This window comes from Hetaerina americana, unplaced genomic scaffold, assembly GCF_022747635.1.
Source record: "Hetaerina americana unplaced genomic scaffold, ioHetAmer1.1.p SCAF_15, whole genome shotgun sequence".
Classification (NCBI taxonomy): Eukaryota; Metazoa; Arthropoda; class Insecta; order Odonata; family Calopterygidae; genus Hetaerina; species Hetaerina americana.
Window position 1 is genome coordinate 11,899,265 of NW_027286625.1, and position 72,089 is coordinate 11,971,353.

Below are 72,089 nucleotides of genomic sequence, written 5' to 3' on the forward strand. Positions count from 1 at the left end.
TTGTAAAATTAATACCATCAGTTTTTTATTTTTCTGACTAATCAACTAGAAAAACTTTTTGGTTCGTATGTTCATTAATATCTATATGTTTTTTGAAATCAATAATGTTTTGCGACTGCACCCAATCCATAATTATTCAATTCAATTATTCTCCTAACATTTTGTTTTCCAATGGAAATACAAGGATATCAAGGCATTGGCTCAGCACGGCGTGTAGGTACAATTTTTTACGGCCATGGACAACACTCTCTTTTGTTGCTTCGGCCATGTAAAAGCACAAGCAGTCGTCGCTCTAACTAGTTCTCTTCAACGCTATTAGGAAAAAATTCTGCTATGAAAACGGGAATCATCCACGTCGTAAAATTATATTTCCTTTGAAATGGATTTCCATGCCATGACGCAGTCGTCAGATATGCGGGTGAATAAAGAGCGAAGCGAATGAATAATTAAATTATAGAAAGGCAAGAATGTGTACGAAAAAATGACGAGGACCGTAATTAGGTTTATCATCCCACGTATTGTATGATATGAAGGTAGAAGGTATATGATCCCTATAACCCACGTTCTCATGAAAGACCTTCCTGGACTAAACGAAGCTATTCTCCTGTACTCCTGCTAACTTCATCCCATGACGCTTATTATCATTCTTTTGTCCATGAAGTATGTAAACTAAGTACAAATCCACTGATGGTGTCATGAGAAGTAATTAGTTTAATTATGGAAGAAAAGAGACGACATCGGAATGAGAATGGGAGTGTCAAACTAAAGAAATTGTAGATCATCACATTTGTGGTCATGTAACGGAGAGATTATTGTAAAGAAAATTATTTCTGTTGGCCATGTGATGATTATCTGTAGCTTGTGACCGCTTGGCATGTGGCCGTTAAAAAAATCAAATTCATTGACAGTGATATTTTAAAATTTAGTCTTTTGTTGCGCGGTTAAGGGGGGAGTGGGTACCGTATTATTGACAGAAGCGGGGCTGACATTTTCAACGGAAATACGCCCTGCATTTGCAAAATATCCCTCGAGTGACCACAAGGGTACGGGACAGATGCTGCCAGGAAGGAGCCGGTGAAACGGGAGAGGGGGTTGGCATTAAATTTATCGGTTTAGCCATCTTTTTGTTGTATTCGTGAATTTGAAGAAGAAGTAACGAACCCTCGAACCTATCCATTCGACTGTGTGTAAGTCTATAATTTGGTCACCATTGTTCGACCTGCATATATGGGTGAAACTTATTTTTTTGCTCGGCATTGACTGTGAAATTCTAGGATTGATATTGTTCTGGTAAGTCTGTATATTCCAGTATTGAGTTTTCGAGTCTCTGTGGAACTCACATCTCAGGTTACGTAATAATCGCGTTACGCTTTGTCTCCTTTAATGACCGTTTTTCACTACCCGACGAACACTGCATTGTGTGCACTTCTCGAATCTACTCTGTTCACAACGATGTGCCCTTCGCGCGCGTCGTCAATATTTTCATTGACGATGACTTTTCTTTTGTTTGGTTGAGAGTGCATGGGAACATACAATCAACAACAGTTAGCCGTGGAGTAGGGAATGCCATGTCAAAACTTTAATCAGAAGTAGAATTGATTAGGTTTTCAATCTTATCTATTATTTCTGTTAAAATATACATTTTTATACTAACGCTAAATTCAATTGATGTTCGCGCAGTGTTTTTTGGAAATTCTGTATGAAATATAGTTTCTTTTACTGATTTCTGTTTTCATCAACTCAAATTTTGGATCAACTATCTGCTTCGATTTGGAATTGAGTGATGATTTTCAATAAAAGAATGTATTGATTGATATTTTTATTCGAAGAAACTTCATTAAATCAAACGAAAAACCTGTAATTCACTTCAACACATCGCAAGCAATGTATTTAAAAAACCCAGTTAAAACTCCTTAGTGAAACGAAATGAAATTCTGTCTGGGTGAGTGATTGTATTTGCATTTTCAAGAAAAATCAGAAAATTGTACAGTTCAGTTGTATTAAAAAGTAATTTTTTTGACCAAAACATGAATATTGGCAGAATATTTAACCCTTTGAATTTGGCAAACAGTATTTAAATCCATTGTTAATTTTGAAGATTTCTTTACCAGGCCAAATAAATAGATCCAATAAAATCAATATATTCGTAGGCTAAATAATCTTTACATCAATAGACTGGAGTTGATTGGCTGTACTTAAATTAAAATTTATTTTTATTACCATTTGTTTGTATTTACACGAAGCATAAATGTTAATTATTAAAAGAGGAAATGCCAGCGCGGATTTTATTATCCTTGGCATCATAATGAAAAGTACGTATGTACAAGCTTTGAGGAGGGAATTCAAATTTCAAATTACAGGAGAAAAGAATTATATTTTCATTTGGTGATTATTACTCATGTTTTATATAAAATTCAGAGACTACGTTGTTATTCATTGCGCTCATCTTTTTTGAGTTGAGTTAATATGTCCTTGTCTTTTAATAATTTATTATAACATGCGAGTGCAAAAAATGTGCTATATTCACCAGATTTTTAGGATTTGTTTCCAACCAAAAGGAAGCAATTAGAGGTACACTCTTTTGAGAATTTTTGATTTTGGCGATGAAGTGACAAGGATAAGGTAGAAGTGACAAGTATATGTGTGTCCGATAAACTCAATTTTCCATCTTTACTGCTGTTTCACTGCAACATCTTGGGTAACTAATTTGATTACCTCTCAGTCCCGAGCAGGGTGAATGATTATATGTAAGGATTATGTTTCCCTGAGTGTGCCAAATATAAGTCAAATTTTGTGGCATAATTTTTAATTGTAGAGTACTGTCTTAAAGTGTATTTTTAATGGGCACTGTAACTACTCACTTCTGTGCTCTGAAGTCTTAACTAGCATGACACAAAATATCCACAAACTTCACATTACAATAATTCATTCTCTAGCCGCATATACTTTCTAACTCTCTTAATTTCATCCAAAATGCCTCCTCCTCCCATTAACTCTTTTTCCCAGTATTCTAACCTATATTGCTGACTACAGCATCCCGAATCCCTCTCAATATCTCCTGCATCCACAAATCCTGCCTACTTCAAATTTCTCCCAAGAGACATCTCTCTCCCCCTACCACGCCCTGAAATTCATCGTTTGTTTTTCTCTTCCCATTTGGTCCAGTCTTCTCCTCTAAGCCCACAACTCAATGACATAAAAAATACACTTAGCCTCCTGCCTCCATGACAAAATTTGTGAATCATACAATACTAGTCTCCATTATAAAGTTTTCACGAATCTCTTATTTAGAGTTTTACGTAAGCTGCCTGTTATCAACTCCCTACTCATTGTATACGCTGTTTTACCCACCGCAATTCTTCTTCTAATGTTCCCACCACATTTCCTAGCCTAATTCAGAGCACTTCACAAATAGGTGAACTCTTTTATCTACATCTTGCTATATACATGTAGGTATCTATTTTGCTGTATCATTAATAGACCTCAGCAATAGGACTAGTTTCAGCAGAATAGTTTTGGCGTTTCCTATTTATAAAATGTCTTCAATATAAGGAATTGAGGTAACCCATTCAGCGTATGCCCCATTGCAAACTTTTCTATCTTAGCCTGTCTTCCCGCTTTCCAAGAAGTATAGATCTCCTCGACAGAATATTGAAAGTTTTGGATAGTTGTTCGGTGTTTCATTCTCTGTCGATTTACATTTCTTTCGCTATCGGGTTTTGATGTATCTTGTTTCAATACCCTCGTCAAAAATCATTTATTGATAAGGTCTCTCTAAATGCTCCTTGGAAGTTTCATGTAATAGTCTACATCTTTTCGCTTCCCTCATTTCTTGTACAAGAGCTGCTATTGTTGCATTTCCTTAATAATCATAATTCCCCGATAGTTTATCCTTCACAGGCATATTTCATTATTTGAAAACTAATTTTTCATTCTAAGTAAAAACAAGAGATTAGACTCACGAAAGGCTAGTGAAATTTCTTAATTATCGCGTACGGATTCTTAAAGTTCATGTTTTCAGGGTCGATTCCATACTATTCCGCATTGTCTCGTATTAAACTCGGAGAGATCGCAAAATTCAGCTTATTGGCCAGATCAAAAATAACAGCATCAGTAAACTCAGATTGAGTTATATGTATATTGGTCACGGTTCTCTTTAATTCATTATATTTTTTTGGAAATTGTGTGTCGCAGAATTTACAGATTTTATTTCTGGTACCTTGGGGGAAATTATGCTAATGGAGGAAGAAAATTTCCGTAATTATATTCAACAACTCCCAGTCTTCCGAACATATATCTGCCTCAATGGAGATGTAGTTTATATAACTCTTCACTGTATCGTTGGATACCGTACCGCGTGATATGTGTGCGTTCTCTTAACAAAGATGACTTCTTTCGACGAAAGATTCTTTTCTCCGATTTTGTTCGCATACCAAGCTTTACTATTGCAAGAGATTGAATAATTTTCGTGCAACGTAATAGCCGTAGATTGAATTAATATATTTTTCCTGGTGTTATTATGTATCTTGATTTCGCTAAATGTTCCCATTATGTATAATTTTCTTCAGGAAAAATCATAATCTTTGCTTCATTTTTATTACATCGTTTAATTACATTCTTGTTTTTCATTTAAAACTATATAGAGATTACGAAAAATTAATTCCTGGGTGATAAAAACAAAAAATTTCACAGATCACAGTTTCATTCAGAACAAGGGTTTTGAGTGAGTCGCCAATGCTCGATGCGGATTCAAGACGAAATCTCGTCAATTTGAAATAGCAACTCTCCTCAACTTTTTATTCGAGTATTTCAAATTATTCTTTTGATAAAGATTTATTAGTTCCTTTATTGTAGCTTTGCATATGTTTTCAATGTTTTACGAATGTTATTCCAATGTTTTTACGTCTCCCACATTAGTTTGGTAATTTTCCCGGTGCTTTTACGTGATTTCAGACTGCACATATCGGAAAGAAAACTATAGTAAGGCGCATCAGATAGATTTAGTCAAGTTATTTTCAACCATGTGTCTCTAAAGTAATGTTTGGAAGAAAATACTTGATTTATTCTATGATTTTCGTTTCTTACCGCCCAGATTTCTGAGCTTTATTGGCACATTACAGCAACATGTTTCTTTAAATTACGTTTCTGAATATTATTGTCTATTATAGAACTTGAATCTACTTCTTTGAATAAAAAAACAGTTCTCAAATACAAAAGTGGTCTGATTTAAAAAAATCTCAGTAGCCAAGTCAAAGATACTTTAAAAAATAAAACAATTACGTATGAATTAATATCGATTATTAATTATCGATCATTATAATCGATCACACAAACGGCTTAACTTTTTAAATAATTATGACATAGTTCATTTAGGAAATATTATCGTCAAAGATCAAAAAAAAGGGACTGAAATTCAAAACACTCCATTATTGAACTCTTTCCTGAATCCGTTGAATATAATTGTGATGTATATACTCATACTAATGTGAAATAATACTACCTGATGTTAATGAGATGCTATGCACAATATTTTATTATTTAAAACTAAGACCTATATTCATTCCACTCAAATGGTGTGATTCATTGAGAGATAACATTTCAAGACGAACAGTTCGGCAAGTATCTGACAGAAACCTCCAGTGCCAGAAGAATATCACACCATGTGATTTTAGATGTATCTAATGAAGTTTTTTTGTTATAATCGCACAAAAATACACCTTCAAGTCCGATTTTTTTTCCTTTTAACCAACTCATGTACAACTGATATATTTGTATTCCCCATCGCGCATTCCAGCTAGTTCGTGGAGGGAGAGATAATTTGTAGAGTTACCAAACGCGAAATAGTCAATTAAAACAAATCATGGAACATAAGTGTGGTATATGCGACTATAAAACATAACTCAAACTGACGACCGTCTGCGAGGTTAGAATGGCTTGTGAATTCGCTGATTTTAAGGAATTGCATTAAGGAGCGATTTACAGGTAGGTGGTGTGTACAGTGTTTAATTTTCCGCAAGCTTGTACCATTAGGAGTAAAGTGTCACGTATGGAAAGCACGTTCAAGCTGCACGTTCTCAGGAGGATTGAGGAAACAATACAATAATAGCGAGGAAAGATAAGCTTGCACAGTCATTGTCGAGAGAAAACGAGATGCGTCAAGTGAAATATGGAGATGAAATTAAAATGAATGAGCTGGATGGAATTTTCGAGGTAGCACTATAATTTGGAATAAGAGATAAAATATTAGGAAAGCAAGATGAAGATTAGGTCCCCCGAAAAAATCTTGAGGGATATGGAGGAATATCGGTAAAAGATAGTAGTAAAGAAATATTCCATAAGAAAAAAACTTGCTGCAGATCATTTAGTTGTATTTTTCATTTAGTTTGAATGAAAAGCGATAGTTCTTATGATTATTCATAGGGCTTTAGTAAGATAGCAGGACAAGACAAAATAATTGTAATGTCCGATTTTTATCGTATGCCTCGTGTTCCCATCTCGTGCAAAATGATACAATTGACTTTCAGCTGGAGTTAAAATTCCTTTAATTTTCCTTTAAACAAACTGACATAATTTCTTCTTATCAAACAATTGAAATTAATATGCATAAATATAATCGGAAAATACTTTGAAATACAATTGGGAAACAATGGATCTCATTTCAATCAGGTGCGAAAAGATCCTGCACGTGCAAAAGCTAACCTAATAATAATGTATCAATGTTAAACTCAAGGCACAAAAATCAGGTTATTCGGTCTGTAATACTCTCAATTTTCAGCTTTTTATTTTTTGATTCCTAAATCAGGACATGAATATTTTGGCGTACGTTTTGTGTTGAGTATGCAAATAATGATATAGAACTACTTGTATTGAACGAAAGTGCAGTTCTATATAACTAGTCTGCATGCAGGAAGACTGAATTAGCCGTGGCAAGATGTGGAACAAGCAATGGTCGCTCGTTCCTCCTGTATTTTTCCAAGCCACGTTTGTCGTTATAAATGTAAAATAATAAAATGGTCTTAATAGTTCGGCTGGCATTAGTCTATGACTAATAACTCCATTGGAATACGTTGTAATGGCTACCGCTTAAAATTCTAATACACATAAGTTCTTCATGGACATTTTAAATGAGAATAAGTGGTAAATTTTAATGCCGCCGAGAATTTAACCTATACAAGCTGTTAAATGTCCATGCGATTCTCTAATTACTTTTTTACCGTCTATTTTTTCCTTATCTCTCAGAAGCGACTCACACAAAAAAATGGAAGGCTACTGATCCCTTAGGTGAAAAAATTACCTAAACATTTGTTAGGGTGTCGTGGTACCTAGATTATCATTCTATGCATTCCTTATCTTGTCCGATACTCATCAATGAGGTCACTCGAATTAACATTTCAGATTGCATAGTCACTTCCCATCTACATACCCTAACGCATTACCCTGATGTAATCCCTACAGTCTCGGATTGCAATTGCGCTTTAAGAATTTCTTTCAGTGAATCAAATATTACCATTCTTTGGAGCAGGAACATTTCAATCCGCGCCTTTGCCGGGTCAACACTGCCCCAGTTTTATTTTGCGATGACTGTGAAGTGTTTGTTTAATAAACACATAATCATTCACTCTTAAGGTAAACTATACTATGATTTCGGTTCTTAGATGTGTTCTATCAGATACATTACGAGAAGTAATTAAGTTAATTGACATTGATTTATTATTTATACACACATTATGAATAGGAATCATTTCCTATAAATACAGAGAGATGCACTTATTGAATCATTGTCAAATAACTTAATTTCTTTTTTGTCGTAGCTTTGTTTGGCGCGAGAAATTGAAAAGAAAGTTTTAATGGTATGGGCTATGGCTTACTAAGTAATGTCTAAATTAGGAATGAGGTGATACTATACTCATATGTAAGAACCGAAATTACGGTATACCTTAAGAGTGACCGATTAATGTGTTTACTAACCAAACACCCTACAGACATCGTACTTTAAAACTGGGGTAGTTATAGTATGTCAATGGGCAATGTTAGGAAGAGGTGTAAGGCAGGGTTGTCCATTATCACCGTTGCTGTTCAACCTGTATGCAGAGGAAATGATTAATGAGGCATGGGAAGAACTGGAGGTAGGGATGAAAGTGGGCGGGGAATTCGTAAAATCAATTAGGTTTGCAGATGACCAAGCTATAGTTTGTCAGTCAGCCAAGGGGTTGCAAACATTGCTGAGTGAATTGGAAATTCAGTGCGACAGGTATGGGATGAGAATCAATATCAATAAAACAAAGGTTATGCGATTTTCTAGAAAGAAAAAGGCTAAGCTTAACATTAGAATAGGAGGGGTAAAAATAGAGCAGGTAGAACAGTTTACGTTTCTCGGAAGTGTTTTGGAACAACACGGTCAATGTAGAAGGGACGTAAGGAGAAGAATTGCGCTAGGCAAAGAGGCTTTCACAAGGAGGAGGGAGTCGATGAGAGGGACGTTGAGTAAGGACATTAAGAAAAGACTCGTAAAAACTTTGATATGGAGCGTAGCTGTAGATGTACGGCGCGGAAACGTGGTCGTTGAAGCAGGAGGATAGACGTAGATTGGAGGCTTTTGAAATGTGGGTGTGGAGAAGAATGGAGAAGGTGAAATGGACAGAGAAGAAAACAAATTAGGAAGTACTTGGTATGGTGGGCGAAGAGAGGGGTTTGTTGGGAGCAATCCTATGGAGGCAGGAAAAGTGGATGAATGGGGTATTGGCCGGCAGTGGGATGTTGAAGACTGTGATAGAGGGGAGAATGTTAGAAAAACGAGGAAAGGGAAGGAACAGAATAGGGATGTTGGACGGAATGAAGGGAGGAAGAAAGTACTCAGAGATGAAGAGGGACCTGATGTTGAGTAGGATGCTGGATTCGTAGTTTTGTTAGGAGTCACAAAATATTTATTAAGTAGCTTTGTCTATCAAAAAACCTACCTTAACCGGTAGATTACCTAATAAATATATTGTATATGTATGTATTTGGGTACCTGTTTACCTCGTATTGGATCGACATCATAGGCCATTTTTCGCTCTTTTATGGTTCTTAAATGGTTCAATGAGATGAAAATCTCGTTGAAATTATTACCAAAGTTAAGAACTCTTAAATATTACCCATCATCCCCAATACTCTGGAGAGCTTGGCGTAAATGTTTTGTCCTGGAATCGATATGCGTTCAACTCCTCTCTTGGCTCATATTTCAAAGTCCGAAGCGCTTTAAATTAGTTAGCCAGCGGTGGAAAGAGAAACATGATATTGTTGTGCCGCGAAGGTGCAAAAATAAAAGAGGGTAGACGAACGCGTCCCCATAAAAGAAGAAGCTCATTCAACAAAAAGTCGACGAAGGCCATTGAAAAGATACAGGAATCCAAGAATTGAAGATTGGGAAAGAGGTTTCCAAAAAAAAATGCTCTTGGATACGTGAGCGTCGGAAATATTCATACATGTCTGCACATTTTACGTGTTAAAGCCGTCGAGTGGAGAATAAAGTGTATTTTCTTCTTATTACCTATTTTTTTAATTTTGACTCGGTGCCTATGTATATATACCGCTGTGTGCGAATATACATCCATTGGCACATGAATGTATGTGCCCGTGCATATGCTCGTGCGCGCACACACGTACACACACACATTGAGCCCCTTGGGGATGAGAGAACAAAATTTGAGTCGCTGCATTCGTTGAAGAAGTACTGCTATCCACTCGTGAATACCTAAGCACTCCGGGGAAAAAAAGAGCGAAAATTCATGGTGGTGTATGTCTTCGAGAGAAGAATGGCGCGATGAGGAGCGTTCGGCGGAGAGGGAGACGTAAAAAAACATGAGAAAAAGGATGAGTAATTTCGGATATGTGTGCCAGCCTCCCCTCGTCTCATCCGGCCCTCTTCACAGCGGGACGGAGTGACGGCGAGATTAAAAAGAATCGTGTGAGAAGAGTGGGAGAAAGAAAAAACAAAGTACGGGGAGAGGGTGAAAAAAAACGCTGTAGCGCCGCTCAAGAGATGGCTTATTCTAATATTCAGCGGCGTCACATCTCTTTGAAATATTTATGGATGATAATCATCCCTCTCCTTTCTTTACAGAGAGAGAGAGCAGCGTCAGATTCGGCGGGTGGTAGTTAGATGAGGGAGGTCCCTGTCGAAAAGAAAGGTGGGAAAAAAAAGAAATATTGAGGGCGGGTGTTAAAAGGAAAGCAGGCATGGCGACGGGGAAGAGGTAGCGGGTAAAAAGAAGAACGATATGTTCGGGAATAAGCGCCTTCGGTTCTTTCTCTCGACCCCCTCCCCCTCGGTTTCGGGTGGATTGTAAAAAAAATACACCTTCCCGACCCCACCCGCTTTTCCACCCACATGGCCCTCCCCCTCCTGCCCATTCTCGCGCCCACCCCCACGCCACCACCTCCGCGAACGGTCCGCCTCCCTTGTCCGCCGGCTGCTAACAGTTGTGGCGGGGGAGAAGGGGGCCGGAAGACATTGTTTCGCGCGTTTCAGTGGAGACAAAAGAGGAGGGAGGAGCCCTTATATTCTTTTCCTGAAAAAAAGAGGAGGAAATGGAATTCTGAAGGAAGATTTTATTTCATCCGCCTTCCTTTCTTCCCACTCCGTGGAGGAGGTTGGGGGCGGGGGTCGAGGAGGAAAAGGGGAGGTGGGAAGTTTGAGGGAAAGCGCTCCGGCAAGTGTTTGAGTTTGACTGGGAAATGATAACCATATGGTTATATATGTAGAAACATATATATTTATGCGTTTGGAAAAAGGCCGAGAGAGACAGACAAGGTTCGTGGGCGAAGGACGGAGAATAAGCCGACGTCGAGAGGAGCGAGGGGGGGGGGGAGTGGTTGAAAGAAAAAGAGGTAATTCTGGTGACGTCAGCCAGGGCTCCTGAGTGAAGCCTTTTCCGGGGTAAGAGAGCCTTCGTAAGTCATTCATGAGCGACGTAATGGCGAGGTTTTATGAAAGCCTAAAAGGTGGGAAAAAATGCTTCTCGTTAGCATCAATATTATAAAATATTTTTGTCATCCGCTCGAGCTCTTAATTGTCTTGCAATCACTTCAGCTTTTATTTCAACCAGTTTTTACCCCGACTATTCATCGTCAACATTTATCTCAAAAGCATTGAGAAAGATATTGTGAAGGTAATAGTGAAGATAACCTAAAGTAGAATATTCTCCAACTCAATTATTTTTTTGCTTTCTGTTGTCGCAAAATATTGGAGGAAATTCAGTAAAAAATATTGTTTTTACTAAGATGATCCCTGATGATTTTTCAACATGCTGCTTAAACCTATTGCTTGGAAAATGAGGATTGGTTTTACAATGGATACATTATGAGTACAACTATAAAAAGGAAATCATCTGCCTATTAAATAAGTGGCTCGACGTTCTTCTTGCTATCGCCGCGAAACATGAGGATCTCCTGCAAAATTATGCATATCAGGAACAGTTTTTAAGAGGACATGCCTTGCTAACTCTATGTAATCAACACTATTGGACTCACTCATTTCAATATCCATATCATTGGAAACTAAAAAATGGTATCTGAATTTAACAAGCATTGAGTCATGAATATCCAAGCTATAAATGTAGGATAAACAAATCCGAAATTAGAAGAATTGACTCATTTATATCCAAATTCAAATCCTGTTCTGAGCATTTCTTCAATTTTAATTCACTTGAAATGGATTTCCATCAATATAATATGTTATCTTATTTATAAGCCCTTTAATAAATGAATAGTACACAAGCCTCCACAGGTGTACTAAAGTAACACAATCCCATTTTAATCAGAATAGTTAAATCGTTTATATTAATTATTGCTACATGAGTGAGGAAGGCAGGAAAAATGCTACTTCTCAGAGCAGTTTAAAGCAAGACTGGGAAATAGGACAAGTTCCTCATACGTATTGAAAAACTTCTAATTAAGATAAAAAATGAATTTACAGAGTGATAGAAATATCTAAAACTGTCTCCTAGAGTTAGCATGAAATAGAAAAACCATAAACACAGTAGTGAACTCGAAATTCTGTTTGGTAGAGTTCACTCAGTATTAAGCCCAATGACATGTGAAATTCATGCACATTCATTCGAGGTAGTGTTACCAGATCTGGGAATCAAACCTGGGCCCTCCAGTAAGTAGTCCAATGCTTCTACCCTTGGACTGCCATGTCCCCATTGCTTTGAAATAATGAACTCTTAATAGTTCCAATTAAAATACTAATTTATTTCTATGACCACAGAAATAATTCTACATAATACACATATATCAGGGGCATGCACCATTTGATCTATGGGTAATGGTATATCTGTCTGATGTTGGGTAATTACACTCACAGTAAATACCTAGATGGATAAATGTCAACATATTTGAGAATTTTAATCTAAAGAACTACTGTCTGATTATTTTATAATTAAGTGTATTTTTCCTCAATGTAAATTAAATCAATGGAGGGAAAATGATACTTATATTTTCTTCCATCTTTATTTAATATTCATAAGGGTTATTGTTCATTTCCTACTTTTTATCTATCTCAGCAACTCTCTAAAGGGTCACACCTTTGTTGATATAGGGAGTGACAAATCAGAAACATGGTAACTTAGCCTGCCACATTGCAATGATTACTGTGTTATGAATGCATTATCAAACAAAAATGTACTCTCAACATCTTCAGCTGCCTTTATCATTTCGTGATTTATCTGGAAATTTTGCCCCAAAAAAAATGTTTTTTCAGGACAATGTATCTTCAATCACTATTCTTAAAAATCCTATCTCTTTCCCTCTTCATTAGCTGTGATCTAGTGTATTGAATGCAGACAAATGAAAACATTACATGACCATTTATATGGCCCTGAAACTTTCCAAGATACCCTAGAAATGTTATCTCATTGAAAATATGCACTTTACCCAAGACATCATATTTACCCAAGTCATATGTAGTCATTAGACTTCCCATATTACACCAATTCTGAATTTAGATTCTTGAATTTTCCCTATTTTTAAGTTATACATTTGAAAACTTATTTCCCATATCCTAAAGTATGAATTTATTATCCATAGAAAGTTTTCTTGTATATAATTATTGTAATATTTATCTGAAACTAGTTTGAGTTTTCACTATTATATTGTCAATAAATGTACTTAGTGAGGATGGATGGTAGATTTTGACAACGTATGAAGATTTCATTATGTAGTAGATGAATATATTTAATGAGAGCTCACCAAGCTTTGCCATCTTCGCCTCCAATGCAGATTTCTCATGTAATTGAACCATTTTTATTCTGCTTGTTATTTCTCATATGCTGTGAATGCTAAAGGCTGATAATAACTTCTTAAATTTAAGGAATATATCTGAGAATTAGTTGGATTCAATTAATTCTTTGCATTCCCGCCTTCAATTCCACTGAAATAATGAGTTGGGGATGAGGGTGACAATCTGTTAAATTGCCCATTATGTGGCTTTAGAGGAATTACTTGCATTCTCTCAACCTACGAAAATGTATAATACTGAAAAAAGTTAATTCTTATTGTGCCTATGTCCTGTATTTAACTGATCCATATTACATTTATTTTAGATCCTGAGGGACCTTAGGCAAGGTCTCTTAAGAGTTGGACAAGGACCTTCAGGGAGAGGCATGCTATCTGCAGGTAAGTTTGTTGAATACTGAAATGAACCACATGAAAATCCATTGTCTGCACTTATGTGAAGGATCCAAAAGTTTTGAATTGCAGTCAGAGAGTATTTATTGGAAAAACTTCTGCTTCGAATTTTTACATTTTAAATGGCAATCATCTTTTGCTACAGAAAATATCTGACATACAAAATTGCATGTACTGGTGAGCCTCAAAACAGGTGAAAAGAGTGACTTGATATATTCTTTGATGCAAAATTGCTTTTAATGAAAATAATTATGAAGTCATAGCGTTCACTGCAACATAATTCTTTCATTAGATATATTTGAAAATGCCATTATCTTCTAAAATTGATTTATTTCTATTCAGATGACACCTATATGTATGATGATGACGTTGTTGTTCATCGAAACCCAGCTTTAGAACCTCACTGGTATGATGAGCCTCCATATGAAAGTGATCCGGAAGACTTCTTGATGGGAGAGGCTGGCATTGGTAGTTTGGGGCCTATATATGGTGGAATCCCAGGATCTAGTAATGGAAGGTGAGTAATGGAAGAGAGTATCAGCATTAATGATTTTATATGCCCAAATATTTCAACATGTCAAACTACATCACCTCTTAGCTTCCAGCCCATTTGCAACTTCCAGAGTTATACTAGATTTTATTGCTGTCACAGACACGAGAATCAAAGCCTGGATCTTGTGGGAAGAGTCATAAAACAACATGGAATGGGCTATAATGAGGGAGCATGTTTTAGTTCTCAATGTTCAAACAGTTGGAAGAATAGAAACTCAAATGGCACAACCGAGGTGTGGAAAGGGATAGGAGCAGTGGAAGAAAGTGGAGTTAGATGGGTTTGTTTAGGTGTTGTCAAACACCCATAATTCAGACATCAACGCAATATCTAAAGAGTTTTTGAAAATGTAAGGGTTTGCATATTTAAAATTTCTCATCATATTTCGGTTCTTCATCACGGGCATTGAAATTGCTGACAACAGTTTCAAAATGAAACCTTTGACCTGAAGACACTAGTTGGAACACCAGCAAATTGTTGTCAACGATGTTAGGTGCATGATGAAGTCCTGAAAAGGGTGTTAAATTCCATTTATTAATCAAACTAAGAACCAACAGTTTGAATCATTATTAATCTGAAACCTTTATAAGTACCAACATTTTTTATGCCGATATTTGTTTAGATAAAATATATGTTTTTGAGGCGTACATAATTTTCCAATTTAATTATCTATGAAAAGTAAAGACTAATTAGTACTTTTAAGCCTCATATTCTTTGTAAGCCTCAGGACAACAAATAATTTAAATGCTTTTAAAGCCTGGCTTTTCAGCATTTTTATGCCTGGGTGAATATAATGGTTAAATTACAAATCTTTTATGTATTTTCTTCTTAGGAAAATTGAAATATTGAATTTTATTTAAGGACATTAAAATTTAGTAAATAAAAATACAATTTGATCTATGATAAAGTGTGTTACAAAAATGATATTTTACAAAAATACCTCTCACAATGATTGTTACCCAACACTGAAGTTTCACTCTGATCTTCAAAATATTGTTGTTTAATATTTGACTTCAGTAAATTTTATTCATGATATTAGTGTCCAGCATAAGACATGGAGAAACCCTGAGTTTTATAAGATAATGTTTTACACATATTACTTTTGTATGTCAAGCCTTAGGGTTTCTAGAATAATAAAATAAACATCAATGGACAATATGAATTCATCTTAGCAATATCATGCCAGCTTACTTATAGTATACTTTATCATACAAGTTTACTCTAACTCTGCTAAACAGTATTCTTGATAAATTCAACAGTTGATTAAATATTCAGGTAAGCCTATGATTGCTTTGGCCACTGCTAAGTAAAAGCACATGATAAATTGCATATTCACCATACCCTTTTACAAATACCAAGGAGATTCTTATTACTTGTTGTTTTAATTTGTTTCCTTGTGGTTAACTTCTCAGCCATAATATGGTTCAGTCAGTTGTGAGCATTGCCAGTTAAAATCTACCATAGGCACTGGATAGCTATGAAATCATTTATTATTGATAGTTTTTCATGCTTAAATTTTATTTATTTGTGTAAATTAATTAATGGAACAGTTATTTGTCAGTCATTTATTGATCATCATTTATTATTCTGCAATTTGCTGATACTTCAGCTGTCATTAAATTACTTTGTCGTAACTGTATCCATTGTTTTATATTGTTTTCCCTGTAAAATGTATTCAGCAGTTTTGTGAATTGAATTTCACGAAATGTATTTCAGATTAATTTATTTGCCATCCCCATACACATCTAGGGTCTGCTTCACATTAAACTTAAGACCAGATCAGCATGGCCAGAATGTCATCTCTCTACGATCTGCTGGTGACATATCCCTCCCAAGGGAAGGTGGTCCACCAGTGCTACCCCCTTGGATCGCAAGGTCTACCCTCTGCCCACGTGATGCCTGTGGACCAGGCCGTCGTCATGCACTTCTGCTTCCCAACCAACCTCCACTGCCTCCAACACCATCTAGGAGGGAGAGTGGGGACTATGCTGGCTCAGATGTCCAGAGCGTTGCATCCACGCTCTCAGTGGAGACGAGTCGCTCAGAGCAGGAAGGGGCAAGCCTCTTGTCTCCAGCTCCCCATCACAGAGGAGGTCATACTGTGGCAGGATCAGTTCAGCACCATCAGCACCAGCACCAAAAGAGTGGTGCAGATGCCAGGAGGCATCGGAAGAAGAAACAAAGCAGAGGGGCAGGAGGAGGTGGAGGGTATTCTGTGAGTTTCAACATAAATATTATTAACCTACACAAAGTAGTGGCAATTGAATCAAGCAAGTAGTGTTAAATAAGGAGCAAATTATGATTTTAGTTAGGAAAAATTGCAAATTTTGGCAAAAAATGCGGAAAAGTAACAAGAGTGATGATATGAGTAAACAATCTCTAATTTCCTGAAATTAACATAAATATTGAAGCGCAAATAAAAAAATTATGCAAGTACAATATGGAGCATTGTGACAAAAATTAATTTGCGAATGTATTTGAAATTAGAATGTGAGTAGGCTTAATGATATTAGAAGATCTGTCAGCAAAGGAGTGATACGTATTTAAAGGTTGTATGTTATAATCAAGAGTTCTCCCTTCCCTCCTCTGTTAAGAGAATATCTGTCCAATTTGAGAGAGTGTAAAATAATTTAGAAATACTCTTCATGTTATTGATTTTATGACACCTAATAATGACTTTCAAATACAATGATATCTCCTTTTTGGCATTTCTTTGTCACTTGTATACCCTGCATGCCAGATGAATAAGCCCCAATGATTACCATTTAACATAACATGAAAATTACTGAACTTATGAGCCAGAAATCATCATACAGGCAAAATATTCATGACTAATAGTGGTTTTTCCTTTGCTTGAACAGAGTCGAAGCACCGCAAGTGTGAGCGCTGGGAGTGAAGAAGGTTTCTCAGCTAGCCACAGCTCTGAAAATGATGAGGAGAGGGAAGTTGTTGGTGAAGTGGAAGGGGATGACGAGAGTGATCCAGAAGATCCAGGGGGCAGAGGTGGCAATGATGGGGGTGGCGGTGAGGGTGGCACTCAACAGGTGAATATTTTTGCTAAAACATTGAAAAAGTTAAAAAGTAATATATTATGGACTGGAATTAATGGGGTGGTCAAAGAAAATGGAAATGAACATAAAGTATTTTTTTTTAATTCCTAGAAATTTTAAAATATTTTTAAAAATAGTCAAAAAGTGTTACTTCAACCAGCTTAAATGCTTCCTCTACGACTTTAAATCTCTCTTTACTTTTCAGCCATCTCATAAACCACTGCATCTTTTGCCAAAATATCAGTGTTTCCCTATCTATATATTTTGGTTATGATTATATGATATCATATTGAATTTTCCTCAGAGCTGTGTCAAAATAATTGTCATTTGATATTTATTTTAACCATTATTATTTAGTTTAGCCATTATTTATGCAACTGGTACCATTAGTAGCTCAGCAACTGGTAGCACCGAGGTTTTTTCCTAGTGCCTTGATTATATTGCTGTAAAGTAAAAAATGGAAAAGTTTATTATGCATTTTTAATTGCTTCATTCCTTCCTAAGGACTCTGCTGTTGGTTGTGGTGGGAGCCGGGTGGGAGCATCCCTTGTTGGACGTATGAAAGGGATACGCCAAGGAGTCCAGCGTAAGATATCCCGTTTACGCTCAACTCAGAGTGTTGATGAAAGTGTGGCCGAGGAAGAGGAAGCAAGCATAAGGGATGGAAAGCTGGGTGAAGGGATGCTGGTGAGTTCTCCTTAAACAAAAATTACCAAAACAGCAGCATCAATGTCTAAAATCCACGTCCAAAAGCAAATCTTAAACCTGTTCCAATGTACACAAGTATGGATTAGATTTTTGGCTGTTATAATACATCCTTATTTTTCATAATTTTCATGCCTGCAAAACTAGTCAACTGAAATTTGATGTTAATAGTACTTCTGTAAATGTATTCACATTAATAATATTTTTAGTACTTGTGAGACCAGTTTTACCAGAGACTATTTACCAGTTTTTTTCAGAATAATGCAAAAATATACCCATAATAAATTGAACATTATTTCTTGCTAAATTTGCATGTTATCTACAATCGTCTTTCACTGTTCCACTTTCATTATGAATATAGGCAGTTTAATATTTGGATTTGGACTTTGATGCATTATTTTTACCTTGATCATTCTACCTACATGTGTATAGTTCCAATATACCAAGTTGTGCATAGTAATTCCAATTTTATTATGCCTTAGCCCCATTTGCTTAGGCTGCTGATTACAAATAAATTATGCCAGAAATGGCTTGATGAGTTTTATATATAGAGGATAATTGAATCATTCACCAAGAACTGTATAGCATAAATTAAATTAGTAATGAGGTGTATTTCTGGACATTAATTAAAAAAATGGTATAGTTAAATTATATCTTTGCATAAAAGATTTTTTAAATTTTTGCATCAATAACATTTGAACTTAATAGAAACTTCAATTTACCAGTAAAATGTATTGTATTTCAATTTAAAAATTATTTAATGAGAACAAGAAAATATCCATAGAAAAAATTGTCATATTGACCGTGGCCTAACCAAAAAATTGTTACCCTCACACATATTTTGACAAGTGATCATTTTACTATTCATGTCAATCCCTTGTCTACAGATGATAAGCTATTAATCATCTATGGCCACTTGTCAATCTGATTGTACTGTTCACCCTGAGTTACTGATTATCCACATTGTTACCAATAGGAGGGTGCCAATTGACAAAAAGCTTCACAAAATATAGGAAACAGGCTCGGAAGACATGATAGAGCATTCACATCGCTGTGTAAATAAAGACTGACTGAAAGCAAAAATAAAAGATGATAACCTAGCATGGATTTTTTGGATTCTATTATACAAGGATTTTCCAAAATGAATGTTGGGGAATTGGCATTGAAAAGAAGACTTCCTAAAAGGAGATGGAACTTGTTTTGACTTCCCATCAATTGTGTGGGTTTGGAAGATAAGAGAAAAATATTGTGAATGATGAGAATATCAACTAGTTTTAATTGTATTTCTTTTCTGTGGCAGCACTTCTCACATTTCATTTAAGGATCCTGATTTTAATTCAGTTCTTTGGTTGATTACTATTTTATATGTACACATTTTATTTAATCTTAATGGGCAAACAATATATTTTCTATGCACGTTACCTTGAAGGGAGGATCTTCAAACATCCTTGGGAGTGGTTCATCGGCATCAGATCTCATAAAGGCCTCATCTGCTGCTGGTTTCGGATCAGTGTGTGGCAAAGGAATGCAGGTGAAGGAAGGGAAGAGGAGCCAGAAATCAGTGGGAAGCCCATCCAGTAGACACCAATCCCCTGTTCACAGCCAGACATCGCCAGCTCCAGAGTCTTCTAGGCTTTCTAATGGGTCAGCAGACAGCCTATCAGCATCAAACAGTAAGTCTGTTGCTGATAGTAAGAAGTAATAGACACAACCTAAAGCAAGGAAAATAATGTCTCAGTATATTTTTTTCATAGTCCTTCTAAATGGGAATAATATGTAGTAGTGGTCTAATTTAGTTCAAATTCACTGGTCAATTTTATATGGAATAGGTTTTTGTTTTTTTTTGAAAAATTTAATGTTATCAAGGCAAGATTCTAAAGAGGTTAATTTATTTGTTAAGTAAAACTACCAAAATGATTTCAATGGTGTGCATCTATTGAAATGTCAAAATTGAACTCCTAAAACAGAAATCATGATGCTTGAAATGCTTTAACTGTCGATTAATAATTTAAATTTGATGAGGCAAGACATCATTTAGAAGTTTGCATTTGAGAAAATGGATTATGATAAGGTTATTCATTTAATAACATTTGTATTTTTTTTAACAGTCCAAAAAATAAATTCTCACATTTCCATTTATGTTTTTGTGATGGTGAATCTGTATCCTCTTTCAACTCTATTTTAACTATGATTTGAATTTCACTAATGCCTAGTAAAACACAAGGGTCTGCAAATTTCAGTGAAATTTTATCTATTAATCTTACCTTAAAATATTTGTTCTAATTATTGAAAACTAAAATTTGATTTCCTTTTCATCCATTTTATTTTATCCATTCTTCTGCATGCCTGTATATTAAAAGCCTTCCATGATTGTTTATCCTCTTGAGTGTATTTTGGGCAATTTGGAGTATTTTGATTGCCAATGGGATTTGTAAGGATGTAGTAGATGGGAGAGCATAGGCAAGTGGGGTAGGGGGAGGAATTAAATAGGTATGTTAGATGAAATGACAGGAGGTAGGTATATAGAACTGAAGAAAGGTTTATTCCTGTTCAGAGCATCATATTTTGTTTAGTTGCCTGAGGTTTAGAATTTTAGAAGTGGTTATTAGTCTTTTAATGCCCTCCAAACACGTACATTAGCTGGTTGACTATCATTTATAAAATCAAGAAGAATCTCAAAAAATTTTATAAATTTTTCAAATATTTTCACCAAACAAAAGAGATTTTCTGTAGTGAAAACATAATTCTGAAATACTTGGAAGAAAACCTTTCAATATATTATTGCATAATTTTTAATACAGTGAAATGATGTTTTCCTGTGTCACTTATAAAAGTGGAATTGATTTTTTGATTAGTTAATGATTTCGATTTATCCACATGGAGTTAGATGAAGGTTGTGCAGGGGGGGGGGGTACCCTGTTAGTTAACTCATATGTATTTGTCTCAGGTTTCTAAGTAATTTATTTTGTATTCACGTTATTTTCTTCATAACTAAAATTTTATAATATTATTCAGAGTTTCTAAAAAAAACATTTTCATGAAACTATCATCCTGAAATTCATATTTCTAAGAGAATTCAATGAAGGAAGATCATAAATTTTCTTGATTACAAAATTTTTTGGCAAGTATTTAAATTTTATGCTGCAGAGTTAGCTTATTGTGTAATACATGTAGAGTACATTTGTTATTTATTGAACTCTAGCATGTTCAGTTAACCCATGCCAATGAAGGAATTAGCATATAAGTAGTACTTTGCTTCATTAAAATTTTGTTCTAACCTGAGCAAATCATCAGCCAAGACCTGTTCAATACTTCAAGATGCTTTTGAAGGGTCTGTCCTACCCTATGGCACAGGTAATGCAGTTGATTTAGAATGTTTAAAGAGGGAAGACAATTTCAATTTCAAAGTAAGGTGCACCCTGAGTCCAGGTAAAGCATTGTACTTTTCTTTCTGGATCCAAATGATGTAGCCAAGTTTCGTCTACAGTTATAAACTTACAAAGAAACTCCTCATCTTATATAATCTTAAAGAAAATCTTCATCTTCCGGTGACATCAACTTCAATTGTGATCAAACTTGCATACAAACGTCATGTTGCTTGTATGAACACTTTCAAAGCCCACCATGCATTAACATATCGGGATTTCCATGGTATGGTGAGTAGTTTGCTGGCTTCCCACACAGATGGCCTGGGTTCAAATCCTGGCAACAGCAGATCTTTTTCAGTGGTATTACAATTCCTACTTGAGGTGCTTTGTGGAGAGCACTTTGAGTGAGTACGGCATCCCTTGGATGTGACATTTAGCTGTGGACTCCTTGGGGCCTTTTGTTATGAGTCTGATTCCTATGCCGAGTTTCACTCCACTCATCCTCCATTCCCATCCATTCCTGGTGGGACCAGCTGTCGGTTGCCTCCCCTAAAAACTAACATCCACCACTATTATAAACATGTCTCATATTCAATTTTTCAGTTACCCCAAGTTGTAGAAGATGGTTAATCTTTCTTATTTTAAATATTGTAGCTACATTGTAGTTATAGCAGAATTTTGAATAGTCCATTCATAGCCCTTTGATCTCACATTGCTGTCTTAAGAACGGTGACAATGATATTTTCATATTGCTTCAGGCTCTCAAGCCCAATGGACTTCACCTAATGCAGGATGCAGTCCATCAGCACCAATTGGAGATGGTCATGGAGGAATGTGGAGCCAGGAGATTGTTGGCATGGGCAGTGCAAAAGCCAGAGCTTTAGTTGACTATAACCCCAGCCCATATGACACAGATGCTCTTAAATTCAAGGTAAGTTATTGAAAGTAGCATTCTCAATGAATATATTTCCGATATTTATGAGATTTATTCCAGCATGCTGTGGTAATTCATATAAAATTATTTTTATCATATTTTTTGAAAATTATTTAACAAATGATTTATTTGGGATGCAATTGAGTCTTATATATTCAGAGTACATTAATTTTTCATTTGAAATATTTTGATTGATCCCAAATGCAATTTTCAAACAAATTCAAACAAGATTGCTGTATTGAGCGTTTCAGTGAACCGAATTGGAGCCAATGTCACAATGGAGGAATCGCATTTGAGATGCGTTGATAAAACTTGAATTTCCAATCTCTATTTTACATCTCCAAATACTTAATGTGAAGTCCACCAAAATGATATTTTTGAAAGAAAAATAATAGAAAAGTAATAAAGATATGATTTCTTGTCTATATTTTTAACCAAAAATCATTAGCAAAATATTAATTTCCATTAAATTCTTCTTTTTGTTGTATGCAGTTCAATAATGTACATTGTATTAATTGAGTGAATATTATTTACCCTAGCCATTCTATGATAAGCATTGCAGCATATATTTTCTCGAGCCATAGGTACCCCTTTTGTATCAAATAAATGATATGTACATTGTACTAGCTAAATACTTCAATTAAAAGCAACTAAAATGTATTCCAGATTTGCCAAAATAAAAGCCTCATCTTTCCTTTACTGCAGTGTGCTCATGTATAGCTTCTCTCATTTTTACTTGCAGAAGGGAGACATAATTGATATATTGTCCATGAATGCCAGTGGCCTTTGGCGGGGACATCTCAATGGGAGGATAGGGACCTTTAAGTTTATCAATGTTGAGCCATTGATGGAGTCGAGGGGAAGCCAATGGAGGCGGGGAGGGTCAAGGAATTTGAGTGCAGATGATGAATTAGGAGAGGGTCCACTGCAGTGGGGGGAGAGGGGCAGACTCCAAACGGGGCACCATCAGTCAAGGTCCCATGGCCACCATCATCACCACCACCATCACCACCATAGAATGCGCAGAAGTGGCAAGCGTGGGCGTCCAAGATCTGTGGAGGAACTTCTGCAGAGGATCAATTTAGAGGTTGGCACCATTTTTCACCGATGATTGTGGCACGAATCTGAATGTCATCCTCGGGTGCTAGTTCATCAAGTAATGGGAAATGTTTTCCATTATCCCTAATGCTGTTTTAAGAATAGTTTTGTTTTGATTTAATTGAAGTCAGTGGCACTGAATCAGGTGTTAATTTCTAAGAAATGTTAACCCATAAATGCTCATAATATTATTTGGGAATTCTTTATTTAGATAATTATAATTTGTTTTTACTTTTTTCCATACTTAACGAAAATGAGTGAGTTTTATTCAGAAATAAATACCAAATTTGAGTATTAATGGACAAATTTTAGCCTATGCTCACATTTTGAGTTCTCCTTAATAATTTTCGTCCATATTTCTGATGATTACTTGAGATGGCATATATGTGCTTGCATGATCAGGATGTTGAGAGTATGGCAAAGCCAAAACATGATGTTATATATTTAAAATTTTTATGAATCTTAGCAAAGTTGATTAGATATTTGCTTAAATCAAGTAACCAAAAGTAATATTTTTATGCATGTTACATGAGTGGGTTATCCAGTTTCTTGGTTAACACTTGGTTCTTTGTAAGAGTAAAAATCATACTCTCTTTGCCTAGAAATTGATTATGTAGTCTGCAGGGTAAATTTATGGCTGTATTCTGCTGACATGAACAGTTCATGATAAAAAAAATGTTTTGGGCACACTGAGGCATTGTGCTGAGTTAACTATAAGTACAGCTGTTAGTCATGGTGGGTGTTACTGAATATCCAAGTCATTTTGGTATTGGCATGAAGAATGCCTAATCTGAGTTCTGAGTATTATTTACAGATAAATCAGCTGATTGCCTTAATTATGTAGAGACTGTAGATTTCTGGTACATACTTTTCCTTTACAAACTTTTTCTTCCTTTCAGGAACACATATCAGTCTTTGTTCTAAATGGTTATGAAGACCTTGAACTATTCAAAGATCTTGAAGAGGAAGACCTAGATTATCTTGGAATCTGCAATGCAGAGCATCGTGCCAAAATCCTAACTGCTGTGGAACTACTTCATGATTATGACTGTGAGTCAGATTTGCCTACAATACTTTTTCTGTCAACCACTTTGAATTTTATTTTGCTGGATAACCACTAAAGCATCATGACATAAAGGAAATTTCTGCAAAATTTAAGCTAATTGACATTGATCATGAGATCCCTCTTAGGATAAATTATCACAGTTTTAAAGCCTTAGTTCAACATATTGTGCATTGTTTTTAACTAAGGTATCATAAATGGATAATTTCCCCCTATTTGTCTGGTTTCACTTAAAGAAGTTGGCCAAATATTTTGTGGTTGCTAGATAAGCAGATTATTGTTTCAATATAGGGTAAGGTAGTGCAATTGTAGTGCAAAGGGAAATAAATAGATGCAAATTAGCTACCAATATTTTTAGGTGAGATAAATTTTGTTTAGACAGTACATCCACAAAAATAATGCAAAAGCCCTAATTACCACATATTTCAATTAACTGAAAGGGACGAGTTTTACAGATTGTGGATATTTTTATTTTTTACTGGTATAAGATATTGCCTCTGGGTCATTTTTGGAAGAAGCACTTTGCATGTTTGAATCTATGGGTAGTTGAAGGGAAATCAGCGACAAGGGCATGCCACAATGTCTAGATCTATATTCCATCCTGCGAGTTTCCGGTCGCTGAGCTTGTGGTAAAAATTGGAACAACTGCGAATTTTCACAGCTCCCGGGAGTCCACTCTCAGACCACGGGGATGAGGGAGACCGAGGGGCATCCGGTGACAGGGTGGACGGCGACGACGACGAGCCCGCGTCCAGCACGGATGGGTCCGCCAGCCACTCCTCCTCTTCGGCATCGTTCCACAGCCGAAGCCGCCACCAGCACCACGCCCAGTGTCCCCCGCCGTCCGACCGGCGGCAGCACCAAACGCAGCACTGCCACTCGTCCCCTCCTCCGCCGTCTCCCCCCACGCCGGTGGGGCAGATCCCGGGGGAGATCGAAGGGGAGAGCCCCAACGACCTCGACTGGGGCAGGCACCACTCATGGAGGCAGAGGCGACCCATGCAGTCGGCAACCTCGCCGTCGGGACCGCCGCTGAGCGCCCCCATGCGGCAGCAGTCGGCCCTCAGCGGGTCGGAACTCTATCTGCCGAACATTCCAGTGGGCGTCGACGACGAGTTGTGCGCGAGGATGGAGGGTGGTCCGCTGCCAGGTAGGTTAGCGGCTGTGATAGAAAGTTCGGGCATGGATGGAACTCGTGTAGTCGGCTGTGGTGGCGTGGGAGGGGGCGGGGAGGCGGTGGGAGCGGGTGACATGGGCAGCGGAGGGCGCTGCTTCAGCGAAAAATCCAGTGATTCCGGCATCAGCTCGAGTTCTCGGTCCCCACCGGCGCACCCGAGGAGGGGAAACAGCAGTAGTGACATGGGGACCTCTTCGTCTTCGAAGTCGGGCGTGGCAGGAGGTCAGGGGATGGATAGAAAGGGGGTTATGCGGTGAGAAAGCGTGGGAGAGGTGGTTTTCGCATCAATCGGACAAAGGATTGCCTCTTTATCGAATGAGATTGTCGCAAGGTTTTTGGATCTACAGGGATAAAATCGGGTTCCCATTTACGTTCGCGGTTGCTGTGCTCAAATTGGTGATACAAGCGTTTGGTGAGATACTGTAAGGCATTTCCGTTTTGCCTCCCCTATGTGATCCTCTTAGTGATTTTTTTTAATTAGGCCTCGTGAATTGATTTATGTGTCACTTTGATGCTGTTTACATCAAGTGGTGCTAATCAGGAAAGGCTCTTGATGAATGTTCTCATAACCTGGCTTTAAAAGAAATGTGCCATGTTCCCACAAGATTAAGATTTGAAGTTCCCCTTCCCAGTAAACTAATTGTGTATATGTGTACAGATTTGAGGAATCAATTGAATTGTGAATAATTTTATCGAAATTTTCCAATGATAGTGTCAAAAACTCATTGTCTGCATCATAAAAAATTTTAACATTAACATACTAAGCTTGAGCTGTCTAGTTAATATTGTGTGCAAAAAAAGAAAATATTGGATGAAGAAAAAGTTGTTGCTTTTTTCGAGGAGGTTATTTCTGTTCTCATAGAAAGCAGAAATTATAGTTTTTTTAGTGTGAGGAAATAGAAATTTTAAAATTGTGCTATTTTCATGATTTATAGACTGAAATCCTAGAAGTACTTTGTGCAACAATGACTGCCGGAGTGATTAGTTCTGTGTATGTAGTAGGTTATTAATATTGTACTATTTTTTTGCTTTTTATGATACTATTTATTATTTGTCTCCCTTTATGTTGTTGTTATTCCATTAATTTATTTTTTTTCTGCGTAGCTATGTAGATATTTCATATATAGTTCAGATTAATCATCAGATGATTTATGCTATTCTTATTCAACTAGAATGTCCCTACCCATGATTTTTCAAAATGCCCAGAAAAGGAGAATGTGATTATGAGGAAAATGAGGGAAAAATTCGCCCAATTCCTGGTTTATTTTATTCAAGGAATATGATATAATTTTTATTCCTTTATAAGTGATCAGCGAACTTGAACAGTTTTCCCCATAATAATCAATATCTTCCACTGCATTTTGTTTCACTATTTCTGTTAGGATCAATATTTTTACTCTAAAATTATTACGTAGTTTATTAATTATTTAGTATGCTGTTTAATTGAGCAGTTCCTATTTCTTGCCAATCCATACTTCCAATTAAATATGTTAAAAATTAAGATTTGGATCAAGTAACAGCTATATGGGATATTACAAAAGTAAGTACCTTGTGGGTTGAAGCAGTTTGTCTTTACTTTTATCTCAAATCTGGTGAGACCCATTGATCCAAAACATAATTGCAATTTACTGTGATTTTGACATTCAAAGTGCATAAAGAAAAGGATGAATCCTGTTCTAACATGGAAGGAAAGATATTTGAATTGATGCAGATCAATTTTCAAAATATTTTGATAAAGGACTTCATGGAATCCTGACCAAAGACCGAGAGCAATAATGATTCAATCCCTTAACAAAATGTGTCACCCTGCAAAAAAATCTTGAATTTTAAAGGAATGATGTTATTAAAATTTTGCGCGTTAGATTTGCAAAACATTGTTTGAAATGGAATTTAAAGTGAACTGAGTAATTGTTTCCAATGGGAGTGCTTGGGTATTTGATGGTATGAAGTTAAGATATTCCATCAATACTATATCATCAGGAAGATTCATCAGTCCATGTTAAAAATACTGAATTTTACTCTCCTTCCACCCTAAATTTCCAATTGAGATATTGTCTCATTTTTTAAATAGAGTAATAGAAGAGCTGTTACAAAGTATTCATTAATAGTGGGGTGTTAGGATGAATTTTTAGAGATTATTTCAAAAAAGTTTAAGGAATGAAAAGGAAAAAAAATATGTTTGCTAAAAATTTACTGATATCATTCATGAACTGATAGCAATCATTCATTACTGATATCATTCATATCATGAATTACTGCTTAAAGTCATTAATTTTGAGAGAAAAAGTAATTTCTGGGCAGTCCAAATTTGAATGGACAATACTCCAAAAATCTAATTTCATCCATTTTATTTAAACTTATTTATTACTCTAGCAGCTACAATTTTTGTGAAACTCATGTATTTTTATTAATTTCAATGTTTATTAATGTATATTTTCTGTGAATTATCACAAATTAAGGAGAGATATACTTTGTGATCAACCGTTAATTTTTAACTGTCAAAACCATTTTGTGACACTCAAGGCTGTCATTACTAGGTACTTAACCATGTCTTGTAAGAATTTCACTTCCCTTTATTGATTAAAATTTTCCCATTAGTTAGAAAAATTTTTGGGATTGATGTGCAGATTTAAATATAAAGTTTCTGTTGAAAAATATGAACTATTTTATTTCACTTTGAAACAAATGTCAACTTTTTGTCCCAGAAATCTATACCTTAAACTCAGGACAATATGCAGTTACTTGATTTTAGAAAAGCAGTATTCTAGTAGAATGAGGGAACTTATGGACATTTCAAAATATGAAAAAGCTGGAAGGGAAAATTTTCTACTTTTTATTGAAAATGTTAAATCAAATTGTTCTTTGCAACAGGAAAGTTAATATCGGCTTCATTTGAAATAATTTCACAAATGGTGAGTTTTATTACTTAAGCTCAAAGCCAATTATGTTTTTTTATACAAAATTTATCATGAAGGGTTTTTCCCAATACATGCTCAGGTAGGTGTGATCAACAAAATGATTTATATTGGATTTCATTGAGTACAATAAATAGGTTATTAGACCTCAATGATTCTTTGTGGAAATGTATAATTAATCTGAGTATGCTTGAAAATAATAATTTATCATTTGGTATGCAAGAATGTTTGTATTATATTGTGGATTTGGTAGTTGAGCTGTAAATATAGCATATCATTTAAGCAATTATGATTTCCATCATCAAGAAAGGGAATAGATAAACTGATTGATATTTCACCATTCCTTGCTATGACAATTGTAAAATAAAGTTCCTACAAGTTATTAATGTTTTCATTTGGCAAACCAACCCATTGTCTTATGTTATCAACACACCCACAAGAAACAGGAGATTTGCGGTGATCTTATATGGGATATAGACTAGGATCCCATATATGCTGTTCACCTATATTCCATTTATTATGAAATCATTTTCCTAATGCATACGTTTATGACCTTTGTCAAATTTATACATTATTCCATCCTTTCCTATATTCCAAGAATAATTAATACTAATACATCTTGAAATATAGTCCCTAAAACCATAATTTAATATTGTTAATAATGTAATCAATACAATCTTGGATGTCCTGTTTCATTTACATGTAAAAATTAGTAGTGAATGTCTAATGATATAAACCCAAGTATGCTTTGGCAAATGACTACTGTTATTAGTATTTCCAGTTTAAAATAATTGTTATAGTTAATAATAAACATGTTACTATTCCAGTTATTGGATCACAAAATCCCTAAAAACACCCAGCTGTGAATAACCTGTAGAGCCTCTGCCAACTCTAAAATATCCATGAAGGAACGTTTAACATGGTTTGAAAACTTGATTGACAATATATGAGTTATGTAAGGGCTGGCTAAAGCACTCAGCTGGACATCAAGGGATCCAGGATTGAATTCCAGTCAAGGCAAATGATTTTTACACTCTGAAAGTATTGCATTGTTTTGTAAGGGCTACAGACTTATGTTCATCAAAAACCTTGTGTACAAAAACAGCACTGGATTTCAAGATAAAAATGTATGAGAAAGTTATCATCCCTGGAAGTACAGATGGACATGAGGGTCAGTGCTTTATTATATATTCAGATGCCCAAGACATTACTTAAGATTTCAATATTCAGGGGTAAAATCCCTCTAGACTCAAGTTGGCAATTCTCTCAATTGAGCTTAACTACTTTTTATGACAGATGATCGTCAGAGTGTGAATCAAATGATGACGAGCTTTCAAAATGGAAATGGAAAAAGAAGATGTGCCTCTAAATTGAAAGCAATTATGACTTGATGGTTATTTTGGAATTTTTAACATGAATCCTGAAGTGTCTGCAACTCTTAAGTACCCACCTCTAAGAGGTAAGTGATAGCAATTCCACAATATCTCAAAATTAGAAATTCACTGTCAAGATATTCTTTATTTTCATAGTTAGAACTGAGTGCAAAAATCGTGATTGCCTGATCTTCTCTATTCTCTGAGCATTCCTTTGGAGGTAATTTGTGTGAAACAATATGATTTTAGTTCAATTAAAACTTCCAGCAGCTATGAAATTTAAATGTATGTATATGGAAACATGCTGTTAAGAGGAATATTGCCACAATGGAGAAGATAATTCCTTTTCATTTTGTTACCTGTTTACAGGATAAGATTTGTTGAGTCAAAAAACCTTTCATACTGCCTCAGACATGTAACTTTATACATTCAAAAATTTCCTCCAGTATTCCTCATGGACTATTCACCTTACTGTATGGTAGAAGGGCTTGCCTGTTTTCTTGGATTCTAAATCTTCAACTGATCTACCTATGTTTGATTCTAAAATTCACCTTTATCATATAAGTCCGATGCACAAAAAATGGTAACATTTGTATGCCTAGGTGGTAGCTGCAAATTCATGTGATCCCTTCAATGTATCCATAATGTGATCCCTGCTAGATATCCACCACGTAGTCATATTGTGGGAGTTAGGGAATGAGTCAGGAGTAAGTGCTGCTAAATACATTTCATGAAGCATTTTATTCTACTCATGTATCGCTACACAATGAGATGATTAGCTTAAGGACTTCGAAGGGAGAAATATTTAAGTGAGAATGGTTATCGTTCAGCAGAGGTCACCAACCTTAGGACTAATAGAATTTCCATCTGGCTGGCAAAATATTTTTTAACTTTTCAATTGATGGCCAAGCACTGAATCCACATAGGAGCCATCATAGAAGTCTAATTTATAGAGGGATAAGCTTCTGGTTGGTACATTCATGTTCAAATCCAGGGTGATACCTTTGGACAAGGCCAAATCATAATGGTAACATTTTGTTTGTTCAAGGGCCAAGTAGGGAACCACTGGAAGTATGGGAAAGGGAGTCCTTCTCCTCCCTCTATGCTGAAATTTTGAATCATAGCATACCATAGAACCTAATGTTAGTATGAAGGGAGCTCCATTTTCTCCCATCAAAACCAAACTTAGGGTGTTTTATTGTGGCTATATGAAATGCTTATTAATTTACTGCTGATTTGCAAATATAATCGGACAACACTTCAGAGACTTCATTGTGTATTCCAGCTCAAACAAAGATTGCCAATCTCTACATTAATACCTATACATTCTTCACGCTAGGAATGTATTGTCACGTAGAATGACAAGTTATTTCGGTAGGTAATGAGATCTCTTTGACAGAAGGCCGTGGGTTCGAACGTATGAACTCATGTGTTCCAAAATTAATATCCTTGCCTAATATCATCGGTGATACGTGACTTCAACCTCCAGGACACCAACTTCAGTAAATACTTCCACTGCTAGATTTACAGACGTTGATGTCTCCGACACTTCGATTCTCGGCGTTGAGGTCTCCTTGTCCTGAAGGAAATAGTCGGTTGTGGGGTATTGTGAAAGGTTATTTAGTTTTCAAATCAGTTTTTGGTTCCTGCATGTTTTCATTCACCGTACCGTGGAAGATAATCTGAAATATTGCTATGCATGAACGTAAAATTTACAGGCAACCTGTAATCTACAAAAAATGACGAGGAATTCAAAAAGGTTACATACAAATGGCGTCCGTCAGCTGAAAGTAATACGAGCAAGAATTTGATGACCTACTAAAATGTATAATTTCCTATATAACCTTCCGTCGCCTTCAAAAATCTCAAATATCCGAAATTTATAATAATGCGCTAGCCACCAAGAGTACTCAAGGATAGTATAGCAATTTCTTCTTTTTCTTCGATATATATTTCGTCCAATATATTGGACTGATTTCGAATTAATATTGACCTTTAATAAGGGTCATCGAAATTCCTGTGGATATATTTAATTATTTTTTCGTCACCTCAACTGTCTGTGGTGTTGAAGTTTCTGTGTAATTAGAGAGTTTTCGAGGTGTCATTGGGTCAATTGGGTCCGTCCTATTTCACTGGCATTGTGAAGAGTGAATTTATTAATGTTTTTCAAGCCAATGTTTTCATCGAAGCGCATGCAGATTTATTTCAACAGCATAACATGATTCTTTCGACTTAGAAAAAATCTCTAAATAAAAATACTCCAATAGGATAAGGTCATTCCGTTGATTCTAGTCCAGTCATGATTTCAATACAAATTTGGGGAGAGTTCTTGTTCAACGTATAATACTTGTAAATATCTAAAAAGTCTCTCTGATAAGGTATCTGAGGTAATCCGAGTTCATTTGGAACTGGACAAAAATATCTTTTTAGATTTTCGGGTTTTGAAATCGTTTATCGAGATGTATTACCACGTCCGTTTGCCGTATGTGAGGTAAATATCTCATTAAGGCCATTGATTGATCGTATCCCCTCTCCTGCTCCCCAGGAGAGGATGCAACTAAGTTTCCGCGTTAGTAACTTTCCAGTTTGATTGAGCTGATAGTAGAGCTCGGGTGGGGTTTTGTGAAAGTGTATAAAATACTATGTGTGAAAGAGGTGCTTTCGAATTATGACAATAATAATGATTTCTGGGGAAACATTAAATGTAAATAATCATAGAAGAATATAGTACAAATTAAATGAATTCCCTGGGCATCATAGAGTAATCCGTCATGTTATAAGGCGATATATTTCGTCGGGTGAACTTAAGCTTTCGAGGAAACACTGCGGATCTCATGCGCATATATCCTTTTATTCGAGAACGGGTTCTAAAGATTCAGTTCAGAATGGGTACTATGATGTGAGCTAGCGTTAAAACATGTCACGACGAAAATTCAAAGATACGCTTCATACGGCTTATTTTCGAATTTTGACGGCCGACTAAATTCTTGATAGAACAATCGCATCGCGAGTATTTTAATCTCCAACGCAAAAATCGAACAAACCGTTCATTAGAATACGAGTGTTTAAGTAGGTAGCATTTATGACCCATTTAAACTACTGTGAGTATCTCAATTCAAATTTGTTAATGAAGGGGTTGATTTTTGATGAAGAAGATAGTTTTAAGAAATGAAGATTATTTTAAATGCAAAAAATGCGAATAGAATCTTGAGTCTCTCCGCTGAATAGTTAAGAACTGTAAGAAGTTTAGTACATTGTACAATTCAAGTACATTATTTCCAATGTTCAATAATTTTATAGCTAAAAGATCTTAAAATTATGAAATCGTAAAACAATGTATTATTTTCGGGGCTATAGAAGCATGTATTATATTTTGCTTTCTCAGGATACTCGTAGATATTCTAAGAGTAGTCAATTATACATTATGTTTAATTCAATATTACTAATTCGTTATTCTTACTGGTAACTAGTAGTATAATTCAAATGATGGCAAATGGCAGAGTGAGGAGAGAAATTGACTATTCACCAGTATTATCCAAAGTTATACTAGACAAAATTAAATGATTTATAACTTAATCCCATGTGCTTGGGTGACACTTATGTTGAAAATATTATAATAATGATTTTGCGCTCTCTTATCTTATAAATTGTTAATTATTCCCCACTGTACATGTATCCAGCGGTTTATATACTCTTAAATATGTATACCATATTAAATGTCCATACTAAGGTATAAATAATATGGGGAAAGGTTTAAAAATTTCAGAAGGCTCTTTTTCTCACTAAACTGTAGCAGATTTTCATTTACGAGTTCTATTAGCTTCAGCGGATTGCTATCAAAGTAAAATGTACTGTTTTTGCATTAAAGTAAAATGAGCAATTTATGCATTGGAAAACCAAATATTACCAGTTATCCATGAAATAATTAGGCACAATAAAAGCAATTTATGGTGCTCAATTGTTTGCTTTATAATTAAAATAATATTTTTGGTCCACAATTCAACTTAACATTAGTACCATTCCCTAAATTTATTACATATATATACACACCCACACACGCACATATAACTGGCGGGAGTAATAATTATTGCTCCCGGTAGGGTCACCCGTACCAGATAGGTCGAAGGTTAGGAGCCAGACGAAAGGTAGTCCACGCAGCGTCTGTTCCTCAGTGAGGCGGCTGCAATGGCGTCTGACCCCAGTGGGGCGGCCAGAAAGTGATGGTGTCACGTGAAAAACACTATTGAGGAAGGCAACGGGAAACCACCTCAATTATCATTCCCAAGAAATATATGATGGACAATAGAGATACTTTGAGCCCTGGCAACGTCGAGGCTCGGCCCAATCGGCCGTGTGTCGTGCCCGGCAGCGGGGGAGGCAAGGCTTCCGCGGTCGTCATCCCACGAAACCCTTGCAAGGGAAAACCAGCAGCAGCAGGACAGAAGACGCAGGAGAAGAAGACCAAATTAGTTAGAATAGGAACATGGAATGTTAGGACAATGATGAGGACAGGGAAATTGGAGAATGTTAAGCGAGAGATGGAAAGGGGAAATATAGATATTTTAGGTCTATGCGAGGTGAGATGGAAAGATTGCGGGGATTACTGGAGTGATAAGTATAGAATAATATACAGCGGTGGGGAGGAGAGCCAACGAGGGGTTGCCATAGTATTTAATGAAGAGGTAGAAAGAAGCGTAGTCAACATAGAGCAGGTAACGGATAGAATACTACTAGTATAGATAAAAGCAGAACCGACGAACTTAGTTATTATTCAAGTATACATGCCACCGAGCAACCATAAGGAAGAAGAGGTCGATAGGATATACGATCAGTTAGAGGACATGATCGCGTGTGTTCCTTCAGGGAAACATTTGATAGTGATGGGGGATTGGAATGCAACGGTAGGCGAAGGAAGAGATGGTGATGAGGTCGGGGACTACGGTTTAGGCACGAGGAATGACCGCGGGGAGAAAGCAGTTGAGTTCTGCAGGAGACAGGGGTTAGTCATCACCAACACTTGGTTTAGACACCACAAAAGACGCAGGTATACATGGAAAATGCCAGGTGACTCAGGAAGATATCAGCTAGATTATATCCTGGTTAGACACAGGTTTAGGAACAGTGTGATAAATTCCCACAGCTTCCCGGGAGCGGATGCGGACTCAGACCACAATTTAGTTGATATGAAATGTAGCGTACGTTTCAAAAAGGTAATATACGAGGGTCATCCGGAAAGTAGTACCCGTTCGTGCCGCATGAAGTGCTGACGACGCGAGTAGCCGCTGGACGAGGTCAGATAGCTTCAGTGGCTTGTCTGCCTTCTCTGAGCCAAGTTGCGTGACGCTAGCATTGCCTGTGTTGTTTCTGTGATTGTTTACAATGTTTAAAAAAATTGAGAACGCCGCCAGTTGTGAAGTGAGGGCAGTGATTAAATTCCTCAATGCAAGAAACGTTCGCCCATGTGATATTCATCGCCAATTAAAGGAGGTGTATGGAGACAATGTAATGGACGAGTCGTCTGTTCGGCGGTGGTGTCGCAACTTCAACATGGGGAGGGGGAACACACACGACGATGAGCGTTCGGAGAGACCGTCTGTCATTACAGACCAACTGGTGAGCTCAGTTGACGAATTCGTGAGGAACGATCGGCGCGTCACAATTGATGACATCTGTGAGCATTTTCCCAATGTTTCTCGAACAATTGTTCATGAAATTGTTAAACACCATCTGCATTATGCAAAAATTTGTGCAAGATGGGTCCCTCGCGTATCTCAATGAGCTGGCGGCGAAGGACTATGCAGCAGGAATACAGAAACTTGTCACACGTTATGACAAATGCCTTAATTTGCTTGGAGATTATGTTGAGAAGTAGTTTAAAGTATCCTCTTTCAAATAAAATTTTTTATGTTTGTTAATATTTACTTTTGTCTTTTTATTTCACGAACGGGTACTACTTTCCGGATGACCCTCGTGTGTGTGTGTGTGTATATATATATGTATATATATATATATATATATATATATATATATATATATATATATATATATATATATATATATATATATATATAACTGGATGAAGGGGATATTGACCGGCAGTGGGATGTTGAAGACTGTGATAGAGGGGAGAATGTTGGGCAAACGAGGAAAGGGAAGAAACAGAATAGGGACGTTGGATGGGATGAAGGGAGGAAGAAGGTACTCAGAGATGAAAAGGGGTCTGATGTAGATGTTTTGCTAGGAGTCACAAAATATTTATTTAGGAGATGTGTCCATCCAAACCTACCTTAACCGGTAGATTACCTAATAATATATATATATATATATATATATATATATATATATATATATATATATATATATTTTTTTTTTTTTTTGGAGAATAATAATATAATCGAACGACAGCCTCATTTTTTGACCATTTTATCGTTTAACAATGATCTAACATTAAAGACAATAGTAAACATCCAAGGAGGAGAACTCCACCAGTCGTGAATTGAACCTACGAGTTCATGGCAGGCAGACGATGGCGTTAATCCGCTGCAACCGGGGTCTAGAGTTATAAAGGGGTTAGTTATTTATGCATAGAAAAAATAGCGAATTGAAAAAAACCAGTGAGATTAGTTTAGGGAAAAGGGGTCAAAATGAAAAACAAATTAAACTGAAATAAAATTTATTAAATTGTGAAAATAGAAATCATATAAATTATTTAATTAAATTAATAAATACATACATTCTGAGACTTTTTTTTGCATATTTCACTAAAATTTGTTCTAATTTGCTAGCTACACTGCTGTGTCCGTTAGATATCACACACGCTTGCTGCAATTACTAGTATCACTAAAGAACCAGTTATCTCCTTTCTTCTCATTGAGGGATAAAAATAAAACAACAGTGCACAATGTTTGTGCTGCTAAACCAATCAGGAATAATATTAGACAACATGAGTTCTTGGTAACTTTGAAAAATAAATATCACTGCGATGCCACCCATTCTTCTGGTACTCATTCCTGGTAGTGACGGCATTCCAATATATGTCGTAGACGCATCGCTGATTTCGTTCCGCCACTTTCATTTTGCAAACGGATCAAATCCTAAAATATATATAACTACTATGAAGCACTTCCACGGGAAACTTTTGGACAACTACCTGGGAATTCTTTTTTGTCACGAACGATCCCCTACCCATTGTTATGGGAAAATTATAGGAACCGGTATTAGCTCGGCACGCGGCAACAGACAGGAGATTTCCACGCGTGTCCTTGACAGCTGTGGTTTCCGCTACAACGTGAACACACATGCGTTTCCCTCGTGATTGGCAGAAGTCTCTCCTCGCTTCCCTTATCTCGGTCTTCCCTCGAGGACACCATGTTGTACAATATCCTAACCGTAGTGGAGACCAAATCCACCGAAGGGCGAGAATGAGTGGGAGGGGGCTTGATACGCCCCTCCCCTGAATCCGTACCCGCCGAAGCTCGTGGATGCCGAGCCTCTGTACCCGCCACCTCCACGGTAGCCCCCGCCGAATGGGCTGCCGCCTCTGTAGTCACTGTAGGAACCAAAGTTGTAGCCACCTGCAGAAAGATCAAATGAGTTAGCATTGGTTTTGAATATGATATCGCTAGCTAATTTAATTGATGAGGATACTCCGAAATAAGCACCGCTCTTTCGGCGAGCCAAGTGGCAAAACTATTACAAAAGTTTTGTTCGAGTTTTCAATCTCTGTCGTTCTAACTGTGCTAATCAATTCTATAGTAGCATTTCCTAAAAAGCATTGACTACGGAATCAACTCTTACAACGGTGAATATGTATTAGAAAACTCATAGATAATATATTTTTATATATTCCAGAAAGTTGCCAGTCATAGCCTTGAGGCTGTTTCTCTTCAAATAGAAATCACGTGGCTATACTATAGCCTTTTCATATCGTTTTCATGGAATAACTCTCATCTACGTTCGCGGAATTTTGGGACATGTAATAGGTACACTATTTGGGCGACACTGACCAAAATGTTTTGGATTACTAGGCTTGAAAAACTATTATTTGCAAGGGGGAAGCATACTTAATCTTTTCTTGCATCAATTGTCCTCGAAGGATTCTAGATATTCTCGCGTTCAGTATGGTACCCTATTAGACGTGTGTCAATTTTTTCTGGTTAATTTTTTGGAAGTGTAAAGCTTTATAGAAGACGCTCTCATATCCTCAAAATCTCTCCTTTCAAAGAGTAAAAGTTAATCTGCATGAATGATTTGAATTCATAATGATAACAGACAAATTTGAAAGTTCCAATGAATCTCAGAGAACGAGGCAGAGACAAAAGAATTCGTATTTTGTAAGCTTAATTCATTTAAATTGCTGAGACCCGTACCTAATTATCACAAGTAAATTGTGAGGAAAATTGTTAGTGTTAAAATTTTACGCGTAACCTTGTGTATGGCAAGGAGTTACATTTGATAAGAAATTTTTGAACATCACGGCTTTTTATCGAGCTACTTAAGGGCCTGTAGACCACTAAAGCATATTTGCGACAACGGATACAGGCTTTGAGAAACCATGCTCCAGAAGACGTACGGTATAGATTAAGCTCTATTAATGTAAAATTTTTAATGAAATCAGGATTAATATTCTATAAGAGATTCTACAAGAACTCTATAATAAATCAGGTGGACTATTCTAAAGAAACATTTTATATTAATGAAGTAAAAGTAAAGTTTATGACTAAGAAATTGAAACGCTAATGAGCACACAAATGTGGATTCTTACTCTCCGCTTACTGTTTCACTTCTTTATATTTTAAAATAAACCCATAAATACATTTAAAATCGTATTAAATAATAAGTTGTTAATATTAATTTAATCAATGCACACATATTACGAAAGAGTTAATTTTTCTGGCGTAAGAGATTTGCTGAATGATGTCTTAATTGGAATTAACTCTATTTATCCAGTATACGCACATTGGAAAGTCATTTGCTAATTCAAAACTAAATTAAATTCTATCGAACTACGCAATTCACCAATATCATAGGTACGTATTTCATCAATAGTAAATGAAGGCCATCTAATGAGTATCATGGATCTACTTCAGATAATATTTTTCCATTTGTTTAGAAAATATTAAAAAGTTTTCAAGCTTTCATTGAACGATCAATTATTACTATTTTTTCTTAATTTGGTTGACGCAAATATTCACTCAGAAATGCCCGGGCTGTATAGCGTGCATTGTGTTTTCCTATCCCAATAATCGAACCGTAATATTGTAATGCTTCATCATTCTGAAGGTAGCGATAGATTAGAAGATATTGGCTTTGCTTAAAATTTTCAGTTTAATTTGAAAATATGACTAAGACAATTTTATACTATCCGCTATATACCAAATAAGATTTGACAGTTTAACAGAGTTTCTTTTAAATTGAAATGTTGCAGGGCAGCGCAGAGTTCCCACGTTGTTTCTATTGAGTTAATCTGTTTCCCGCTAGACTAATCCTTTTCGTCGAATGAAAAACTAAATATCGGTAAATGGATTGAATCGGTGGGAAAAATATATTTTTATTTTCTGAATTACATATGCCTCGAGGCCGACAGTGAACTAGGTTTTTCTCTACAATCCAGGGCTTATGAAAAGGAAAGAATTAAGAATAATAATAAGTGAATCGATCAAGATACTCAAAGAAAAAAGACAACTTCAACAGAGTAGATGGCTACCGCCTATCAGGAGTCTGGAAAAGGATTTGGCTGGAAACCCCCAACCAATCACAGAGCAGGGAGGGAGATGTGAAACATATATAAACGCGGCCAAAACAACGTCTCGGCTCTTCGACCTGAAGACGCTCGTTGAAACACGGGCGAAACTGGTGTCAGAAAAACAACCTACGCGGTGACATCTCGAGAATGGAGAGTCTTTCAAGCATTAAGAAGTTCAACTGTTTTCTTTACTGTAACTTATTTACATCTTACAGCTATCAAATGTCTTCAACCTAAAAGCAAAGGTATAGAGAAATGGGAGAGGAGAGCTACTTTTGAAAAGATTAAGAAACGCTTTGGCTCAAGTTTTGCGTGAGAGAAAAGATGAGATGAAAAAAAAATTTTAAGTGAAGTTTTAAGGGTAAATTGGCTTTGTCAATCAATTGCTTGATACTTTGTTGAAACAAGTTTAAAATAAGGAGAGGTTCCGATAATATCAACTCAACAACATACCTATTTATTAAAAGAGTCGACTTAGAAAGAATTGTTTAGAAATTTCCAACCGACCGCGATTCCTATACGCCGAATGCCGATACAGATGCGATGTATGTCCTTAACGTTTATCTTTCTACCACTATCTGGATATCTCTTACATTTGTCCGAAGAGGGGAAATAAGCAGCCTATTTTCGAAAACTGTTGTGTGTGGACCAATTTCTAAGAGTTCTCAAAAAGGAAAAGATTCATCTGAAACTTATTACGCTTTCAAATAAATCATTTGGTTGAACTATAAGAACATGCAATATACCGTGGGTAAAGTTAGCGAATATATTTCGAAATACAGGAGTATACTGAAGGAATAGAAAACTATTTCGAAACCGTAATGTAAATCAGATGGGGCAGTTAAGAGCAGCAGAGAAGGTAAAAAGTAATTTTCATTATATGTTTATACTGAGGAATTGCCAAGAATAGAATGTGAAGGAATTTGAACCAGGTATTAAAGTGGGAAGCGAGGTGATTGAGTTAGTCAGATTTGCAGTTGGTCAAGCAATAGTGATTCAAACAGCCAAGGACTGCATTTTTTGGGGATTAGTGCTTTAAAGGAATGGCATAGGTTGAAGTTTATCCACAAGAAAATAAAAGCAATCAAATTCTCGAGGAGTAGGAAAGCTAAGTCAAATATTTAAGTAGGAGGGAATAAACTACAGCAGGCAAAATATTTCATGTATTTGGATAATATTTTTGAGGAAAAGGGGCATTGTATTGGGAACGTTTGAAGAAAAAAAGCGTCGGAAAGGGAGGAATTTGTAAAAGGAAGAGCACTGATGACGGATAAACAGAGTAGTGATATGAATAAAAAGTGAAGACTTTTATAAGGGGCATAGCGGTTTATGGATGTGAGACCAGGTCTTTGAGCCCAGAGCATTAGCGTAGATACGCGCCTTTCGAGATGTGAATGTGGGGGAGAGTGGAAAAAATAAGTTAAATAGAGAGGAAGAGAAACGCTGGAGTTTTAAATTGGGAGGAAGGAGAGAGTACATTGCTGGGAGAAATCCTAAAAACGTAAAAAGGGGTGGAAATAATATTGAAAGGTACTGGGATATTGAAGGCCCCGATAGAAGGGAGGACGTTGGGTTATCGAGGAAGGAAGGGAGTAGGCTTTTCAGACAGCTTAAAGGTAGGTAGAAGTTATGGAGAATTGAAGAAATAAATAATATAGAAGAGCATGTAGGGATAACAAGAATAAAGTCTCGTAGTACGCAGAAGCAAATATTCATTAGAAATCTTCTAAAATTTGACTTTAATAGGTTGAATGTATACTTTTGGTAAATAACTGCATCAACATGGTTGAAAAATGACTAGGCATGGTAGCAGTCGTAATTTGTGGTGTTTCCATCATACCTTCTCGGAGTTAAACATTTAATAGATTACGTGTATGGGTAGGCGTAGTTCTGCGACGCGATACCGCGCAACAGCTATAGAAAGACCTATACACTTTTTTTCATCTTTACCGTTCTACTCAGTAGAATAGACATATTTTTTTATTATTTTCTCATCGAATAAATAATTACACAGTCCTCAAATAATACTATTCAAGAGAACAACAAATAATAACCGTTCCGTTGATCACAATATACATTAAATAATAAATAGTACCGTGAACATGGGGAAGTAAAACATTTTGTTCTGTTAAGAGATGAGAACCCATTCACGTTCACACTATTTTGAACAATAGGCGTGATACATATTGATTCACTGAGGTTGCGAGGTTCGTTGGGAAGAGGGGATGAGGTCAGGTGTCGATTCCAAGTGATTTGGAGAGGTAGTGGCTTCAGGGGAAGAAACCCCGCCTACCGGCACGTGGTGGGACGAAGCCGAAACCGGAGCCTCCGATGACGACACTGCTCATCTCTACACTCATTGGAGCCGGCGGGAACTGGATAGGACCTGTGGCGCCGCCATGCAGGAAAGAAGGGTAACCGTTAGCATCGCCAACAGCACATTAGAATTACTCCCTCCAATTATGAGATTCGCGCGACACAAATTCCGAGGCGGATCATCACGTTTCGAACAAGTAATGAAAATTTTAGTCAATTAGTATCGTCGGTTAAGAGCGCGACGATCTTTTTTATTTCTGCATCTGACGGCTGTCTTAGTTTCGATCACCAGGTTCAGACTTGGTGAAATGTTCGAAACGATTTGACCATAAATAAATACCGCAAATCCTTTTATTTAATGGTTTAAAAATTAATTAATTTACTTTCTTAAGGATAAAAAAATAGTTTTTAGTTAAATTCTGCCATTAGCTGCTCAGTTAATAGTTCAGTTAAAAGTTATTCGAGTGGTTTTAGATATAATTGTCATTTAAGGTAGTAGAAATTATCAATTAATAATTAAAAATTACTAACTAGGAAACTTTATACAGAGGTTAGTTAATTAACAGTTAGGATTTCAAATTTTTGTTTAATAATCCGAGAATTATTGCCTTTCCAATTAATATTTCCACACCAATGTCCATCAGTCAGTTTTTATGTATTGTTACCTTATCGGTCGAATTTCACTCGTAGTTTTTAAAGTTAGTTTCATCATATTATAATTATTATTTACAATTCATGCATTGAGTTTTTAATAATTTGTTAGCAAAAATTATGATATAGCATGCATTTAAATATTATAAAAATGTTATTTGATTATGCAAAAAATGCTATTAATTTGCTTTTTTCGTTATTCAGAAACTTTATTGGTGAAAGAAAGTCGAGTATTAGTTGATTATAAGAAAACATGTTGCTATGTGGAAGTCATTTTCATTGTTTATTAAGGCATTCTAAGTAGAAAATATTTAGAAGGAATATTGTTATTTAATTTATATTGATTTTCATAGCTGTTACACCGATTAATTATGCTCACTGGTTAGAGTTTGCATAGGGAGCAGAATTGTTAATTATTTAAGCCTCGGAGGATTTGGAAAGGTTACCCACCAAATTTAATTTCAAGAGTTGGTGTGGGATATGTCCACTCGTCACTCACTCACCTACAGCCATAATTATCGCAAATGGTTATCGCTTGCATTTCTCACTCAATAAACCTTACGATACCGACATAAATCAGCCCATTCCTTTCCTCTCTCCAATAAATTCCAAGAGAGCAAGTTTTTTTCATTCAATGGCCATCGTTTTAATCCTCTCTGTCCTCAAGGGCAAAGAAATTTTTGCCAGCAGATCACAGCAGCTATAAGTGGAGTATTAAGTGGTGAAGTTTGTGCTTTTGTGCAATAATATAATTGATTTCCTTAGTTTTTCATAATTTATATAATTTTGCATAATCTCTGCGCCAATATAATTAGGCATTTCTCTCTGGGAAAAACGTGATGCTACTGAATTAGATAGAATATTATGTGGAACATTAAGAATATTTTAATGATTCCGCATATTGAATTTGAAATACTGCGTGGCTGGTAAATACTTTCTGGTCCAAAATGAGATTTTAATAAGAGTTCGCGAAATCCCTTCCAAAAGAGTATTTCAATGTCAATCATTATTTTTTTAAATGTAAAAATCAATGAACAAGGAATGGGCAAAATGGTGTATCCTCGCGCGCTTCCGTGCGTGGAAGGGCAAATCCTCCACAGTTTTCAACCGCGGAGACTTTGACACAGGTGGAGATGAGTCGCAGTCGGAAACGATTTACTTGAGGGAGGAGAAGTAATCCGGAGTTGTGATATCCTTAGACCGTCTATTTATAATTCACTCGTGTCACTAAATCATACGAATTTAGTGAACATCTTCATTTGCGTCTACACTCACTTTCAGCAGCTAAGACTGAATCCGCTCTTAGACGATCGTCGATCACCTAAAACTCAGTGGATAAAGAAGACAATAATAATGACTGCTTTTATAGTGTCCATCATTTCAATGATGTGATAGGGATTTCCATTTGGCAGTGGTCAGTTTTCCATCATTATTCCTGATGCCATGTCCGTATTTGGATACCGTAATGATACGAAACTATTTATTGCTCTTAGCGGTTGTCATCGTAATGGTCCAGTATGTAAATATTATACTTTTTGGTTTAATGATCGGTTCGTTGGTACATTTTCATCCACACAATCAATTAGGTGGTGATATAAGTGAAATTTTACATAATTCACTTACGAGCATGTGAAAGCATTTGAACACTTTCGCTATTATGAGCGAGTAAATGCGTCAAGGTATTTCGTCTCAGCCCTTTTTAGAATCCATTATTCGCCAAAGGTTTACGGAAGTTGGACACCGCCTTGTCATCACACTTAAATCATTCTCTCTCCGACCTTCATAACCAACTATAAAAGCAAATGTCATTACCGTCGATGATGAATTTAAGTGGTGCATTGTACGTAATCTGAGGGAGGATCCTGACGGACGGCGTCTCACTCTCGAAAGCGGATACGTTCGGACAAATTACGCTTATTCACGAATAGTAAACACTCCCTCCTTATTTACCTTTAGCCCCGTTACATCTGACGTACACCCGTGGCCTCGGCAACGGTTGCATTTTTCCACCACGCCCACTCTTGGGCGAACGCAACCGCTTGCGCCTCCCGGAGACTGGTGTGGGACGACGGGAAAGCAAAATGCGCCGGAAGGTCGCGGCCTCCCACCACGGAACACTTTCCCCCGCTTCCCAGTGGGCATAGATCACCAAGCGGCGAGGCAGAGAAAGACCCTTTCGCACGTTTTTATTTTTTTCTCTCGTTAACGTGAGCTGAGTGACTGGCACGTGGAGCCCCTTGACTTGGATGGTTCGTTCCTTGGGTGTTGTTCAACTATTCCGCGAGTAGGAATCCCACCCTCCATCGCTTGACGACACCCAGGCCGACAGTTCTCCAACCAGAGCATATGTCCGCGCTCCGTGAATTTGATTCGATCATCGGCATCATGAGTTCCGTGAGTGACTTTGCCAGCCGAGGTTCAAGGTTCATCGCGATCGTGAGGCGAGGCGTCAGAATCGAGTTCGAGTGTGGTGGGCGTGCTCCCGGATGGGAACACCGCGGAATCAACGCGGACGTGCACGGAGGTGAGTCTCTTCGGATTATTGCTAGAGAGGATGGATCCTAAATCCTTGAGTTCAGCGGGGTGAAAAGAGAATGCGCTTTGGGTTATCTTTGATGGCATTGAAAAGAAATTTTTTAATCTTGGACCATTTTGGACGATTTTGCACGTTCATGCTGGGGTCAACGCTCACGTTGTATTTGGGTCACGATAAGTACCCTGGGTGAAAGCAGCCTAACAATGTATTCCGTCTCCTTTATTTTTTCTGCTTCTCGGACACTTATGATTACTCGGGTGCTCTTCACTTTCTGATTGGTGTCCTTGCCGTTTCCCAATTTACCCAAGCACGGACTATTGAATGAAACTGACGTTCTTAGCAGAGTTCGAACCTGTGAACTCTTCGTTTGTAGGCAGTCTCGTTGCTATGGAAGCTAATGCAGCAAGCTTGATAATTGGTGTCCTAGTAAATTTAGTGATAAAAAACGAGTTCATTTGATTTAAAGTCTAGAATTTAAGAAATATTTGCTTAATATTAGTCCGGGATTCGAAGTGCAACACTGCATAGTTGCGGAATCTATAGAAAACCTAATTCAACCTCTTAGACTACTACTTAACGAAAAGATAGCTGCGCTCTCCGAGTTGTCTCTCTCCCTTTGAGTGGGGAGACAAAAGTGCCATCTGCACACAGGGCCAGTCTGAACGTATCGCTTTCATCGACTCACGTCGAGAAGACATCGGTCATCATCTCTGGCTAAGCGTTTCCGTCCAGCGAACGTCAGCGAATCGATCCGACGTCCGAAGGAATGCACAACCCGACGATAGGGTATCGTTTCGTCCCATTTCTTCCGCTCCGTCCACACGTGGAGGTCGCGGGAGGCATTTAGTTCCTTGAGTGATCCGCGGAGTGAGTGACTTGGGTATACCCCACGAGAGAATGGCCTCCACCTTACCCCTGTCCTGGCTCCCTCCACCTCCTCCTCCTCCACTCCCTCCTCCACCTCCACCACCACCCTGTTGGGAGTCGTCGTCACCCCCGCCTCCACCACTCCCTCCTCCACCCCCACCTCCGTTCTGGGCGTAACTGCCGAATTCCTGAGCAGAGGCCATTGACAGGGCCAACAGCAGCACCACGACGGCCGAAGCCACGAGCACCACGGAGAAATAACGGGCCTGCAATGAAAAGATTAGACAATTGTGTAATTTTAATAGTCCTTGTCAGACTTGGTCAGCGTAAAAAGATATTAAAAATACCGTCCTGCCAAATTCATGGCGGAAAAATGGAAAATTTGCCCCTTAGTCAACAAGGTTCGGTAAGGTAGTCATTTTATAAAGAACCTCTCTTCAAAAAATCTCATCTAAGTACTTAATCTTCATGCAAACATTTTTCTTGATCTTAGAGATTTATTTATGAATTACAGATCTCAATCCTTGAGCTGTATCGATTTTTTTCTAGCAGGAGGATGGAGTTTTGATTATTTAGAACTCATATTTTTTTACTACTTAAACTAAGATCAAGTTCAAAGAAATCAATAAAAATTCATTTAAGTACATTCACAAAATCCGTATATATATAAAGCATTAATGAATTGATATATGCGATAATACTCGTGTATACGTTCTTGAGAAATGGGTTAAGTCTTTCTTGATGCGAGAAATGTGTGAGAAGATTAGGTGTTTTCACGTCTCACCGACAGAAAGTGAATATGACTTCTTAATGGAAGTAAAATTATCGTAATATTTTCATGTTTCATCTCGCGTTGAAACAATTAATTTAAAGATTACTTTCAGCAAACAATTTTGGTGATTTCAGTGGGAAAAAATAGCTCATTAAACTCCTTTGCCGTTCAGTTCTCAGACCAAAAGTAACTTCGAAAGTTCATTAAATATATACAAAAATTGAATATGTGATACGTAACCATACAGTTGATCTTTAGAAAGGTTTCCTCTTGTGAATGGTGACGATTCTTTTTTTTATTTCCCGTACCGTATTGCATTCGATAGGCGCTAACTATAACCTACTGAAGTGGCAAATTGAAAGTAGAAAGCCTTGGCGGATGGATAGCAAACGTCCGAGTCCTTGTGCAGTTCTGTCCGAGCATTATATCCTGCGGTGGTCCTCAATGTGATAATAAGGATGTCTTAATCGTTTCGAGGCTACTTGCAAACAACGGTTCTTCATACTTACTCTTTACAAATGTTTTTGCTTGGAAAAAATCTGTTTAACTCCGATGGAAATAAATTTTTAATATTTTAAGAAATATCTTAAAGAAGATATTATGAAATGTTTGCTTTAAACCTTGTGTTAAGTGAAAGATAAAAGTATTTTCTAAAATGGTTTTAGGAGTAATCAGCAATTCAGCTTTCTCAAGGATTTTACGGTTCGTCTGGAACGAGGTAGGTTGCTCAATTACAGCAATTGTAGAGAATATCTAAATAGATGTATACCCTTATTTTCTCCTTATTATTTTTCCCCATTTCTCTTAAATTAATAAGCAATATTGCACTTCTTCATCCGCCTCTTTTTCGGACAGCACGTGAGCATACTCACTAGATCTCAATGTTACCAAGTCAAGCAAAACTTTTCTGTGTGTATACAAGGTTTGAAGTTGCAACAGCACCCAGAAAGAATCGAGTTCCTCTGGAACCTTAATTTTTACAAACGGTAAAAAAAAACGAATTTTTCTTTAGCCTGAAGGTAACATTCAAATATCTGCCGCTATTATTTGAATCTTTGTAGAATTTTAAAATACTCTACTGTTTCCTGCTACATAAATTTACAGAATAATTCAACCAACCATAGTCAGTCTTGTAGTGAAAAACACTACCACTTATTAATGCTAAAAATAATGCTTAATACGCACTTTAAAGAATGTGATGGACTATACTTCTTATCATTAAAGGCAGTATGACTGATTTATCGAGAACGTTTGGTTAACTCCTATCAAGCTTCCTATTTCGTCAGGAACATACACAATGTTGTGGAACAATTGGCCCACTTAGAGGTTAATTACGCTAATTTTTCACGAATGGTCCTCGGCAGTCGGGCAAAGCGGTGGTAGAGCTTCAATTAATCCCCATCGCAAATTACGTGAAAATATCTCGATCAGTTGTTGATTCGTTCTCCGATGTCAAACGTTTCCCGCTGACGAGCACTCAGGGTTAAAGAGAGCAACTGGTAGAGGTAATAGAGAAAGGAAATACAGTACATTGTTTGCTAGCACCTTCTGGGATACTTGGGGCGTCCCAAAAACTACTTTCAGAAACACTTGCGAATTACTTTATTAGAATATAGCACAATAACAAAAACTTAATGTAATTTAAAAATTTTAATTTTCACTGGTTATATTGACCGTACACTGTTGATTAAATTTGGCCGATTTCCAATGATAAATCAATTTTATTGAGGGGTAACCAAACTGCGGATGAATGGAAACGAAAATTGTCCGATTCGTAATATTTTTTAAATTAATAGTCTACTCATGAAAACTTAGGACGGTTCACTTTTCCAAGATCTGTTTTCCTCATGAAAAATCAGTTTCTATTTACCGCAGCTAACTTTCAATATTGGATGCATTATCTTGGTGTTCCAGATTAGTTTTTTATAAGCAATATTTGAATTTCCAGTTTGAAACCTCTGTCCACGGTTTACATTATTTTAGAAAAAAACATTATTATTTAAAATAATTTATAAATTCCGATGGTTCAAAATTATTTCTTTACGAAAGTATTTCTTGCAAAAACACATTTTACTTAAAAAATAAATATTTTTCCTTTTTCAATATTGTAAAATCACTGATGAATAAGGTTAATTTTAAAGATCTTCAATCCAATGGGTAACGTCAGTAGGAAAATCATAGAAGGAACTTGACCCACATCGTGGATAAAATTTATGAGACCAACGTCCATAGATGAGCAGTTACCAAAAATAAATTCACCCGGGACCAGTCAACTAAAATCATATTGAGCGTGTTTCAAGTCCATTCCTGATTTATATGGACCGGAAATGCACCAGGGTGCCTTTAGATCAACGGAATAGTCGAGAACTCACCATTTTGTTGAGGTGTTGGCGTACGGAACGGATCCCTTGTGGATAAAGGCTAATACGATCGTTGAGATCTCCTGAGGTGGAATGTTGACTGCTACTCCTTTCATCTCACCTTTTATACCCCCCGAGGAGGGACGGAACTTCCACACCACCCGCTCCCCTCCCGGCTTCCGGCCAGCCTTACCCCCCCCCTCCGCTAGCATCCCCCGCGTCACCATGGCGACGACCTTAGCTCACGCACACATACTTGAAGGGGCATTCTACAGACGAACTTCTCTACCCCGCCCACTATTCCTACCGTCCACGGGGAGCAGGCGAGAGGGAAAGGAGGGGGGTGGGGTTGGTTATTTTCATTTTTCTTCGGTTTACGCTCGCCCCACCCCTTCCATTTCGAAATCCGTATTTATTTTTTCCTGCGTCCCTGCCTCATGCCCCACGAAGTGTCGCTTCGGAGACTGAGGTATCTGGGCCTCACCCTCCCGTCCTCCAACGCCCCCCTCATTACCCCCGCTAAGAGTCCTGCTCTCTCCCCCCCCCCTCTGCCCCCAACCAACCAACCGTCGACCACCCAGTGCTCCCGCGGCCTTCCGCCTTCTCTCGGCCGTCCCACGGATAGTGAGAGAGAGGGGAGAAGTATTTGCAGTGTGACCGCCAGAAGGCGTCCGCGTCAATGTTCACGGCCACGGCCTCTGGCGAGAGTCCGGATCGGACCGCTTCCTTCCGTCCCACCCTCTACCCTCTCTTCCCATGTGCCTCCCCTCCCCGGCTTACGCTTTGTTCTCTGGGAGGGATCTCGCTCATTACAGACCCTCACCCCACTCCCACCAGTCCATTTTGCGGGAGTGATTTTAAAAATTACCGACCGGAGCTAAGGTCGGATGACAATTTCCATGCGTTGGTGGTCAAAAAATTTTAAATTGGAAACCTTCGTCAGCGGTTTGCATTTCCGCGCTTGAGAAATCCGTTTCGTAATGGAGACATCCCCGAGAGAGGTTGTGTTTTATGTGGGGTTGATATTTTTCTCTCGTAGCCTGATATTGTTTTCACTTTTGCGGAATGCACGCTAGAACGTCCCTGGCGAAAAATGCCTTTATGATTAAAGATTCGAAAGTTTGAGCTGCGAACGTCGTGCTAATTATGTCGTCTTTATTTTCATGGCGAATTTGTGACCTTCGTTTCTCTCCATGCGTTTGACCAAAAATATTTAAAAAAAACAGTGATGTTAATGGTAAACAAGTTATCTGTTGACTTTTGGTAAGCTGGCGAGTGTATTTGCACACAAAATAAAATAAAAAATTGGCCTCCATCGGGAATGTAAAGCTTGATTTAGTCATGGAGTACATCTTTTAATTTTCCAACTTTTCCGTTGATTAATATTTGGATTAATCTACGAATATGAGTCTTTTTCTGGGGAAATAGGTCAATGGTATCATTTGAAAATTTCATATTGATATATAGAGAAAATATATTTTCTGGTAGCGACAGCGAAAATGAGAGACAAGCGAATGTAATTTGGATAAAAAATTCAGGAAAATGAAATGCCCAGTAACGTATGAGGGGATATATATTTTATAGGACATGATTTACAACGAGCTTTGAAGCACGCAAAACCTAAGCGAATTACGTTCTCAACCGAGTTTATAGTTTGGAGTACATTAAAACTAACAGTTTCAGGCTTAACTTTGTGGAATTCCTTCATGATGAGGGTAAAGAATAACAGAAACTTCCACGCCCTTTAAATGCCCTACGACCATGATTTCGATGCTACGCATCATCATCAGGTGTGTATCGATGTGTTCGATGATGCGCAGCATCAAAACCATAGTCGTAGGACATTAAAAATGTGTGGAAGTGTAAAGTTTATGTTATTTTTTACCCGCTTACGTTATGATAATAATGATCTGAGGACGCCTAATTTGCGCATGTTCATTATTTTGCAGGCTGTTGAACATAAATTATCACGACTCCCTATAATTTACGATTGGGCTCAACAAAGAAAGATGGCATTGACGTCTTGTTCGAGACTATTAGACCATATAATTGTGGTTAGTAGCTATTGTGTAATAGTAAATACTAATATTTCAGTCGAATATAGATGCATAAATCGTTGATCATCAAATTAAAAATAATGCGACTGATCGGAGACGTCCATATTTTCGATTTTATCCTGGTGTATAAGATAAATGTCCAATAATTTTCATCTTATACCAACTGGCTTCAATGGAAATGACTGAAATTGTCCAATGAAAGTAATTACTCGCAAAGGTGGGAAAAAAGAGAGTGGAGAAGACGTATTTTTCCCTCTGATCGAATGTCATGCCCTCATTGAAACGGTCCTGGTTCGCTGAGCTGTCTCTCAAGGGTACGCATTATTCACCACATGCATGGGGTGACGTGATCCCCTGACGACATCCCGTACCTCGCAGTACTTGTTTGTTCGATTACTAAATCGGAAGGTTATGGAAAAAAATGGATCATGGCTTTTACCATTCATAGGAGTATTCAGCATTATTGAATTTTTCACATGAAACTAAATTTAAAACATTAAGTTCTAAGAAAATGTTATTACCCCGAGGTAGGGTTGAATTAAATATCCTACAAATTACTTAAGTGTGAATGGATCAATTGAGTGCGAGAAATAGAAAATTTTATTTTAGACGTTGACATTTTCAAATGGACCCACTTTTAAGAAGTTTTAAGGGAATTTTTTGTGTGCAAAGGCAATGTTAAAGTAAAAAACTATTTTCTTACACATAAAAATTATGAGATGCTGCGGAGACTATCGTCTGTAGAAATTTTTTTTCTGTAACCGTTAACATGAATTTTTCAAGTAAAAAAATTGCTTCTAAGTTTTGGCAACAAGATATTCAAATGAATTTATATATAGTATACCTTTAAAATCTAAATTTAGTGCTATCTGAATCACGCTGGAGGTATATTTCTTTCAATTAGTCCCAACTACTTCTAGTACCGTTCTGGGAATAATTTTAGTTCATGACTGAAAATGAGTCATTTCTTTTCTCTCTCTCTCTGGTGGAGTCTTAAACTTGTGCTTGGCGGAGGACAAAATTTCCTTGATATCTTTATCCAGACATTCGTTCAAATAGTCCTTAAGTTCCGTGTGCATTGAATATGTAAGAAAACTCTTTATCCTCTATTGAATATCGATTAATAAACTCCAATTTTGAAGCGAATGTACTTTCATTATTTATTTTTGGATAAAATGTACTCGTCGTTAATTTGATGTTGGTGGAAAATAAAAAATATCCCAACAAATGAACTCTTTTATAATGTGTTCACGCATTAGGTCATGACAATTTTTAATTCGTATTTTCTATCTTTTCATTAGTGTGCAAGGGACTCATATTAAACTGTATCATCTTTAAAATAGCATATTAGAAAATTGATACTAGGTGAATGAACAATTATCTTTGATTCCTTCCATACCGTGCTCACTCCTAGGAATTATAAGCTTCCAGTTGTTCACCTTCATTACCCACACCAGGGCCAAATGAAATGGTGTGATTCAACTTCAAGGCATCTCATTTCTTACGTAAAATCGAATGGTGAGCAGAGGGAAATATTTAGGAGTATAATTAAAAGTTCTAATTTTCTAGAATAGCACTTGGATTAAATTCATGCAAAAATGAAAAATGATATCGTTATTACATCAGTAAAACTGCTAAGGACTTAACTGACTCGCATTACTGTACGGGTACGTATGTGCGTGTTTTCAATAAATTATTCATGTAAGTTTTCACGTTACACATCAGGTAAATTACCTGTTTCCAACGCATTAGTGTATATTATTGCAGGATACTTTATTTTTTAATGCTTTAAATGGATTTAATTATTTGGCTCTTAATGGCCACAATATATTTCTTTTTAAATAAGCTTTAATTGCCTTTTTATGGAAGAAATTTCTATCGGGTGTCTATGAATGTACTTTTATTCTCAATTGCTGCAAGCCGTAAGTTACGATTCTCCGTTCTTCATCGACATTCAATCATTCCGAAAACTTTATGTATTTAAACAAATAAGCATTCAATTGAGATATTAACGTTTAACATGCGCCATTTAGGACAGAGTAAACATTCCAATGGAAAATGCAAGGATTGTGATGAATGTAGGGGAGAATACAATATTACTCATCAATAGGCAATGTTCGCAACTATATAATAATGTAAATAAAATGCCTAAGAATGAATATATGAAATATACATACAATAAAATGCCTGAGTAGGTAGTGTGATTTTGATAGTTATCGGCCGTGGTTAAATTATAAAATAACATGAAAATACTCTTCAAATGTTTAGTTCTCAATATAGCACAATATTTCAATTAAACCATCGCAAAAACCTTACGGATGATTCATTTTGGCACTTCAAATCACTTCTAAGAAGTTATTCACCGAGTATATTTCCGTGAAAATATTTGAAATACTTCGAATATGAATCTTCCTTTCTTGGTCATCGTGAGGATTTTCTGTGGAAATTGTGACCAGTGCTGAGGCGAGAAACTTCAAGGATCCTCGCCTTTTACCATGCCGCGTAAAAATTCCAACAGTTGGAATTAATCCCTTAAACCCTTTGCCCTTCCTCTCTACCTCTACCCACACCGCTCCGAGAGCGGGGGGAAGTATGAGTCGCAATCCGGCCAATTAATTTCCAGCGTCCCCCAGAGCCACCACTTCCGCGCTCTTCCCAACTGCCAGCAGTCGATCAAGGTGGTGCTCGGACCTTGACAGGTGAATGTCAAGGTCCGCCCCCAGCAAGCGCAGGAGGGTTTTTTTTCGCATTTTTTTAAGCCTTGTCCTTGTCGTTTCAAAAGCAACCGAACTGTAGTGTGGCAGGAGAGGAAAGCCTTCCGTCCAAAAATGCAAAAATAGATTTTTTCTAACTTCCGCTGGCTGAGCTCAGACCGGGAGATTTGGTTTTTTGCGAGAGTGAATGAGTTGGGAAAGGAAAATTTGCATGTAGCGTCGTCAATCGCTGCAAGAGAAAGGGTTGAGCGTGTCAAAAATTTCTGCGAGAGGACCCGCGTTCGATATTTCATTTTTACCCGTACCAATTTACTCTAATTCTGCACCTCGGACTGACTCAGCAAACTCGCTCGGAGACGAACGCAGCTTTCATTTTACCGGACCGTTGGCCATGAAACTATTACGTTAATGGAAGCATTGGTTGGTAATAGGTCGTATAGAGGGATCGTCAGCTATCTCTAGCGCCGAAGGTGAAAGAAATAGTTAAGGAAGTGACCAAATGCCACGTTGAAGATAGTTATTATAACGATTTCCTGTAAGTGCATTTTCTCTGACCTTCTATTTGTAATGGTGTAGCATCTCCAGTGTGAATTATGATATGTATTCTTTTTAATTGTTAAAATTATCTAAAATATCTCGTTCTTGAATGTAATATCTACCCAATACGTTCAGAAAATAATTTCTTTACTCCACGTTGTCAATATAATTATAATTGATAGTAGATTGTAGCAAAAGAATCTCATAGGAGTTGAATTTTGTAATTATTAATTAAATAAATTATATGTAGTCCTTCTTATTGATGACATCTAGTGCAGCTGCATTGCAGAATTATTATGTTTCCACACTCACTAAGAAGGTTTGCCATGAACGAATTAACAGTAACTTAGATGGCAATATGAAAGGAAGGACACGCTTTCGAGGGATACGAAACTCATCATTGGTGCACCAAAATGGAAACACTCCATCAAACTCACTAAAAAATCCATTTTTCATCCTTGAAATCTATCTTAAAAATAAATATGGCTAAAAATAGAAACCTACATAATGTCGTAAACCTACATATGTAATGGATAATTTATACAAAACATAAATTGAGATGGGTGGGCGTACGTATTAAAAGTCACCAAGGATAAAAAATTTTAAACTTGAAAAGTCTCTCCTGTCGTCAAGCTTGATCAAGTTGCAATGTGCAAGCTTGATCACGTTCAGGGGCGGGCAAAATAGACAGCTTGTCATGGGCCGGACGGTCATAGAGCGACTCTTGAAACTATGCCCTGTCCTCGAATTCCAACTCCTGCGGCGGCGATAGTAGCAGCCGCCGTCCAGCAGGTCTGAGTGAGCACTGGGTAGATCTGTTCATCTTGGCCTACTTTTCTCGAGACGGCCCTCAAGGTCGCCGATACTGGACACTGGAAGGTTTGACTCGGAATGGAGATCGGGCAGTAGTTATCGAAAATTACCCGTCTCCTTCCAGGTTCAGTAAATTTTAATTTCCTTTCCTTGAATCTAAACTTCGACTGAACTGATGATTAAGAATGTAAATTTTAAGCGCTTATTGATGGAAACACTCCGGCAAATGTAGAAGATGATTAACAGGAAGTCAAAACCAATAAAAAATTCACAACCGTCAATGATGATTTTTGTTTTTCAGATAGAGGATCGAAACGCCTTGTTTTTTGACTTTTGTGATCAGAATTTCACACTTTCGAGATCATATTTGAGACCTGATCTCAAATGCAAAGAATGATTAATTTGTGAAAATAAAAAAGTCGGCATTTTTAACGCAAACCCCCTTCTTAGAGTCTCTTCTAAGTTGACGTGGTACTCCTAAAGCTCTGGGGATTACTTAAATTAATGATTGTTGGACACTTAAATACTTGCTACTGATATCAGTATTTTCATTCTTGTGGAATCGAATTAGCCACTGTTATTGAATAAAATATTCAGTGCTTATCTCACTAAAAGTTTGATTTAATTAATACAGCTTTTTTTCTCAAACTAGCTGAGCTGCGAGTACTAATGACGTTGATTCATCAGATTTAACTATTTCCTTTTTCATGGTCCAACTTTTTCCTTTTATTCTTATCTACAGATTTGGAAATATAAATAATAATAGGCAAAGGAAGTCGGGTAAATTTTGCGTCTAGGTCATTTAAACGAAATCAATAGTTACGTAGGTTAGCTTAGCTTTACTCTTCACAGTCTTAGTCCATGGCTTGTTCTCGTCAGGGATAAAGAGAATTATGATGTAATTTAGTTGAGTCATAACTATAAGAAGTGCATAATCTCCAACTTCATTCAATAATATATTTCTATTAGCATTGAAAATGTGATAAACGTACCTAATTTACTGATATAACATACGAGCAAGGAAACGGAATTAGATTTGATTAAAGTTATTATATGACTCGATTTATTTTTGAGAAATCATATATATATGGAATAGTGTAATTTAAATTCTTAACGATAAGGAGCCAATTTCATAGTTTTACAAAACGGGATTACAGCCAAGGGTATACTATAACTGAAAAGAAACATGTGCCTAGACTGCATTGCTCAACAAGTCCTAGTAACGTGTAACATTTAGTTTGATATTATCCATCAACTGAATGTTAAACGTTCCCTCGTAGGAGCTTAGTTTCTTATAAGACGGAATATGTAGGAAAACTTACATTTACTGACCGACTTGAACTTTTACAACTTTAACAGGTTTGCTCACAATTACTCTACCATGAAAATCAAGGAGAGAAAATTAGTAAAAAATAAACCATTTTTCACCTTAACTGATCAATGGATATTGCTTACTTGTTTGGTTGCATCCCACTGAAAATGAGGAAGACCGATTGATTTACTGAAGAGAGAATTCTCATTGGCCTTGGACTTTGGCTTTGAAATGATTGCTTCCGTCTTAGTATGCGCAATGAAAAAAATAATTTGCTGTAAACTAGAATACATTATTGCGCATAAACACCAATTTTCTTCTTTTAAAATTTCCAGTTGTATTAAAGAAAATGAGATGCAGTTGCTAACTTGCGGATGAACAGGCTAAAGCGTCTGTTATTTTTACATTCGATTGGCGATGAATAATTCAAGAATTACAAATGCCTATATCGCTGACACTTAATAAAATAAATTAATGCAAAGTTGAGTGATCATCAAGAATATATTTACCAACCAGGCTTAGTTATTTCCTTTAATAAAGACATGATGTGAAACATTTCTCCTCATGGTGAAAAATAAATGCAGAAATGAAAATTTCATGACATAAGAGACACGTTTCAGCTGCTATTTTTCCAGCAGAGATTTCTTGAATGATTTTTCTTTTGAACATGGAAGATCTTCGGCGTTAAGTAAAATATCCGATCCTTTATGAATACTCCAAAAAATCCGTAATACTATTTCAAATTCTGATATACCAATTTCACTGTCCCAGTTATATATTTAGTGAAAACATAAAGATAAAATACCTAGAGTCGAGTCCTCTTTTCAATCTTACCGTGCATAAAAACTTCTGGATTACATGTAGTATGATGTTTTTTTTGTTTTTAGTTACAGAATGATGGAAATAACTTTTGAACTAAATTAAAGAACCCCAGATTGGGGAATAAAATGTTTTCCAACGCAGCTTTTTATTTATAATTACTATTAGGCGATAACAACCTCAGAATTGGTGAATGAGTGGGTGTGATATTTGACTACTCAATCAAAGTTATTGGATCAAATTTTCCGTTCCTGCAGCACCGCCGCATAGAATAAAAATGGGCTTTTTCTTCCTTAATTTCACTCTCGGATTGATATATCGGTTTCCCGTACTCTGTTTATCTAACTCAACAATCATATTCTCGGCAAATGGCTTATGAATGGAAGATGCTTTGAGAATAAACACGTCGGATCGCATTCTGGTTGCTATGCAAATGAACACTCACATTATTTCAACTACTAAATCGTTACTTCACATCGAAGAGCAACTATTACGGAGATATGCCTTGTAGATTATTGCGTCGTCAAGGTGTAAGGGAGTATTGACGAATGCAAAGCAGAAAGTTTTATACGGAGAACAAGTCTCATCTATTCAAAAACTTGCAGGGAAAACCGGAAGCGCACAATTTCCTCACCTTGTGAGCGTTTTTGACGGAGGTAATATAGCTTTAAAAAAACCGGCCTTGGGACCTTTTGAAGCTCTTGACCTTGGTCAAGCAATCTTGGTCGGCTGTGGGAAGGAGAACCCTCTCTCTCTCAAAAGCGAGTGACCGGACGTCGGCCTGCGTACAGATGCAACGAACGGGTTTGGCGGCGGGAGGGACCGCGGGCATCGACGGGCTTGTTTCGCTCAGCCCGCTGTAAGCGGGTTTCCAGGCCAGGGATCCCTCCGTCCCCCTTACTCACTCACTCAATCACTGTCTTTACCTTCTTCCATCGAAGACGACGCCGGCGAGGTGACGGACCGCAAACGAGCGTCACTAGCCCAGAGTCGCATTCTCTGAGAAATGGAACGTGACGGGATTACGTGTCCCAATCACCTATTCTCTTGTGTAAATGCACGTCGAGGTCCCTAAGTTTATTTTGGATGAGGTCCTTCAAAGGACTCGGGAAATCCATTATTTTGTTCAGAGTAATGGATGTGTGTAGGCTGTTTACAAAGCAGGAGAGTAGGAAACCTAGATTCACGGCTGTGTTTTCAATGCGGAGGGAGAAAGAGAGAGAGGAAGGATTTCAGTGCTTTACACTTTAGGCGCCATTTTTTTATTGGTTCTGTATTTGAAAGCGAGAGAGGAGTTAAGCAAATAGAAACAGTGCTACTAAGTGATGTCTTCAACTACATAGGCACCACTTAGTGCTACCCTTTGTTTTTATTTAACGTGAATTGGAGCTCAGTTGCGGAATCATTCAACCGTGGGCTTACTCAAAAAAGTTAATACTTCCACTAAAGTGAAACAAAAACGCACTATTTTTATATTTTATTCATCAAATCAGTTTATATGATAGCTGAAGTCGGAGCATTGGCCTTGAATAATTTTTTTTTAGTATGGAATGGCCAAGTGCATTTTTCATTTTATTTTTAAACTATTACAAAAATCCACGGCTCGAACAGCCAGTTTATTGGAGGATTTATTTAGCCCTGATGACAAATGTGGTAGAAGACATTTTTCCTCCAGGATATAACCAATTTGATGTACTTGGGAAATGTTTTGCTATTTCTTTCTTCTAAACATCCACATATTTCATCAGAAGGAAGGTGTCTCCACGACGGGCGGGAAAACTGTCGTACATAAAATTAGCTGACGCGATAAAATCGCGAAGGAAGTATGTCTTAACTGCCACCGAATTCTGCAGAATAATTTCTATAGCAGTGTAGATGGTAGCGTGAATACTTGTATGTATGGTTCTCTTATAAATAAATTCAATGATGAATCAGATTAATCGTATTTATTTTGCAGATTACTTTCTATTTTACAAAAGACTGCGATGTGATCGATATAGGATTTTATGCCTGGACTTTTCTTCTCGTGCCTCGATTACCGTGTAGATGATATTCCGAGTACAGCATTCGTATGGCGGAATGAAAAATTGCGGAATCTGCAGTCATGTTACTACCATTACGCTCGTACGCATGCAAATGTTTCTCCATTATCGGGTTCTCTAAGTTGCACTTGAACTGTCAGAATGTTCTCCATGAGGCAGCTGCTTTGGCTTAGCGAACAGTTACCACAAAATAATTAAGATAATATATTTTATTATAAAATAAAAACATTAAAATATAGAATGAATAAATGTATTATTTTAAGCGCATACTAGTGGATAAATTGGAATTAAAAAGTTGGCATCATGTTCCAAAATTTTGGTTTAGAGTTTTAGAGACATTTATATCTCTTCCTTTTGGAAGAGTTGTAGATGACTGTATTTAGACTTTCAATCCACCTATACCATTTGCGCGCAAAAGGCGTATCAACATATTGATAAAATATTGTGACTAAATGAGAAATTTACTTTGGATATTCAAATGTATATAAAGTCACAATGAAATTCCCGATGACTTAGGCTAAATGGAAATAAAAAAGTTGGAAAATTAAATATAAAGAAAAATGTACGCAATGAAAAATAAAGGAATAAAATAATGAATAATAATTATAATAAAATAACACTCTCTCACTTGTGCTGCAGGACAAAGTAAATCACGCGAGTTTCAATCATTTGAGAATTGTATTGTTAACTTTATATGAGAGCGTGTAACTTAATTTGCTTGTAAGTTTTGGAGAGATTGAGAGTTGATTGGGTCACTGTGCCGTACAAACCTGAAGGGAGACAGTTTTTTCATTGTTTTAGCCATTTATTTTCCGACCCATAAATCTACTGTTTTTGAATACCCTTTCCTCCCGTACAGATTTTGAGAAATTTCGCGTAATCTTTTAAGTGCAGTGCGATATTACTCTGATTAGGATCACGAAAACATGCTACTCAACGGTCGAGCATGGATGTGCAGAGGACGTGGAGGGTCATTCGGATGCAACTGCTGTCCCACGCTTAATGGTGGGTGACACCACAATCAACCTTGGGCATTAGCACCCTAAGGCTGGGGTGAGAGGCTGCAAGAGAAAGACAGGAGGCTGCGGTTCCCTCCTGGGCAAATTGCGAAGGGAGAGGGTCTGAGAGACACGACGCATATCGATTGCGATTGGACAGTACATAGCGCGGCCTCCCTTGCATCGAGACCACCTGCACGGGAACCGTGTCTGCATTTCGTCGATCACTTGAAAATGGCGAAAGCCTTCGTAGTCCCCACGGGCACGCCGCTGTACAGTACCGAGGCATGAAAGCCCTCATGTTGGATGTATTCCGGGCTTAAAAGAGAAGGCGACCTTCCCAGATTAACGACAAGCTGAGATCGATGAAAAATTGGATCAAGGTACTGAAATGCGCGTAAAAAAAATTATTCTGACCATAGTCACGGCAGTGATCGGTTCACCATTGCGAAGGAGTGTGGTGAAAGTGGTTGCCGCCGTTATCATCTACCGTTTCTGAATCGTCTCACGAAATCGTTTAAGTCGTTTCACAATAAATCTGTGCGATGAAAATCATTATGCCCCCATCCTATTCGCCGAAGAACACATATTCGGGTCCTGGAAGACCTCCACGGAAGGCAAGAGCCACGGAAGAGAATGATCGAGTTGACTCATGCTTCTCCGCTCAAGGTGAGATGGAGGAACGCCTTCGATATCCGCCACATAGTTTTCGGAAGAATGAGTCCGCTCCACGGCTCCTGAGCGCTCCGGGACAAGGAAGCGGAAAGACGTGATGCATCGACCCAGTTTTCCTCGGAAGGGCGGCTTTGTTTGATAGACGACAAGGAGCGGAACGGGTGATGTGCGAGGATACCCATGGACGAATTCCTCGGGCACAACGTGACGTCTTCTTGGGGGAAGAAAATTCTGTGTGCGCATAATTGGGTGTGTTGCTTGTGTTTGTGTGGTAAGGGCTTACTTTTTAGGCGGAGGGGTGATGAAAGTATGAGGGGAGGGGTTTGGGAAGAGCGGACTGGTGAAACAGGAGAGGGGAAGGGAGTATTTGACCTTCACCTCATCTGCTCTTCGTTGTGAAAAAATAATCACTTTCTCCGACTCGATCTCCCCACTCTTCTATTAGGCCACCGCCCGCGGCTCTTCGCCGAACCGCCGCGCCGTGTTCCTTCGATCTAGTTTCCCGGAGGCTCGGGCGGGGATCGGATGGGGTCGACTCCCTTTACCCCGTCGACGGGAGCGCACTTTCGCTTTCGCTGCCCTCCTGTCATGGCTGGAGAAAGTGAATATATTGCCGGGTTCCGAGCGCGGCGAGCGAGATAAACCTTGACCGTAGATTTATCACATCTCTCGTATTGTTATTATTGTTCCAACACTTGTCTCCGAGGAATGAGCGATCTGAAGTTTGATGCGGTCGAAATTTCAGTACGTGGTGCGAATCGAACGCTACAAGGGCGTAGTTTGAAAGGAAAAATGAAAGCCGAAGAAAAATGAAAGGAAGAGAGAAAGCAAAAGTTTTGTCCAAAGAAAGAGAGAAACTTTTGAAATTTGTCTCAATGCGAGAAGAATTTAGAAATAATGGATAATTTCACCTGCTTGCCTCGGAAATGGAATGTTTAGAGATGGAATGGGATCTTAAGAGTGATCGGAACAAGAGTAGATCAAGGTGAGATGTCTTTATCCCAAAGAACTACCTACTAAGGAAATGTTTTTACAAAATAAAAGCAGCATGTAAGAACATTTGTTTGGATTGCGAGTCATTGGTCTCATTGGCACTCAATGGGTCGCGGGTCTTAGAAAAAGCAGGCCAAATAAAATTAGAAATAATATATAAAGGGAGAAAGCAAGTGATCAGCAAAACAGAAGGGAAAAGAGCAATATGGAGCCCTATACAAAAATCAGGAGCTAAATGTACTGAGGACATTGAGATTTCAAGGGTATCCTGGAAGCTCTGGAAGTTCTGGAAGGCACATCACGTGGACCAAGTGAGGAAGTGTGCTAGACGAAAAAGCTGCCAGGACGCCAGGGAATTAACATCGAATCGGAAAGAATTGTGGACTGCTTCACTTAGATACAACGTCAGCGCGGCTTCTGATCAGCTCCGGAATTTATTACCAAACTTGAACAAAACAAACCGAATAGATTCAATTGATTCTATATGCAACTCATTTACCATATTTATCTTTGTCAGGTTATATAGATAGTGCCCATAAAAGAAAACGAAGCCTACCTTTGACGAGAAGTAGTTTTTATGGGAGGTGACCGACAACTAAGGTCATTAGGGATAGATGGGAAAGGAAAGGCGGAGAGAAACCCGGCGTCGGTATTAGCCTACTATTGTCGAAAGGCACCAGTTTAACGTCCCTTCCAACGGACATCGTACTCACTCAGTGCTCTCAACAAAGCACTTCAAGTAGGGATCGGGATACCGCGGAAAATATTTGTTATCTCCAGGATTTGAATCCGGGCCCTCTCGAAGCCTCTACGTCAGACACCTCACCATCCCGATCACCAACGATGAACATGATTTTTCAAACAAGTAAACCAATGTATGACTTTTACAGCTTACTATTAGCATAGAAATATTGGAATTCTATTTGTAAACCCTGATTTAATGCTAGCATTAGACAACATCGGTGTGCTAAAATCCGATTTCACCTAAAACTGGCGCTTTTTGCAAAATTGTTTTCTCGAAGAACTCCAGATTGCATTGGTTTCGGTCCCAGAAAAATAAATGTGTTCTAATCACGCATATTTGACAACGGTCACTATGTTTATGTCACTTGACTGGGTGTCAGTTTTGTCCAAAGCGAAGGACAGTACATTTAACCATTTATTCAATATCCCGAAAGCCTCCACAAGGGTGTGTGACATGGGAATAGTTTAAATATATAATGAATAATGGGATTTTAGTTAGTTTGCGTTTTGTATCAATTGCATAACTTAAGTACTGAGGTATAATTCTATCAGCTTAATCGGGCTTGTGTGGCCGTCAGTTTTGGTTTTAACTTCTACAGATATATATTTGTTTGAGGGTTTCCAGCGTTTTCACAATATCAACGATAATGATGCCGTAAAAGTATGGAATTAGGGAATTTCATTATTGAAACGTGGACTGAAAAAATGATTTGTGATCAATTGAACTGAAAGATTATTTTGGCAAAACTATTTGTCAAATTGTTACATCATTGCTCAAAGTTCGAGTTAAAGAACGAAGTGCTGTTTTCGGACTAACGAAAAATAAAAAAAATTAGGTCGTGCACAGATAAAACCGGAGCACCCTTTCATCAATTGTTCAAATCCTAATAGGCTGCCCAGTTCATTCAAGAGAAGCAAAATGCATTGATGTACATCAATTCATTTTGCTTCTTCCATCCATGTTATTATTTTTTATCATCAGATGCGAAAAATCCCTTTTGAAAAATGTAAAGCACCAACTTAGAATTACTTTGCCCGTATTTTTTCATTCGTTCACCATTAGTTTCTTTTTATCTCGTCCAACCAAATTGTTTATTCTTTAAAATAACGAAGATTTGATATCTTATTATATGGCTATTTAATGCATCATTTGCTAATTTTAGGAAATTTTAGATTTAAAAAAATCCATTTATGGTACATTTTAGGACGTTGAACTACTGGTATACTCGTTTGCTAGCATACTCGTACTGACTGATTAGCCATTGTTCAAGAAATTTCGAATACAGTATTTGTGTGGCTATTGATCGTAACGATGAAATTACGATGGTTTTAAAAGTGGCTTATGTCCATATGCTGGAAAAACGCTTATTAATAAGAATATTTATCAAATAAATTTTGAATGATTATTGTTTCCTTTTACTTTATTTGCTTTAATGTATAAAAAATAGAATTATCAACCGGATTCAATTATCAAAGAGTTATATTTATTAGATGTTAGTTTGGTTTTCAATATATATATATATATATATATATATATATATATATATACACAATATATATATATATACACAATATATATATATATACACAATATATATACAACAATATATATATACAACAATATATATATATACACACAATATATATATATATATATATATATATTGTTCTATCCCACGTTTATTTATCATTGTTAAACTTAACTTTATGGTTACCAAAGTCAATGGGAATTCGTGGACTTGTATAAAGTTTGGCTGGTGAACTAGTACCCCCCGCCACAAACCTTTACATCGGCTTGCAGGGTATCATGCAGATGTAGTTTCATTCATCCTGGTATGACTCTATATTGGAGAGTAGAATGTGTTATTCTTAATGAGTCATCCAACGGAATGAGCTCACTTCCCTTTCTTTGAAATTCCATGGAGAGATTAAATATAATTCGTTCAAATATTAAATGATAACGACTCTGCCGATTACTTCCATCAGGGAGCATGCAGCAAGTTGCATGAGGCTCAGCGAAATTGGCTGGCAGGAAAAAATGGAGATATGACTACTTTCCAGAACGTACGCTTGAATGACCTAAGGTCGAGAGTGTGAGTCGGCATGCTTTCCCTCTCGGATCTGGTGAAGTTGACACTATACCTCTTTCCGCTGGAATGCAAGTCATAAATTGCTTTTTTCTTTGCCGATGTACGGAAAGGCGGTGATCGTCCATCCATTAAATTGCAACTGGGCCTCACGCCATTAAACAGATTAACCTAAATGCATATATCGGTCTGGTTCTCTTGAAAAACTAAACGAATTAAATCACCTTCACCTGGAGTATTTCCGGATATTTGGATCAAAATTGGTCTACTAAGAATCCCTATCCAATTGAATCATAATTCCCAGTGAGGTCACACTTAGTTTTTAAAAACAATTCCCAGGAATAGACCTGAAAAAAGGTGTCCGGTGTGTGAATTTGTTTTCCAAACATTGCCAATGGAGGGAGCCAAAAGTGCCATGCGTTTTTACAGGGTCATCTCACTTTCGTCCATATGATAGCCGATTCCGTCAATTGAAGCTTGATTTGGAGAATATTTTTGGTGATTTTCGCGGCCGTTCAGAGGATTTTTTTTTAATTTGATCTTTTTAGGACCTTTGATGAATCGGTCCTAATTAAAATAATGTTATTTCCTATGCCACTATTTTTGGACATAATCATTTTTTCTTTTTTCAAAAATGAGCTCATTATGATGTCCCATATTATTATTATTATTAAAAATACACATGTGCTGATAGACATTGTCAGGTTGCACACAGGTTCCAAATAATCGCAAAAGATAATACATAAAACCAGACTTCAAAACACAAACTTCAAACATATTGCCTAAGCCGACTAAGAAATCAATGATAAAAGTGGCAAAAAGTAAACAAAGTGTATCAATAGTTTCCCTATCCATTACAAAGTGTGTCATTTATTATAACGATAATATTTTTACTTGTCCTGTTTTACTTTACACCTGATAAAATGTATAAAAAAGTCTCCGAGCTGAGGACTTACTAGGTGAATGTATATCGTAATAAATTGGCCTAAATTGGATGCTTTTTGCTATTTCTCGTAAAAACAAGGTTTGCCCGATGTTTTATTTTTATAAAGTCTTTTTTGCACTTCTTTCTTGCTGCAATCTGAAACGATGTCGTTAAATGATTACATTTTATTAATTGTTTACCGATAAGAGCCAGATTTGAATTTAAAATGAGAGCGATATTGGTTAAATATCAATTTGAACCTATTTTTTGGGCATATTTCGTAACGTACAATATCAAATGCATTATCTTACGAATTTTTATTGGTTCTATCTTTGTTTTATTCATAAATCGAACTTATTGCTCTGCAAATCCTTTATTAAAATGTATAGAGGAATTCGACATATTAGCTATCAAACATAATATAGCATTTACACTCAATTAAGTTGGGAGCATCTCGGGTTGAATATGAACATTATTCAGGCCATGTTTAAATACATAAGTGGTGGATCTATGTGATCTTGGAATTCCTATTATTCTTCGAACTGTGAAAGAGCAATCAGTGACAGACGATCAAATGTTGAGAGAGAAATTAATGTAACTTTGTACCTACGTCGGAATTGGATAATGGAATGAGATGAAGTCAGAATAGGTGCACCGTGTGCCTTCTCTCTCTCTCGGGTATAAAAGCATACGTATTAAACGATAAAAAAAGGAGAAAAAGAATACATATTTCAGATGGTAGATCAAGATGATTGGCGGTGTTAAGCAATGCGAGAGGCAGAAGTGTCTGTTGTCCAGTTCAGTAAAATTCCATAGCAAATGGGTAAACAATAGTGGAAACTCATAATGCAAGACCATCGAGACAAGAAGATGTGATCCACATGACTAATATATTCACATTTGACACAAATTCATATTATATATCATACTACCATGATATCAATATCCATGTTGAATCTGAAATGTGAAAGACAAACCCCACCTTTGCTAATAAATATGAAGGCCCGAAAGAACGAACAAAATTGAGTGACAAGCATCTCTGTGACTCACAAAACAAATAATTACTAATTAATGCAGCAGAGATTTCCACAAACGTTTTCCATTTTTCATTCACTGTGAATTGTTACTCATCCATCCCATACTTAGTTTTGAGAAAGAAAAAATATAATTAAAACTTGGTAGTAGTAGTAGTTTTGAGGGGAGGCGACCGACAGCTAAGGTCATTTGCGCCATAGGGGATGGACAGGAAAGGATGAAGGGTGGAGAGAAACCCGGCGTCGGCATTAGCCTACTCTTTACGAAAGGCGCCAAGGGGTCCGCAGCTTAACGTCCCATCCGACGGACGCCGTACTCACTCAAAGTGCCCTCCACAAAGCACCTCAAGTAGGGATCGAGATACCTCTGAAAAATATTCAACACCGCCGGGATTTGAACCCGCGCCCTCAGGGTGGGAAGCCAGTACGTTAGCCCCCGCACCATCTCGATCCCCTTAAAATTCATACAAAAAATTTGTATCATCTCTGCATTTGCAACCATTAACCAATTAAAACTTGGTTAATGGTTGCAAATGCAGAGATGATACAAATTTTGTATGAATTCTAAGCATCTAATCTTCTTGAGGACAGAGATTTTATTTTGCTATAATCAAAATTACTAATCTCATCATGAAGCAGGAAAATATTTTTCAAGGCCAAGATTGCAAGAAATGCAATGGGGTGACATGTTTCTCAAAACTCTCTTTTGTCACTCACATCAAAACTGTTTGCTCCAAATCCATGACTCGTACAACTCTCATACTGGTGTACCAAAATCGAAAGTCTTTTAGCACTCAAGCCAAATTTTTGCGGATTCATTTGTTGGCTCAAAAACGGTCTCGAATGGTCTTGTCTCCAGGTCTTTGCGACAAGGCGTCTCTCATGTAATTTTCTGTTCTATGCTCCATATAAATATGCTCATCACTATTTATTTTTTGTGGGATGTACTATTACAGCATGTTTTTTACAATATAGTTTATAAGCCAGCTTGGTCATTAGAAGTATAAATTACTACCCGAAGACTTTATTTATAATGGATACATGAATTGTGTTTAATAATTACGATTTTCTATTAGAACACGTACACACACATTTACCATCTATTTATTGCTCCTTTTGGAAGAATAAAATAAACATACAAAAATTCTCAGTAGGTCATTGTTAGAATGTACAACGTCCTCTTAAGTCGGAAATAGAAACTTGGTTCTTTTATCATTCTATAATCTGCAATCAACGCTTGGAATGCAAAAAAATCTTATTTAAATCACCAAGAAAAAATAATTAATACCATCAAGACCTGAGGTAATTGTTTTTACTTTTATTGATCGAATCTGAGCTATAAGGTAGTTGAATTTGCTGCTGTCACAAAAGAGATTTAGAATGCAACAATTTCAGAGTGTAAAAATCATTCGCCTTGACCGTAATTCCGGTCAAGGTGAATAATTTCAAACTCTGAAATTGTTGCATTGAAATTCATATTAGCGGATGGCTCCGTTAAAAGTTTCTGTTGCGGCATCTCCCACAGTTTCTTGGAATCTTCATAAGTTGCATTTCGACTAATATCAACTTCTTTGTCTCTTTCGGAGCATCCGTGACACTTGAAATTGTAAGCATAGATGGTGATTGTCAGAGAGAGGTAAGGATATTATCGCTACGGCCTCAACAAAAACCTTGTTCTGTAATCATTGGCTTTCAATGTCTGGGAAATATTTGAATTTAATCGTACTCGATGAATTTTTTAGTACTTCAAATAAAAGCTATCCCGAAGATTTTATTGAAAATTTTGGTTAATGTTTCATAACTTTGACCGATTTTATTTTTAGTATTTGGGTTAATTGCGAAAACTTTGCTACATGCTATAACCAGGCAGAGAAGCCTAAACATAGGATGGATTATCTAACGTGATGAGTTTCAAGTGTACGGTTGCGTTTCGTTCTTGCGATAATAATCAACATCGTAATCGGTCCATTATCGAGACTACCAGTGCGTTGGCATATTATTGTGCCATTCATGATCATGGAACCGTGACCTGAGAGATTAGGTCCAGTGCTTTAAAAACGAGTAATTCTTTTTGCAAATGGGCATGTAATGTATGTAATTTTGCACTAGGATTTTATCTCGTCTGATTGCCATCTGCAAGAAAGGTTCAGGACATTTCTCACGATCCTGAATTTGTGATTTAAATTGCTTCTTTCCTAGTTTTACGTGAGATTGTCTTTCGATAATTCTTTGATATTCTTTGAATGTACGCGTAAAAACGGCTAATTCATAGCATTGACAAAGTCAAGCGTCTTCGATTTCAAACTTCATGAGTTTCATTTGATTCCCTTCTCTTTTCTTTGATCTACGTGGGGAATATTATATCATGGTTCTCAAATCACGAACTGTAGAGGAAATAGACACCTTGCCCTCCACATTCCAGCCACTTCGGTTCCAGCGCCACTACTCTCACAGGCGTACATTTGTAGGCATTGAGCGCCGGATCCTATACTAACGGGAGTCAATGTTTTTACTGGAATGTCGCTACAATGACTAATAATCGCTGAAAACCATCGAGAAAATAACCCTTACTTTTCCTGTGGCTTGACGGGCTATTATCAGAGACAATTTCGCTCTATCCTTTACGCCTGAGCTACTACTTCATTTGCTCTAGTGAAAATATATCCCAGATACATTGTTGGAAGCCGAAGTGAGCTTTCCCATGTTTCCGTTAGTTTTTTTCCAACTATCAAGCATCAACTTCAAGAGGGCATCCTAAATATGTACAAATAAAATTATAAAATCTCTAGAAAAATATACAAAAATTCTCTCGTCGCTCCTTTTAAGATATACTTATATGAATTGACAAATATGTTTGACTAACTGTTTGTTGAATCTGTTAGGTACTATATTGTTTGTATTCTAATTCATATTTGTATTCAATTTTTTTATTTTAGTTTCTTTGCTATCTTGTTCTTCTTTGTACATTTTTTTTATTTATCTAAGCAAATGAATGAATTTTAAGGAATTACGGTACATTTTTAGGTCAGTATAACTCAAGGTGAAACAGAATAACAACATAGTAAATGGATGTGAAACATTTTCCCTGAATGTGTGAATTATAAACTCCATAAATCTTGTCCATATTAAATGAGTTTGTAATTTTCCATTGACTTTTAAGTCTGTGGAAAATTAAAAACTCATTTAATATGGACATTGAATAATTCCGCTACGTGAAGCCTGAAAGTGTAAAGTATATCCACAAGCCTTATTGTTAGTGTGAGGCTTGACCTCTAGGCTCGAATAAAAATGTACTCTGTATTTTCTTATTGTATTCCCAGCGGTGGTGTCTGGCGGACGGGACGTACGTACCTGTTTCTTTCCCAACTTCCACCGCTTCAGTTTCTTTACCTCAACCCCCCTACCCTCCACGTACTCTTGCAATTACTCTCTCACCATAGATGGCTCAAATGACCAATGATCCAGTGTACCGTTTTAAATTAATCTTATAGTGTGAATGTTTTTTTAGACTCCTGGAATAGCAGAGTAGACGTATTGTACTATGTTGATTAAGCTATTATGCGATTATATATGAAAGGTTACCCATTTTAAATCAACTCACTTTCTGGCTCTCTCTATACCTTTCCTTCTTTCTCTCTATCGAGCTCCCATTTTAAGTTCATTCTTCAGTTGACCAATAATAGTCTAGCCTCTTTTTTGGATTATGAAGTTACATGATGCATAGTTTGTAAATCATTGCCATGAGGTATTCAGACACATGACAGGCTATGATGCATCTCAATTCGAGCTTTCTTGGTAGGACGCTTTCCACTCTTTTTGCTTGGAACACCCTCTATAAATGGCTGTAATGGGGTTGGAAAATGATTAGCGCGATCTGGTCAACTCACGAGTTTCAACCGAAAGATTGAGCAGCGCCAGAGAGCCGTGAGTGCCGAACAGCTGTAATTGGACAGTGAAGGGCGTGTGGGTACGTGAGTTTTGGCCGATTTCCACCAGGTAATACACGGGAATCATGAAGCGTAATTGACTCAAACTATAAATAATCAGCACATTGGGAAAATATTTTCTGACCAACATCTAAATAAGATTAATTTTTTCCATTTAAAGACAGAATGAGTGATGCGCGAAAATATTTATTAGAAATTGAGTATTCTGTCTGGTTTCGGTGCAATTGAAATTATTAATACTGAAGCCACTGGATACGATGTATGGTCACTACTAGAAATGGCATCTATATACTATATATGACCTCTTTTTAAAGCCGAAGGGTATTTACATCCTTTGCATTGACGCACAGAGCTCAAAATTACTTAAAAATATGATTTTCCAACTGAAAATACAACAGTTCAGTAGATTTGCAGCAGTTCAGCTATATTTAAAAATAAATACATTTTCAATTAAGCATTAATTACCTCAAGTCGGCGAATCATTTTTGTCATCTAAATGGATTGAATAATTAATATAATCTGACGCGTATTCGAGGACCATATTTATATATTTAAGTGAACACTTGAATATATAATTATGATTTTATTCTTTAAATTCTGATATGTATATTTACAAATAATTATCGAGAGAAAACTATAGTTTTAAATATCATTCCATCTGGAGGAAAATAGCAAGGATTTATAGCATTGTGCAACCATCTGTAACAACTTTGTCAATGGTAAGAGTAAAAGTTACCACAAGTTCTTTCATAACAGGTTTTCCATTAGCTAAGAGCGTAGAAAGTACATTAATACAAAATGAGACACAAATGGAGGGACGAAATTTGCAGGTATACGCTTGCATGCAATGCGTAATTTTTGAACTCAAATAGGTGGTCCATATATATAATCAATTTAATAATTCACGATGTAAAGTTCTATGGATTTTCAAATATATCCTCTATTGATAAATTAAGAAATATTTAATTATTTTTTATATTGTTTTCTAGATTTCAATCAAAATGGCTTGAATATTAACGGACAAATGTTAAATGCCTTCGAATATTTGGAAGTATACGGGGCCTGTATGATATTTCAACGCTCTACTAAATTCTCGTCCTCTTAAGTCTCTCGTCCATCCGGCTAACAACCTTCCTCCTCAGATATATTGGTGCCAATTAGTAATACATTCTGCTTTGGTTTCAGCCTAGCTTGCCTTTTTCCGTGAATGGAGACCGGCATTTCCTTGGTGAACTTCCCGTTTT

The 72,089-nt window shown here is 37.0% G+C and overlaps 2 protein-coding genes across 2 annotated transcripts; one reads left to right on the top strand and one right to left on the bottom strand.

The window, feature by feature from the left end:
* The first annotated feature begins 17,826 nt into the window (after positions 1 to 17,826).
* Positions 17,827 to 25,870, top strand: LOC139686889 (uncharacterized). Its single transcript, XM_071583965.1, has 6 exons — positions 17,827 to 17,955; positions 19,403 to 19,646; positions 22,100 to 22,272; positions 23,018 to 23,362; positions 24,273 to 24,423; positions 25,098 to 25,870. The coding sequence occupies exons 1-6, from the start codon at positions 17,827 to 17,829 to the stop codon at positions 25,868 to 25,870; spliced, it is 1,815 nt and encodes a 604-aa protein (XP_071440066.1).
* A 10,772-nt stretch (positions 25,871 to 36,642) lies between these two features.
* Positions 36,643 to 49,231, bottom strand: LOC139686853 (pupal cuticle protein Edg-91-like). The gene is made up of 4 exons (XM_071583928.1): positions 49,161 to 49,231; positions 46,177 to 46,282; positions 41,940 to 42,032; positions 36,643 to 37,475 (listed from the first exon to the last, which is right to left on the bottom strand). Exons 1-4 carry the CDS (start codon positions 49,161 to 49,163, stop codon positions 37,285 to 37,287), a joined length of 393 nt encoding a protein of 130 aa, XP_071440029.1. The 5' UTR covers positions 49,164 to 49,231; the 3' UTR covers positions 36,643 to 37,284.
* Positions 49,232 to 72,089: the final 22,858 nt, after the last annotated feature.

Bases quoted from the DNA above. Each gene is read 5' to 3' on its own strand.
- LOC139686889 (XM_071583965.1), top strand. From the start codon at position 17,827: ATGAAAGGGATACGCCAAGGAGTCCAGCGTAAGATATCCCGTTTACGC. The intron at 19,647-22,099 runs GTAAGTCTGTTG...ATATTGCTTCAG, and splicing joins CAGCCTATCAGCATCAAACA to GCTCTCAAGCCCAATGGACT. The intron at 23,363-24,272 runs GTTGGCACCATT...TCTTCCTTTCAG, and splicing joins TGCAGAGGATCAATTTAGAG to GAACACATATCAGTCTTTGT.
- LOC139686853 (XM_071583928.1), bottom strand. The intron at 42,033-46,176 runs GTGGGGGTGGAG...GCGGCGCCACAG, and splicing joins CAGTTACGCCCAGAACGGAG to GTCCTATCCAGTTCCCGCCG. The intron at 37,476-41,939 runs GTAGGCGGGGTT...ATCTTTCTGCAG, and splicing joins CTTCGTCCCACCACGTGCCG to GTGGCTACAACTTTGGTTCC.